General features: G+C 39.0%; 1 protein-coding gene across 3 annotated transcripts; it reads right to left on the bottom strand.

The window, feature by feature from the left end:
* Positions 1-15,282: 15,282 nt before the first annotated feature.
* Positions 15,283-61,837, bottom strand: LOC114644546 (uncharacterized). Of its 3 annotated transcripts, XM_051927245.1 has the most exons (7): positions 61,760-61,837; positions 60,964-61,311; positions 53,147-53,467; positions 45,948-46,070; positions 45,569-45,590; positions 15,886-15,922; positions 15,283-15,428 (listed from the first exon to the last, which is right to left on the bottom strand). In XM_051927245.1, the coding sequence occupies exons 1-7, from the start codon at positions 61,800-61,802 to the stop codon at positions 15,315-15,317; spliced, it is 1,008 nt and encodes a 335-aa protein (XP_051783205.1). In that variant the 5' UTR covers positions 61,803-61,837; the 3' UTR covers positions 15,283-15,314. The 3 variants fall into 3 exon arrangements, with proteins under 3 accessions (XP_051783205.1, XP_051783206.1, XP_051783204.1); XM_051927246.1 differs by lacking the exon at positions 45,569-45,590 and having other exon boundaries at positions 15,886-15,944; XM_051927244.1 differs by lacking the exon at positions 15,886-15,922 and having other exon boundaries at positions 15,289-15,428; positions 45,532-45,590.
* Between the last annotated feature and the right edge of the window lie 10,252 nt (positions 61,838-72,089).

Raw genomic sequence — 72,089 nt, 5'->3', positions numbered from 1 at the left:
CTTGTTCCTGATGTTTATTCTCTTTGAAATTAGTTCATTTTTTGGTAATTAACACATCTTCTCAAATGATAAATGGTGTTTATTTCCAAAACCTCCATGTTCCAGAAAACAATCATAATAGGAGGACTGGGTGCCTGCTTAATGAGAAAAAATATTTTCCAGCATTGTTCTCCACATAATTTATAGTGATTGCTGTGTATATGATTATTAATTCATTTCCACATAAATTATGTTCCAGTTACTAGAAACACTTCTCCATACATCACTAAAGCACAATAATAACATCTGACATCATGGAAGCCGAAATTTTTCTTTTGAAGGCTAAGACTCACTGGTGCATTTCATTTCATTTTCATGAGCGCTCCTTATAGATAGTGATAGTGATAAGGACCTCCTAAGGTGTGATGAGTCCAATATATCATCTCCAAACACTCCTTTGATTATAAATTCTCTCTTTCTTATAGTGCATTTCATATCTATCTATCTATCTATCTATCTATCTATCTATCTATCTATCTATCTATCTATCTATCTATCTATCTATCTATCTATCTATCTATCTATCTATCTATCTATCTATAAAAAGTATTCACCAACCTGGAAGTTATCACCTTTGATAGTTATACAATATTGAATGACATAAACAGACTCTCTAATTTCAAAACAGATCTCTAAATTGTCTAAATTATTTACAAAAATAAAATACAACATAACCAGTCCTGTCCACCTGTCAGCTAATAATAAGATTCAAAGGACAAAAGAACCAGCAGCTTCCCATTTAACCTGGTCCAATTTACACCTACGTGTGTTCATTATGAATTATATGTTTTAATAAAATAGTGGAAAACAGATGGAAGATTTGGGAGAGTTGAATTCCTTTTCTTTTCATTTTTTGCTTTCCTAGATTTCTGAGGTCCTTTGTTGTCTAAGTTCGACTTCAATGTATGTAATGTAATTTTCTTCAAATAAAATAAAATAATAATAAAACAAAAACAGATGGAAGAAAAAAATAAATGACTGAGAATTAGCCATTGGATTTTATTGTCAGAATGCCTTGACATAGAAAAATGAAAGGACTAATAAGCCTTACAATTAAAAAAGAATTTGCATTATTAGATTATCTTTTAAGTAAACGATTGGGTCTGTAGCTACTGTGGCTGCCCAGAATCAAATGCACTAGAGATTTATAATTGTATATTATTTTAGTACTACAAAAACAATTTATTAAATATATTAGATGAAATGACCTCTATACATTATTTTCAAAATTCAGCAAATGCTGAGGCTAGATTTGTAACTACTACATAATAAATTGAATTCTGCTTATAAATTCATAATTAAAATTTAGGTACTTTAGGCAAGTCTCTCTGAACATACCGCATTGTGTTTTCAATGGTGTTTTTAAGTTTTTTGTTGAATTTTATTTTGCATTACAGTCTGGATTTTTTAATACATGTGTGTTATGTAAGAGAGAGAAACAATCTAAAAATAATAGTAGCCTAGCTATAATTGCCATTTCTATAAAATAAAGTAGCTTGTTTTACTTTCACGGTATATAACAGCCTGTCACAGAGTAAATCATCCAAAATCTTCCAGGTCTGCTTATATTCTAAATTTGCGTCTTGCATGGTCCTGACATTTCTGAAGAAAGGTTTGTCCCAAATCTCAACTAACACTTACCTGTTAGGCTGATCTCAGTTCCATTGCCAAACAAGATTCCTTTAGGTCTTACCACTCCACAGTAATACGTCCCCAAAGCTGAAGTATCAAGATGTGTGATAGACAGATTGAAGGAGCTGCTGCTTTTCATCACTTGGTATCGTGTGCTCCCATCATTTGTTTTATAAGACACATTCCCATTACTTTCCCAGAACACAATGGTATCAGGTGCTTCTCCAGGTGTGTGTTTAATCCAAATGTAGTTATACAGAGAATGTGTCTGCATGTGGCACTCCAAGTTTACGGAACCTCCCAGCTGGGCTCTCACCAACTGGTGAGGCTGCTTGATAAAGTTTGCAGAATTTACATCTGGAAAAGTAACAAAAGAATGTGTAAGATATCTAATAATATTAATAATAATAATAATAATACATTTTATTTATATAGTGCCATTGTGAGTGAGTTCAACAAAATCAACTCCTCAGGTTTGCAATAATTATAAAAAAAACTTGTAGGTAAATTTTTAGATATCAATAAAGATTTTTTTTATTTGTTTGAACAAAGCCCATAATTTCAAATCTACAGTATATAAATGGTTTTTATGAACACTCTGAAAAAGTCAAATTCTTTGCTTAATTCATGGTTTGTCTCTACTGCCAACGCTTATTGGTGACAAAGAACTGACTACAAGTATTTACAAAGTTGCAAAGATTATTAGTATTGTTAAATAAAAGTTACATGTATTTAAACAGATTTATTGCTACATTTGGAATAAATACAAAATACGCATCAGCTGTCTCATAAGTAAATAACTCGTTTTATACTTACTTCACAATATGAAATGATGATAAATATTGTTATATAAACATTACATGTATTTAAACTTTTACGTCTAAATTATTGTTACTAAATACTTTTACTAGTATTTAGAAACAATAAAGTATTCATCAGCTATCTCAAATGTAATGTATTAGTTTATACTTACAGTTTTTACAGAACAACAAGAGAAGGGTTAAACAGAGAATCATTTTAGCAGCTTCTATACTCTCAAATGATCTCACATCATAAGAAGGTGCTGGAATGGAGCTTCTCACTTGTGTCATTAATGAGAAGTCAAAGAAATGGGTGGGCAGTAAACTCTACTCTGCTATACTGTTAAAGAAAAAAATGAAAAAAATGATTTCAGTTCTTAAAAAGCTAGTATTCTTTATTTTAAGCCACAACAAATTAGTGTGGTTTAGAAAATGGAAAATAGCTGGTACTATGTGTTTGCTGTTTTTAAATTTTCTTAATAACATTGCTTGACAGGATAAGCCAAAAAAAAAACAGCAGCACCTCAGCGTTTATAATTAGTTCTTGGATACATTTTATCGATTTTTTCCTGGCTCGTTCTATACAAATATCTGGATTTTTTTAATAAGGCTAGTAGGACTGGATAATAGGGACACTTACTTCTCTAAGGTTGTGTGTCCTCTGGCACCAAGATTTAGTGAGAACAAATCCTGATGGAGCTACAAAAAGCCTCAATGTCATATTCTAAACTACTGGTTTATACCCCATGTTAAGTTTTATACCTGTTTAGCCCACTTTCACTGATATAGATAGGCAAAAGAAAGAGGACAATATCTGTAAATGATACGAAAACATGTCATATGTTGAATAATGGTGGCACTCTTGAGCCATCTCCAGGACACTGAATACACACTAAGGCGGCTAAAGTAAAACTAAAAGATGTGTCTTTATTACAAATATGATTTAACATTTGGTTATGATATAGAATTGAAAAAACAAGTTTTTCTGTAAAGAGTGGAGTGCAGAAAGACCACCTCAGGACTGCGGTTCCACTCAACACAGGCAAGATCAGACCAGTCAGATGTCCAATGTTTATAAAACTCAAGCCTGTGTCGACACACCCTTTATCTGGGTAGGATGTTTAAGCCATGTGTGCTGCTAGTGAAAGATCACTTCAGGTAAAAACTGCAGTTCTCAAACAGACAGCAACTGGAAAATTAGAAAAGAATGATTTAAATTCCTGCCCAAGTCTTGGAGCCAGTCTTCTAGAGCAGCAGTTCTTCAACTTTTTTTTTTCTCTTAACCCATTTTTGTCTATTGATTGTCATCACGACCCATAAACATAACCGAACTGTTATCCATCATTGGGCCGTTTCTGCCAAACATCACCAAGGTGAGGGATGCCCCCCTTGTAGAACTGCCATCAACCATCATCTGAGGGAGTTAGGTCCCTCGTGGAGAATCGTCACCGATCATAAATCACAAAGGTGGGTTCTCGCTTGGAGAATCAACATTGATCATTCGTCATCCAGGGGGAGGGGGGTTCCACTTGGAAAATCGCCATTGCATGTCATCTAGCCATACAAATGGCAACCGACCCGTCTTGGAGTTTTTCATAAAACGTCTGCGACCCTTTCTCTTTCACTTTAATTGTAATTCATGACTCAGTGCAACCCAATTACAGATGTTTCACAAACCCACATGAGTCATAGTTTAAGAAACACTCTCTACAGCTCTAAGAAACTGCCTTGAGAATTCCTCAAACCTCGGCCTACCACTTTAAATTAAAGGGCCAAACAGTCATTGCAACTCCAATGTAATCTTTTCAAAAGCATGAGACATGGGCCCACATATGTTCGAGAAGATTTTGTTGCTGCCACCTATCAAGTGGAGGTCTTCTGCTAAGTTGTTTTTAATCTCCCTATTGCCCCTCTGATATTCATGATGACAGATGTGGATGCTATAGGGTGATAGTCATTAAGGCAAGAGACAGAGGACTTGCTTTTGTTCAACTTTCAGCACCATCATTCCTCAGAAGCTCGTAAGAAGGTTGTGTCTGCTAGGCTACAACACTTTAAACAACTGGGTCCTTGACTTCCTGACAGAGAGACCCCAGACAATCCATGTTGGAAACACCCTCTCCAGCACCATCACACTGAGAACTGGCACCCAAAGCTGTGTACTCGGCCCACTTCTGTTCATTATGCTGACTGATGATTGTGTGGCTGTATACACCATCGTTGAGTTTACGGATGACACAATTATGGTGGGCATCATCAGGAATGGAGATGAGTCATCTTACAGAATGGAGATATGACAATTGGCACACTGGTGCAAATTCAGCAGTCTGTCTCTTAATGTGGACAAGACGAGAGAAATGATTATTGACTTCAGGAAAACCCATACACAGTACATGGAGGGCACTGCAGTAGAATTGGTCAAGAGCACCAAATTCCTTGGTATGCACCTGATGTTACTTGATCAATTAACACCACCTCCATAGTCAAGAAGGTGCAGCAACATCTTCACTTCCTCTTGCAGCTGAAGAAGACAAGACTACCTCCACCTATTTTGAAACTATTCGGCATGGGCACCATTGAGAGCTGATCAGTTACATCACCGTCTGGTCTGGGAACTGCAGTTTCTCAATCTTTAAGGTCCTACAGCAGATAGTGCACACAGCACAAAAGATCACTGGGGCCTCTCTGCCCTCCGTTAAAGGCATCTTTATAAAGTATTGAAGCCTGGCATTGTGAAGGACCTCTCCCACCCCTCCCATGATGTCTTTGTCCCACTTCTTTCTGGCAGAAGGTACTGTACGTTCCAAACCAGTTCTGCAACAGCTTCTACCCCTTGGCTGTCCAGACTCTGAAATCTGCGCTGCACCCCTGCCCTCAGATTTGCCCCTAGTAGCAGTGAAGTTATATGCAATATATCTGTTACACTTGTTACTATTGTTGTTTTTTTATTATTAGTTGTTTCTATTATTTATTTATTTACTTATTTACTATTACTGTCTATTCACTCACTGTTATTTATTTAGTTGTCTATTTATTTATTTATTTGTTTGTTTGTTTGTCTATTTAAAACATAGCTGTTTACTCATCTTGCATTTGTTCTGTGTTTCTTTATATATTGCACTGTGGTCCGGGTGAGTGTTATTTCAAGTGATGTATCACTGTATAATGCAATATGGTGTGTGGATGGTGTGAAACTAAAGCCACTTAATTTGACTTGACTTTAGCTGTTTCAGAAACCTGAAGGAAGTGCACTCTCACCAAAGCCAGAATTTTTTTTTTTTTTTTTTTTTTTTTTTTTATATTTTTATTTTATTAATTTTCATTGTAATCATTCCATACAAACAGATCCATTTATAACCCAACAAATTTGAAAACAAATCAAACCCCATCCCTGAGAAGGAGAGCTTAGCTAAAGGAAAATTTCTTTAAGCTTTTTAATAAGGCAACATTAGACAAAAGAAGGGGAGAAGTAAATATCTATATAAATAAGAGATGGAGAAGGGAGTTAAATACAATAATAGTTAATTCTCTTATTCTAAAATAATATTGATTAAATCCTGCCAAGTTTTGAAAAAATTTTGTACAGATCCTCTAACTGAAAATTTGATTTTTTCCAATTTCAAATAATATAAAACATCAGTTTCCCACTGACTTATAAGAGGAGAATTAGGATTCTTCCAATTTAACAAAATAAGTCTGCGTGCCAAGAGTGTAGTGAATGCAATCACCGTTTGTTTGTCCTTCTCCAATTCAAGTCCATCTGGAAGGACACCAAACACAGCTGTTAGTGGGTTAGGAGGGATTGTGATACTAAGGCTGTCTGAGAGGCACTTAAAAATTTTTGTCCAAAATGATGTTAGTTTGGTGCAGGCCCAGAACATGTGACCCAGTGAGGCAGGAGCTTGGTTGCAGCGCTCGCAGGTTGGATCCTGGCCTGGAAACATTTTGGACAGTTTTAAGCGAGACAGATGAGCTCGATATATAATTTTTAGTTGAATAATTCTATGCTTTGCGCATATAGAACTCGAGTGAATTCTCTGCTTTGCTACCTTCCACTCCTTTTCTGATATATTGATTAAGAGATCTTCTTCCCAATGTCCTCTTGGGTCTTTGAAAGGTAGGGACTCTAATAAGATTTTATATATTGCGGAAATAGTGTTTGTTTCCTCGGAATTGAGCAGTATTTTTTCCAGCATTGTGGAGGGTGCAAGGTGGGGGAAATCGGGCAATTTCTGTTTAACAAAATTTCTAATTTGAAGATAGTAAAAGAAATGTGTAGCTGGGAGGTTAAATTTTGAACGTAATTGTTCAAAAGATGTAAATATGTTGTCTATATAAAGATCTCTGAGCATTTTAATCCCAAAACTTTTCCAGGTATTAAAAACTGGATATACTTGCGAAGGTTGAAAGAGGTGGTTCCCTTGCAAAGGTGCCACTGATAAAAGATTTTCCATCTTAAAATGCTTCCTAATTTGGTTCCATATTCTGAGTGAGTAAAGCACAATTGGGTTATTAGTATATTTGCGATAACTTTCATTTATTGGAGAGCAAAGCAGGGAATATAAAGAAGTACTACAGGATTTTACTTCTATTGCAGACCAAGCCTGTGTATGTGCATTTATTTGTGTCCAGGTTTTTATGGCTTGTATGTTTGCTGCCCAGTAATAAAAGCAGAATTTTGAAAGTCAGATGTTTAAAGCAACATGTGAGAACCTAGGCATTTACCTCTAGTAGCATTCTTCTATGTGCAGGTTCTGCGCCATGCTCCCATCTGATGTCCGGGAGCCCTTGAACCCTACACCGTTGATAATGTTACCGATGAGCTAGACAGTGAGGCAACAACATAGCAAGGGGATGATACAAAGTACAAAAGTGCTTTTATTAAACAATGAAAAACTAAGTATTCAAATAAATAAAGTGTAATGAGTGAAATTCTTGAAATAGGTAATCCATAAAAGAAATGTGGAGGTTTAAAAATCAATAGAAAAAACAATCCTTCAAAACCGAGGTTAAAACAACGCAGGAAGCAGTCCTTTAAAATACCATTATGAGCCCGGTGCTTCTTTACCCTAGCGTCTCTCCTGCTTCACCCGTCTGGGCCCCACAGCAGGCGAGACGCTCTCTCTGCAGCTGTCTTTCACTCTCTCATCCACACAGATCTGGAGGCCTCCCAATCCTGGCTTCGGCCGTGCACTCATTCCAGACTTGAGACTTGGTGTCCTTGATGACCAGGACGCTCACATCAAGGACTTCTCCACCAAGCCTCCCGAATGCCGCTGCCTACGCGGCCAGTCGCCCTTCACTGGTCACTCCCGCTACTCGATCACTCATCGGGAGCGACCACTACTACAACTCCCGGGTGTCGGCCTAACACCCATGCTTCCGTACAGCTGCCTGCAAGCATTCTCTCGCTCTCTCTCTCTCCAGCTCGCTCTCTCTCTCTCTCTTGCGGTCCTGCTATCTCCAGCAACCTCCATCTTTCTTTCGTTCTTTTCTTATTGTACTCTTTTTTTCCTAGCCGGCTCGTGTCGAGAGGGCATAGCAGCTGCGACAAAATAGCATCCACCGGAACAATCACGGATGTAGGCAGTCTCTCACCTGTGCACTTAGGTGAGAAACGCCCACACCACAGATCGCCCTGAGAACCGCTTCAGCCACAACTACCACGCCCCCTCGCGAGCGCGGTGATTTATTTAAAACGGGGCCTTTGCTGAGAGCTGTGGACCCGCAATACCACATGCTATCAACAAAGTGCTGGCTGTAAATAATGATCAGCATGACCAGGGCTTGGCTGTGCATGATTCATTTAGCTACACACCTGTACTGTTGATTTTGGGATGTGAGGTACAGACCCAAGGCAATTGGACTGTTTCCAGATTTTCAGTGGAAACCCTCATGTTCCAAAACTGGCAGACAGCTGTAAGATTTATTGCCTCTGCACTGCACCTCACTGTATTACAGTACAACCTTAACATGAAGGACATGTTCATAAAAGGCCTTAAGAGCTGTGGTTGAGTGGACAGCCCTTGTTTTTCTGTGATACCATCCTAAGGTATACTATCCTAAGAGAAATAAAAGAGGAAAAAAAGATGATTCCTAAGACTGAATAATCTCTCTATTATAAAAAAACAACTTGCGACGAGATGTGATCTTTGGAAGAGAGACAAGAGTCAGAGAGACACCTCAGAGAAACACTTTCACGTCCCACGACACTGTCAAGTCACATCGTACTGGGAAAGTAATAATCAGCCCGGAACAAACAAGACACAAAAGCGTTGGAGAGAAAAGAATGCAATAAAAAAGGCAAACAAAAAAAAAAAGACATGAAAGTGTTTCCGACTCTTGTCTCTCTTCCAAAGATCACGTCTTGTTGCAAGTTTTTTTTTTATAATAGAGAGATGTGCAGATTCTGAACATACGGAAAGTAATAATCAGCGCGGAACAAGTGGAATAGAACACCTCGCAGGTCCACTCGGGTACAGAAATAAAACACAAAGAGTAAAAGACAAAACTTCATAAAGACGTTCAAACACGTTGGTGCGATACACATGCAGAGCAGGTTAGAGATTATGAAAGCACTGGAATTCAAAAGGATCAAAAACAAAATGTTGGATAGGACCTTGCAATACAGAGCAATTACAGATTTTGAAAGTAGTAAAATTCAAGTATCAAAAACAAGAGAGTAAAGATCGTATTAGTGCTAACTAACTGAAAGAATTACTCGGTGAAATAATGGAACAGCAAAAACAGATCGAATATATGGACATAAGTGATATGTCACAAGTTTGTAGATATTGTAAGGCTTTAACGTTTAAGTCGGATACTTTTAGATCATCGAATGTGTGTTACCATCAGGGAAAAGTACTGTTGCTTCCCAATGAAGAGGCGTATCCGCAAGAATTAAACGAATTGTTGTTTGGTGAAAGTGAAATCCACAAACACTACAGGCAAAATATACGCGTCTACAATAACCTTTTTGTGTTTGTATCATTCAATGCACAAAACTTAGATTTACACAATAATGGACCAATAGTTTTATAGCCAATACTGGATACAAATCCATACGTCCAACAGTATCGCACTCTACACAACATTTATCTGCAAAACACAGACAAGGAAATGTTCTTGGATTTCAATACGAATCCGAAAGATCACAGTCGCATTTATAATAAACTAACATGTGACGTATTGTCAGTGATAATAATTTCGAAAGATGGAGGTATCAAAGACAGAGTAGATATTCGTGTATATCCAAAGGCAAAGCACAATTCATCATTTCTGTTAAATACATCGCCACATTCAGATCCTTTACTCTTTCCTTTACTTTTCCCAGATGGAGAAACAGGATGGACGTACAATATGAAATAAATCCATTCTGCTAAATGAATATCACCCACACAATATTTCGGGTCAAAATTAGAGATACAATTTAATAATAAAATTTTTAATTTTATTTATAATTTTATTGCAATCATTTATACAGATCAATGATTTTTTTACAAATAATAGGATAGAAAAAAAAACAAAGAAAACAAGTTGACCCCCACCCCAGAGAGAGAGAGAGCATGGCCAACAGAGTTAAGCTTTAGGCTTGTAAACATACCTAAATTAATGAGTTTAATAGGCCAGTAGAGATGAATGGAGAGGAAAAAGAAATGCAGAGATAATTGCTTCCTCGGTGCTTTAAGAGCTAATTCTAAAATTGTATTGATTATATCCTGCCAGGTTTTAAAAAAATTCTGTACAGAACCTCTAACTGTATATTTGGTTTTTTCCAATTTCAAATAGTATAAAACATCGGTTACCCACTGACTTAAAAGAGGAGCGTTAGGATTCTTCCTTTTCAGCAAAATAAGTCTGCGTGCCAAAAGTGTAGTGAAGGCAATCACAGTTTGTTTGTCCTTCTCCACTTTAAAACCATCTGGAAGAACACCAAACACAGCTGTTAATGGGTTAGGAGGGATTGTGACACCAAGGCTATCTGAAAGGCACTTAAAAATTTTGGTCCAAAATGATGTTAATTTGGTGCAGGCCCAGAACCCACTTCTGTCATCTCAATGTCTATCACAATATTACAATATTAATGTGTATGTAAAAGTCGAAGCTAATCGTCTCTTCTTTATTAAATCAAATCAAGCAAAACTTAGAATGGAACATATGCAAGGGCTCATTGATCACATTCAAAATTCAGATATCAATAGTTCAGACAAATTCAAAATAGGTAAAGCAGTAATATTACCATAATCATATCGAGGTAGTCCATGAGCATTGCAACAGTTATATCATGATGCAATGGCAATATCCCAAAATATCGGTCGGCCAGATTTATTTCTTACAGTGACGTGCAATCCACAATGGGCAGAAATACGCAGATTCTTGAGAACAATGACACCGGCTACATCGGCTCTGGATATTTCCACTTTCATAATGAGATTGTTTTATCAGAAAGTCTTATTTTTATTGAATGAACTAGAAATGGTGTTCGGTCACATCAGAGCATACATTTACAAGATCGAATTTCAAAAACGGGGTTTGCCTCACATGCATTTATTGATTACTCTGCAAAAGAAATTGTTAATCACTGATGTTGTAGATCGGTTTGTCTGTGCTGAAATTCCAAACAGAGAAACCTATCCTGAATTATCTACCAGTAGTCAAGAAAGGAGGCTGACAGCAGATTTACGATGCATTTCTAAAGAGTGGGCCATTATGGTCCTTGTTCCAACAATTCAAAATAAAAAAATATATGCGAGCAAATCTAAATTTGGATAATTTTGCCAACTGGCTACTAGACATTGGAAACTTTCAAATTCAACATCTACCAATAATAGAAGACTTATTAGAGAAAGAAACATTATTCACTCACGGCCAGTTATATGCTGCGTTATGTCTATGTAAGACCAAACAAGGAACCAAATTCAATGCGATCTTGAAGAAAAGTTAATTCCAAATACTGTATAGTGAAAATAATGCATATGTAACAATTCCAAGGAAAAAAAAAACATTTTTATTTCCAGAAATACAAACATGGGGGTTGGCGAGCAAAGCAAGCAGGGGCAGAGCCCCCTAGTAATAATAATAATTTCTCTGTTATAATAAAGAAATCGTGGGATGAGATGTTGTAGCGGGGTCACGTAGGCATTGTTGTTTATAGTGTTTGCACCCAATCGCGTCTCGTCACATCACCCCGTCTAAACTAATATGTATCTGTTTAAATGTCGTCCCTGTAATGAGAAACGGGTAGGATGTTGCAGGGAGGCAGTGACCCCTGGAAACGTCAGTACCAGAGTTTTGCCAGTTACATCCGGCTCATCATTATTTACAGTAAATGATCACGAGGGAAAGACGAGGAAGGAAGGGGAGAGAAGGAGATTTCAAACAGCTACCAACAAGCGATCATCATTTTTCTACCATTATTTACATCACGCCTGGTTCCAGTTTGCTTCTCATTCTGCTGGAATCACAACAACACCATCATCGCCAGAAATGCCGGGGTTGGACATTATTATCTACCATTCACCGAGGAAGCACGGTGAGATTGTTCTGTTTTATTCGGGAGATTCAAACACAACCATTTTGATCAGACATCAGTTTTCTGGACAGTTATTTAACTGGACTCAATTTCACGTTCATTGTCATTCTGTAATCATCCATTGGTATTATTTGTGTTGTGTGTTTGTTATACGTGAGCAGGGGCAAGGGAGGTTTTGTTATTGTATATCTGGTGTTTTCACTTTTGCTGGTTTGGAGGAGGAATATATATAGATACTGTATATTGTACGTTGGGGATTTGTATTATTATATTTGTCATTGTGTTTTATTTAATATATTTCTGCACTTATTTTACATATCTGCTTTTGTTTGCTTGTGTTTAACCGTCGATTGAGGGGAAAATATTATTTGTCAGAGGTACGGCTTGGTATAAGTAGGTTCACCTCAGTAATTTGTCCAGGCCACAGGTCCTGGTAGTGTGGCTGCCGGCTGGGTAAGGGGTCGGCCGTTACAATGTGAATTTTGAAGAGACTTTTTGTAATGAAGTCCCCCAAGATCGTGACTTTTAACAGGATATTCTTTCAAGTCACGTCATACTTAACAACCTTTGGAAGCAAGTCCCAGTCATCTAATCTCTCAGTCATGTGAATGCTTTTGGCAGACACACTTCCTGCACTCTCAGCTCTTATAAATTTTATCAGGACAATAATTTTATACGTTCTAGATGACACGTCAACGACTAAGTGAAGAAGAAAGAGCAGCTCTTTGAAAAGAGACCCAAAAGTGTTGGAGAGAAAAGAATGCAAAAAAGAGCAATAATAATTTATGTGCAAATTCAGAAAATAAGGAAAGTAATAATCAGCCTGGACCAAGTGAAAGTAAAAACCTCGCAGGTCCAATTGGGGTCAGAAATAAAAGACAAAGAGTTAAAGGCAAAGTAGAACTTCATAAAGACGTCACTCATGGCCAGTTATACGTTGCATTGTCCAAAGTCCAAACACGGAATGAAAATTCAATGAGGATTTGAAGAAAAGTTAATTACAAATATTGTTTTTACTGAAGTTTTATGTTAAAAGTGATAATAATGCATATGTAACAATACCCATGAAAATAACAATCTCTTTAAATTGTATATCTGGGTGACCAAACCCGGGGGTTGGCGAGTGAAGCAAGCAGGGGGTGGAGCCCCCTAGTAATAATAATAACAATAATACAATTCATTTTTATAGCGTCATTCCCATGCTCAAGAATAACATCTGGGGTGATCCTGGCTGGGTGTTGGAAAGGGCAGAAGAAGATCTTTGTTGTGTATTGTGGCCCCTCATCAGGAAGTAAAATCTTCTTTACATGAAGGCCAGTTAGCACCATGGAATAGCCCACTGTTAAAAATAAGAGATGACAAGTTGATCCTAGGTCAAAAGCAGACAACCGCCAAACCTCTGATATTGTTGCCAACTTTTATAATGGATCCTGATTTACTTTATCTTGTGCTGAGAAAAGATGACATGGTGGTGCACTTGTAGCACGGCTGTCTTACAACAAGTAGACTGCAGTTCACATCACTGGTTCTCCCTGCGTGTAATTTGCATGTTTTCCCCATAAGTGAGCTTCCTCACACAGGTCAAGGACATGCAGGTTAGGTGAGCTGGTGTTGGTAAACTGGGATTTGTGTGTGTGTGTTCACCCAATGATGGGCTGGTATCCTGTGCAGGGACTGTTCCTGTCTTGCTTTCTGGGGTAGACTTAAAATATACATTACAGTATATAGTATGAATGAAAGAGTTCAATTTTTAATTCTTATTAAATATTTCAACCATTCTGAAAACATGGTTTCACTTTGTCATTATCAGGTATTGAGTGTAGATTGATGGGCAAAAGTGGCAAATGTATCTATTTAAAATTAAATCTACAACATAATAAAGTGTGCAGAAAATGAAGGGGTCTGACTATTTTCTGAATCCATTGTATATCATATACAAAACAATAACACTTAATAAGTACTTTAGAAATAAAAATATAGATTGACTGTAAGTTTTAAAACTTATCTAATACACACACCACATTGTTGCACTGACTGTTGATTGAATATTCCTGCCCATGGAACAGCATGGCATCCAATTTGACTGGCTGTTCATTTCAGTCAAGTTTTAACCCTTCCTCTTTTCAATATGTGTCAACTATGTCATAATTTTATACAATGCATCCAAATCCATTCAATCATGTAAGAAAATATTTTTCCAATAATCTAACAAACTATCCATTTTCTGTCTTTTTCAATTTGGCAGCAGCAATCTGGAAATTTACCATTGCAACAGTTTCTGAAAAAAATCTGCAACTCTGTTTTCTTGCTGTTTACCCTCATCATGTCCTTGAGGTACGTTTAAAGCAACATCTATCTGTCTATCTATTATATAGTGCCTTACACATATCTATCTATCTATCTATCTATCTATCTATCTATCTATCTATCTATCTATCTATCTATCTATCTATCTATCTATCTACTGCAGTGGGTTGGCACCCTGCCCAGGATTGGTTCCTGCCTTGTGCCCTGTGTTGGCTGGGATTGGCTCCAGCAGACCCCCGTGACCGTGTTCGGATTCAGCGGGTTGGAAAATGGATGGATGGATATCTATCTATCTATCTATCTATCTATCTATCTATCTATCTATCTATCTATCTATCTATCTATCTATCTATCTATCTATCTATCTATCTATCTATCTATAGGTATGTCTGTACATTCATGTTGAAAAGTAAGCACACCCTCCTTTAATTCTGTGGTTTTATTATATTTATCAGGATATAACTAATAATCAGCTGTCTCTCCAAATACACAAATCAGAAAACACTCAGGTTTTGGTTAACAAATAACTCACAACAGATTTTACTTAGCTGTTGTTTTTTTTTATGCAAAATAATCTCTATGTGAAAATTAAACACCCTCTCCGTGCTTTTATACAAATTAAGAAGTTAATTCAAAAGGTAGGTTCTGCAAATCAATTGGATTCATTTTGATGACTGTATTTCAGGAAACAATAAACAACCTCATGATCTTGTAAAGAAATAAACAGCTTTAGAAAATGAACAGTTATACGGTATGGATTAATAATTATTCTGTCAAAGTGGGTTTTTGCTGGGTAGCTTTCAACTTTGTAGTCCTCACTATGGTAGGCAGGTCAGAAAAAGAATAAATGAACACATCTGACAAAAACACGGCATAAGAAAATTACACTGATACAGTTACAGTATGTCATGAAGTTTTCTAAATGTGAGGATTATTTCGATTTAATATCTGACTATTTGTGTCTATTGGTGTCTTCCTCTCGTTTCACTGTGATGACATTGTGACTATTGTAATCGAACGCTTGAATAAGTCGTTTCCATTCCCAAGTCTCTCTTCATTTCTCTGTTTTTGTTTTTTCTTTTCCCAAAATCCAAGGCAGCATAATTTACTCCATGAACCTGCAACAGGTAGAGAATTTAATTAACAGACATTTCAAACATTTACTATTATTATTCCAGTATTGTTGTTGCTATTTTATCTAGATACATGTTACATACATAAAATTTACTATATTACTTGTTTATTGATTTTTCTGCTTTTGATACTGAATCCAGTATCGATTATGTGGCAGTAAAACATAGTTGTTGTGTTTGCTACTACATTTTGTTTTTATATCATAATGCAGTCTTGTATATCACTATAATATTTTAGGGTAAATTACAGGAATGATTGTTTATACAGTAATCTGCATATTAAGTGAGTGAATTCATCGGGTGGGGGTTGAATTCTGTCTTGTTAAGTTTGATGCAATTGTATGAAATGTTATTTTCTTCAAATAAAATTTTAAAAATAACTAAATAAATAAATTCATCTAAGGGGGCATTAAAAGTGAAAGTTCTTTTTAATTCATCTTACCTGCGCACCGTCTGGCTCGTCATTTTCAAATGTTTCACCAACATTCTGCTCACCATCCTCTAAAGAGGAAGTTTACAAAACAAAGTATTAAAGTCATTTAAATATTATGAGGATGTTAGTCTGGCGGTTGAACTGAAAAGATTCTAAATGATGAGAAACTTCATGTTCTGAATTTCATTATATAAATGATAAGCATAATTAGAAACTGGCAGCAGACTACAATATGTCATATTTAGAATAGAAACGTCTGTGGTGAGAACAGGAAGAACACCAGCCATTGCTGTTAATAAAATGAACAATGACTTGAAGTAAATTCACATTCACTAAGATGTGCAACAACATGTGAGAATGAAGAACTGCAGTAAAACAGCAGTAGAGTGTATTATTAGTGTCTTGTAAGTGAAAGTTACTCACTTTTACGTTGACAGCCATTTCCGATCTTCTTTGTCAAACAGAACACAATCAAAATCACAAGGAGAACGTTGATGATACCCAGGACCAGGACAATGGGGTCAAGTTTTATTTCATTGCCTTCACCTGTTAAGCACATTGAAAACATAAAAATAACAATACTAAGAAAACTGTTGTTGTTCACAAATTTCTTTCTAAAGGCATATTGTATAATTGAAATAAAAAAAGAGACCCATTGAAACAATAAGGTAATGATTTCAAATTTATGGATCGTTTATATGTACTCTTTTATTTATATTTTAATACTAAATCTACTGATTCCTGCAGTTAATTTTAAGTTTCTTTTTTTTTCTTAAGGCTAATATGGCCCAGGGGGACCCAGAGCTTTCTTTATTGTCATCACTCTTGTGTGGTCAACACTAAAACTGACATCAGTGCTGCCATGAGAGGGAAAACTAAACACAGATCGGGTGTTGCTGAGTTGACATGTCAGGATTCTTGCTGGCAGTCTAATTGTTTCTTCCATCCATCCATCCATTTTCCAACCCGCTGAATCCAAACACAGGGTCACGGGGGGTCTGCTGGAGCCAATCCCAGCCAATACAGGGTACAAGGCAGGAACCAGTCCCGGGCAGGGTGCCAACCCACCGCAGGACACACACAAACACACCCACACTAGGGACAATTTAGAATCGCCAATCCACCTAACCTGCATGTCTTTGGACTGTGGGAGGAAACCCACGCAGACACGGGGAGAACATGCAAACTCCACGCAGGGAGAACCCTGGAAGTGAACCCGGGTCTCCTAACTGCGAGGCAGCAGCGCTACCACTGCGCCACCATGCCGCCCTCTAACTGTTTCTTTCAGCGCACAAAACAGTTAACAATGACAGGTATTTCAAATTGTGTAGATAGTTTCTCTTTCTCAAAATATTAAGTTGTAGCGCTAGAGACAGCCTAACCTTTCTTCCTGCTAAAGTTGAAGTTATGGCAAAGTGGAAATGATTAAAACCATTTAATTTTTTTTGGGTGTGTGAAATTTGTTGTTAACATTTACTAAAATTTATTTTTGGAACATTTTTAAAAGGCAACATTCAGGATTATTTCAGGTTGAAAAAAAATGTTGAAATGGAATTGCTTGTAAACAAATTTTATTATAAACAAATTAATTTTTGGTTTCATAATTGAGATAGGGTGGCATGGTGGCGCAGTGGGTAGCACTGCTGCCTTGCAGTTAGGAGTTTGCATGTTCTCCCCGTGTCTGCGTGGGTTTCCTCCGGGTGCTCCGGTTTCCTCTCACAGTCCAAAGACATGCCGGTTAGGTGCATTGGCGATCCTAAATTGTGCTTGGTGTGTGTGTGTGTGTGTGTGTGTGTGTGTGTGTGTGTGTGCCCTGCCCGAGGTTTGTTTCCTGACTTGCGCCCTGGGATTGGCTCCAGCAGACCCCCGTGACCCTGTAGTTTAGATATAGCGGGTTGGATAATGGATGGATGGATGATTGAGATCAGATAGTGACAGTAATTGGTTGATTAAGAGGCACATGCCACAGATGCACACCTACATGTATTTGCACACATTAGAAACACTCAGGTCTTGTTCAAGTGTAATGAGAACATTTAAATCTATTAAAAATCCCAAACTTTACTAATTCTTTCTTTTCTACTCATTTTAATGAAAACAATAATATTGTACTTATTCACTTCACAATTGTGTATGTCCATAGAAATTTGCTTTCTAACCCCGATTTACAACTGATTTCCTTACAGAATGAAACACATCCAATGTATATTTAAAAAATATATAACAGCTTATTTAAACATTGTGAATGAAAAATGAGACTTGGGGATCACACAGTCATTTAGGGGTAATATAGTTATTGTGTATGAAGTGTTTTGGTATAGTTTTCATATTAAAAATATAGCATCTATCTTAGAGGTAGCATAAAGGGTTAATAAATGTTAGAAAATCACATAAAGGTCACATGAACAGCAAGGAAGAAGAGGGTTCTGGATGATGGTTCAAGAAGTTGGCTGACTACCACATACCCAGTAAGACTTGACAGATTAGACGCACACAGGAACTCGAGAAGCACTGAAAAATATTGTAAGGACCAAGAATGTAGTAGAAATGAGACTATTATTTTGGGGTATGAGGGGCTCGTTAATTCTCTCTGTTAAGACGCCTCATGTCTTTTAGCCAATCAGCGTGAATGCACGCTGTTGAACCAATCAGATTAAACATTAATTCAACACTGTTATGTAAACTCAGTTATCTATAAATATAGTCTGTCTACACAGGTTGCTGTGATGGAGTATATCCCTCTTCATTATGACAAATAAAAGATACAATGGACGAGTTTCCTCCTGCCTGGTTCTTCAGTTTGATTAATAACATATATACTGTATATATTGAAGATAATGATTTCTACTATAATATATTTTAAAATAGGGTATAAATTAGGAGAACCAGGCCCCTCATGGACCCCGTGATCATCAGAGGTGACTGTGTGCAGAGGGTACAAACCTATAAATACCTGGGAGTGCAGCTGGATAATAAATTGGACTGGACTGCCAATACTGATGCTCTGTGTAAGAAAGGACAGAACCGACTATACTTCCTTAGCAGGCTGGCGTCCTTCAACATAAGCAATAAAGGCTGCAGATGTTCTATCAGACGGTTGTGGCGAGCACCATCTTCTACGCAGTGGTGTGCTGGGGAGGGCAGCATAAAGAAGAGGGACACCTCATAGCTGGACAAACTGGTGAGGAAAGCAGACTCTATTGTAGGCGCGGAGCTGGACAGTTTGACATCTGTGGCAGAGCGACAGACGCTGAGCAGGCTCCTGTCAATCATGGAGAATCCACTGCATCCACTAAACAGTGTCATCTCCAGACAGAGGAGCAGCTTCAGTGACAGACTGCTGTCACCGTCCTGCTCCACTGACAGACTGAGGAGATCGCTCCTCCCACACACTATGCGACTCTTCAATTCCACCCGGGGGGGTAAACGTTAACATTATACAAAGTTATTGACAGTTATACCTGCATTGTTATCACTCTTTAATTTAATATTGTTCTTTATCAGTATGCTGCTGCTGGTGTATGTGAATTTCCCCTTGGGATTAATAAAGTATCTATCTATCTATCTATCTATCTATCTATCTATCTATCTATCTATCTATCTATCTATCTATCTATCTATCTATCTATCTATCTATCTATCTATCTATCTATCTATCTATCTATCTATCTATCTATCTATCTATCTATCTATCTATCTATCTATCTATCTATCTATCTATCTATCTTATTTTTATATAAATTCTACCCACATTACCTTTCAAAGACAGGTAATTAAACACATTTTAAAATATTTGACACCTCTTGCCCTACTTAACATTCAGGTCTTTCGCTCCTTCTGTTGAGTGCCTTTTGGTAAAGCAATTTCGAAGTGCCTTGTTCACCTCCTGTCTGTTTTTATACTTTCTGTCTTCGAATCCAGCTCTTAGTGTGCCTCCTATGACTTTACTCCTCCTCATGTCTCTCACACTAACACTTGCTTTGTAGGTTGTGTTACAAAAGCCAAACTGACCAATCACAAAAAAGATTAACTGAACAATCAAAGGGACCAGATACACAGACCTTGGAGTTTTATTATATAGTAGATATATTATAATATTTTACAGTACACTAAATAAATAGTAAAATATGTAAATTATTGATGTTTTGCACTATTGATACATTTTACAAAACTGTTATAACATAGAATATTAAATATTCTGATAGTTTTAATATGTTTCTGTCTGTGTATTTCAAGGTATTTGTCATTTGTGAGTATCAGAGTATATTTCAAAAGTATATTAACCTTGAAAATATTGTAGCGTCCCAGCCAGGTTGAAGGCCTTTTGGAGTGACTGTTGAGTTCGATTGAGTGAGGGCAGAGTACAGCGCAGTGGACTGATAGTGGGGGTATGATTGATGTGGTAAGCGGGGAACGGTACCCAGGACGGGAGGAGGGTGGAGAGGTTTGTTGGAGAAGGGGCTAGAAGGTTGTGTTGTGGGGTTACGAAGTCAGCGTTTTTCTTTTTCTGTTTTTTGCTTTTCTTTAATGGCATCTCTCAGGACTACAAATATGAGAGAAATATACGAGACTGTAAATAGTTCAAAGTCAAAGATGTTCGTTTTTCTTTTTGCTGTTACAACCCTGTAGTTTTTTTAAAATTCTTTATTGTTCAAGTAAACTGTTTTGTGAGGTTTACTTCGTTCGTCTGTTTTTTTCTTCTTTTTTGAACCTGACGCGGAGGTCGCTATGATATCAACTAATAGATATCTCCTAGGTGTTTCTTATATTGAGATCTGCTCTAGACCAAATTACTTAGTGACACCACCAGTATAAATTATAAATCTATTACTTACCAAGTACTTTCAAGAAAACAATAAATTTCAGTTTAAATCTGCTGTCAGAGCCACCAACTTTAATGGCATTTAATTAGTTACAGGGGTTACAATCATTGGAAAATCTGTGTTTAGTTTTTTTCTCAGTTAAGAAAAAAAAGTTAAAAATGATCTTTCATGAGTCTGGACACACAGAATGTATCTATTGTATATTAAGTGAAATATATGCTTCATATTATTCAGATATAATTTTAAGAATATATATTTGAAGTGCATATATGTTACGTTATATAGAAAGATATGTGCACATATTTTTGGGGGTATATTGCAAAATATTGCATTTTTGTGAGGGTTAGGAAAAACCATAATGCAGTATCTTTGAGTTCGTGTTTCTGTGTTTCCCTTGCATTATCATTCCACCTCCATGACTTCTAATTTGTTTCAGATTAATAGTCCCTGCTATCTCCAATCCTCCTGTTTTTGACAGCCCTGCAGTAAACGTTTGTATTGGGACCCAGGGCCTCCATGCAATAGTTGTGTGTAAAATGAGATTTTGTTGGAAGAACAAAAGCAACAACCAGTCATTTTCTAAATGGTTATGAATTTCACACAACGGCGGTGTCATTTTCTTTTGTGTCAGCATTATGAACACAAGTCACCCAAAATCGTTCAACAGCATTATGTACTTTGAGGCCTTCCAGATATTAGTAACATGTCTACAAATAGAGATACACCAGCATAATACTCTGGAACATTTTTAAAAACTGCTAAAAACCCACTTTTTTTCATTTGGCTTACATGTAGCTACATTTAGGCGTACTCTGAACAGACTTTATATGCGTAGAATGATCAAAATGTTCAGGGACTTGCAATGTTTGCTCATCTATACTTTTCTTGCTTACTTTTCTGGTTCTTCTGTGGTGACATTTTGTGCCACCACCACCACCTGACTGAGGTGGCCCCAGCTGTGCACAAGACCCCCACTGCATCGAAGCCTGTACAACAAAGTCTCAAAACAATAAGGAATGATTAAAGCACGTGTATGTTACATAGAATTCCCTTTTGGCCATGAACCCCAGCAGATTTAATTTTCTTCTCCAGGTTAACAGGAATTTCTTTTTATTTTGTTCTGTCCTCCCAGCCATCTAGCCTGATCACTGGACTCATCTTTAGAGACTTGCATTATGATACTTTATATAAAGATGTTACACTTCTGTTAATTATATACCTATATTTTATAAGATAATATAGATTTATTTTATTTTTTCTTTGTTACTTATTCATTAATATTCTTACCTAATCTTATTTGTGTTCTCTTTGAAATGTGCTATAGAAATAAATGTTGTTGTGGTCTACTTACAAAAACCTTGAAGATTATAATAAATCTCCTTAGTAAACCCTAAACCAACCCTAACCTTTGCCACCATTAAACAGTCAGATGATTTAACAAAAACAAGTCTTTAGGAAGACAGAAACGTGTGAGATGTACCTTTGATATGAACAGGGGACCACTTTTTGAAGGTTCTAGTTGGATGTAGATACTTGTCCCTTTTCTATTTAAAAGTCCTTGACTTTTTCCAAATGTTTACTTTCATGTGAAATTTGTTTCATATTGTATAATTCTAACACATTGTTTTCAAATGATTAAAAGCATGTATTTCCGAAACTTCCCGAAAACAAACACAATACAAGAGCCAGGTGTCTGCTTAATAAGTAAATTTAATGTATACAAAATGCTGTTTGCTAACATTTTTCCCACATGGTGATTATGGTATCTATAATTATGAGTCAACTTACCAGTAAATTCTGTTCCATTTCCTAAAATGACTTCTCCACATGTCACTAAAGCGCAATAATAAGTTCCCATATCTTGGAAGCTGAAATTCTTCTTCTGAAGGCTGTAGACGCACTCCTGAGACTCACATGTCCTTTTATTTTCATGAGTGCTTCTAATAGTCTGATAAGAACCTCGGATGGTGCGATGAATCCAGAATACCTGGTGTGCATCTCCAAACACTCCTCTGTTTATTATACACTCCAAAGTCACGTCGTCTCCATACTGGACTGGTCTCAAGACAGGAGGCTGAAAAATTCCTCTAATGGTTTCATTTCCTGTGCAAAGAAAGTAAACTTTTTTTTTACAAAAACTTTAACCGAAGCATAAATTTTATGAGGAAAATAGAAATTCATACATAAAATAAATAAAACCATGATTTAATATTAACATTTTAAGTCAGTTTAGGGTGTCAAAGTGGTGAAGTGGTTCACAGAGTCCTATGTTCAAATCTCAGGCCAGTCTATGTTTCTGTGGTGTTGATTCCTTTGGCCATGTTGGTTCTTTTTGAGTACTCTTATTTCCTTTCATATGCCAAAGACACGCAGGTTATGTTTATTTCTAATCATAAATTATTCATTCTTACTTGGGTGAGCGTAGATATGTGTGTGTGTGCGTGTGAATGTGTCCTGTGGTGAACTGATGTCCATTCAGAGCTGCTTTATGCACTGTGTCAAGTGCTTTCAGGTAGACTGGAAAAAATGACTGGTTAAAGGTGTCCTTTATATGACCAGTGCATACAGTATACTGAGTAAATGAACGCACCCAGACACAAATTACCACAAGTGCAGTACAAAAGAAAGTTTCTTCAAAATCAAATTCAAAATCATAGAAGTATTTGCTATATTTAATATAAATCAGAATCCTTTTAAAAGGTTTCAGTTTTTGTATTTTGTTGACATGTTTGACTACAACGATGCAATAATTGATTAGACTCAGCATTGCAATTAAAATGTTTTAGAAGGTCACATTAAACCATTTACTGTAAATACTACCCAAAATGTGAATGCACAGAAAATGTATTTTCTGCCAAAAATTATGTACAACTGCAAAGTCTTAGTTTCAAATCTCAGGCCAGTTGCTGCTTCATCGTTGTTTTGAAACGGGTCACTCAGTTTTGTAATTACATGGCAGTTTTCTGCTTATTACGTTAAAAAACAAATTTAAAAACTTGTAGTGGAACTCTGATTCTCTCTTCCAATCAGTCTTTTCAATGAAAATCTTTGTGCCAAAAAATATGCACAGCTTTACTTTAATGCAAGAAGAACAAGAAGGCAACATTTGAAAGTAAAAGGAAAACTTGTCACGTCACTTTCAAACTCACTTAATCCAAAGCAGGGTTGCAGTGAAGGGGCTGCAGTTGGAACAGATGCTTGACTGAGTACTAGTCCATCGCCGTATAAACACACACACACACACAGCAAATACACACTTGAGCCAATTTGGCATCACTAATTCACCTAACCTGCAGGGGGAGGAAACAAAGACACCAGGAGAACATGCAAACTCCATGTAGGAAGGATCCAAGACACAAATGTGGGTCTCCTTATATTGAGGAGGCAGTGCTGCCACCCAAAAAGATTTTTTTTTCAGGAAAATTATTATAAAAAAAAATTAGATAGAGTTATACATTAAATGCATTATGAAGTGCTGCAAAACATCTGGAATGGGGTTATATCAATAAGCTGCTGTGGGCTTTGTCAGTTTGTAAAAAGCATTTAGAAGCCAGTTATTGCTCAAGTGCCTTTTAATGCTTATTTGCATTACCTCACTTATGAAGATTCTGAACTCTTAATTGATTGTTTTATTCTGTATTCACTGTTTTTAATTTGTTCGTCACTGGCTATCGGTTAATAATGGCATTAAAATGACAAAGGAACCAGCAGCTTGCCGTCTAACCTGGTCCAACCTTTGTGTGTCCATCATGAATTACAGTATATGTTGAAAATAGATGGAAGAAAAATATGAATGAGTTAAAATTTCTAATTATTTAGATATCATTCTTGTCAAATAAAGATCTACAGTTTAAGAATGCCTTGACATGTAAGGAATGAAATAGTCTATATATATATATATATATATATATATATATTCACGGCATTCGAAGTCTGTGTCACAATCTGATTGTATGGGTGGTTACCTACCAGGTAACGTTTGTGGTTGGCCAGCAATCTGCTAACATCTGCCACGGTGCCCTCAGTTTGTGAGGAGCAGATCATAGAATGGTTGAAATAGTTTACTGTCAAATAAATGCAAAGAGTACACGACACGTGTTTCGCCCTCATTCTGGGCTCATCAGGTGTACACACTCCACTGCACTCCCTTTCGGGAATCGAACCTCGGACGTCAGCGCCAGAGGCGATGCCCCTAACGTTGCGCCACGGCGTGTGGTTCGTTTATTTGACAGCATGTAGATCGGGGTAATTACATTCACGGCATTCGTAGTCTGTGTCACAATCTGATTGTATGGGTGGTTACCTACCAGGTAACGCTTGTGGTTGGCCAGCAATCTGCTAACATCCGCCACGGTGCCCTCAGTTTGTGAGGAGCAGATCATAGAATGGTTGAAATAGTTTATGTATATAATATATGTGATATATACAGTATATAGTATATATATTATATAATATGTATATATGTTATAGCCAGAAGGGGCCCAACATTTTACCCTGGGGATTAGCAAAGTATATCAAATCAATTCAATATACTGTATATATATATATATATATATATATATATATATATATATATATATATATATATATATATATATATATATATATATCCATCCATCCATCCATCCATTTTTCCAACCCGCTGAATCCGAACACAGGGTCACGGGGGTCTGCTGGAGCCAATCCCAACCAACACAGGGCACAAGGCAGGAACCAATCCCGGGCAGGGTGCCAACCCACCACAGTATATATATATATATATATATATATATATATATATATATATATATATATATATATATATATATACTGTATATATATAAAATCTTCTTATATAATACGCTACCGTGGCTGTCCGTATGTCTGTCCAGAATTTTAAATCACCTGTAGCTCACAAACCGTTTGACCTATTGGTCTGAAATGTGGTACACATATACTACGTCTACTGTCCGCTTTCGGAGTGATGATTGACCTCCAAGGTTATTCTTCTTTTATTTTATTGTAGAATCAACTCTCGGCAGCGGCCATGTATACAGGCATCATTCTCATCCCTACCACCTTCGCTGTCATTTGCCCTAACTCTTCATATCGTAAATCATTCTTAAGGCAGATTGAATACTTAAGTGCCAGCTTAAGTGAAAAATTAAGGAAAAAGTACTAAGTAATTGCAACACAAACACTGACTTAATCAGTTTTAACGCAAAAAGATGCCGACGGAAGAAGTGAAGAAGTGGGTCACTAGGGTGGAGAAAAGAAGAGCTGCTCAGGAAGCATCAAGTGCATCAACCTCTGAGCAAACGAATGCTAAACGTACAGAGAAAGAGGAGGAAAACTATAAATCAAGTGCATCGTTACTGGTATATAAACTATGTAACCATTCTATGATCTGCTTCTCACTACTGAGAGGACGTGGCGGATGTTTGCCGACTGGCAGACCAACCACATGTGTTACCTGGCAGGTAACCACCCATACAATTCAGATCGGGACTCAGACTGCAAATGCTATGAATATTTACTGTATATATATAGTAGACCCTAGATTTAACAGACTATTTGGATAAGTATGAATAATTTATGATTATATTGAACAATGAGTACTGTATACTCATCATCAGGCATGTCTTTCAACTGGACACCAGCGGGGCACATGAACAAAATGCTCACCTCATTACAATTTGTGTCTTTTTTTGTAAAATTTACTTTTAGGCATCTGGTACCTTGCATAACTAGAAGACACACATAGTTCTCAAAAAGTATTCACCCCCTTGGAAGTTTTCACATTTGTTCTTAGACAACATTCAATTGCAGGTGATTTAATTAGGGTTTTTTTGACACTGATCAACATCAGACGACTCTTTAATGTCAAAGTGAAAACAGATCGCTGCAAAGTGGTGTAAATTAATGACAAATAGAAAACACAAAATAACCAAGCCAAATTAAAGCTACTCCGATTCTTCATTGCAGTTGCAGCCCCTAAGCCTGTTGTGAATCTTGTGTCTGGTTGCTGTTTTCCTCCCAAAGATGTCATAGGCAGTGTACTGGTAATTCCAGTTGGTCCTTGTACGGTATATGTAAGAAGGACCTATGGTGGGCTTTTGCTTTGTCCAGATCTATTTTCTTCCTTGTACTCAGTGCTTCTGGGATAAGGTTCCGATAACAGAGCCAATGGAAGCAGGAAACATGAAGGACAAGGATTTAAACAAACCTGGACACGGCACACGCTCTCACACATCTCCATACTTGCCAATTGGTAGTGAAGTTCTGTAAAAAATCTGCAATGGTGTTACATTATGCAGCTGCTGAGGCCTTTTAACTAGAAATTGGAAAAAACATACAAAGTGGAATGTGATGTCATTTGAAAGTTGAAATGCCCCTCTCATTTAATAGACCATAGTCTGTCTGTCAAATTATACACAATTGAATCAGAATGATCAAGATGACCATGGGTGCAATTCAGCCATATTTGAGAAAAGTAAGATAAACATTACAATGTATTATTGGGACATATAATATTGCATTTTAACTGTATTACTTTAACTGTAATAAAAGCAATGAAGAAATGATTTTATTTATTTATTTATTTTGGTATTTGGTACTCTGTATTAATCTCCAAAGGGAAATTGTCTTTTTGCATAACCTTTGGGGGTCAGGGCACAGGGTGAGCTTTTTTCAAATTTTGCTTATTGTTCCGTCCTGGTGGCAGATCCAAAACAGAACTAAATGCAGGGCATTTTACAAAACAAATGTATCAAATGTTATTGCCTCTAACATTGTTATTTTTTGATTAAATCAACAAATATAGAGGCTACATTTTTCCTTTTTTTTGTTGCAGTTTCTTTTTTGAACTCATAAATGCTCTTAAAAATAAAGGTGCCAGGGTGGTTCTTCAGAGAGATGCCAAGCAATGGCTCTATCAGGAACCGCACAACTCAGTAAAGAAGTATAAAATGCCATTAAAGAACCAGGATTTGTCAGAGTGTATGTATTGCCTGTAATTGTTATATTTCAACATTGTGTTCTTAGTTTTTTGTTGCATTTAAGTACATTTGTTAATATGTGAAGCAATTAGGATCATTTAATAGATGCACTATATGTAAGAGTAACACAAAAATGGTAATAGTCTAAGAATAATTACCAAAACTATAAAATAAATGAGCTATTTTTTACATCATGACATGCATCAGCCCTACAGATACTATTACTGTATACTATACTATAAATCAATTAAGTGTATCCTCTGAATGTCAGACATCCATGTAGTGTTTATCATGATACCGACTTTTCTGAAGGAACGTTTTGTCGCAAATCTCATCTAACACTAACCTGTTAGGCAGACCTCAGTTCCATTACCAAGAAGCATGAGTTGATTCGTCACCACTCCACAGTAATATGTCCCCAAAGCTGAAGCATCCAGATGTGTAATCGACAGATTGAAGGAGCTGCTGCTTTTCATCACTTCATATTTTACATTCCCATTTTCTTTAAAAGCAACATCCTTATTGTAAAGATTTGACCAAAATGCAATGATGTCAGGTGCTTTTCCCGGAGTGAGTTTAATCCAAATGTAGGTGTACGTAGAAGGAGTCGGCATGTGGCACTCCAAGATTACCGAACCTCCCAGCTGGGCTCTCACTGACCGGTGAGACTGCATGAAGACGTCTGCAAGATTAACATTTGGAAAGGGGACAAAAGAACTTGTAAGATAAGACAATCGACTCTTTGGATTTGCAGTAACTGAAAAACAATGGGTTTGCTAGTAAATTTTTAAGCTGTATATTACTATTGATGTTTTTTAGATTCTTTTAACAATAGTCATATCCCCTGCTTAATTCATGGTCCATCTCTACCACATGAGTGACAAACATATGATTGCAAGCATCCACAAATCTGCAATGATGATTTGAATTGCTATATAAAGGTTTCATGTATTAAAATAGATACATTAATGCATTTGGAAAAAGCAGAATACCCATTAGCTGCCTGATAAGTAAGTAATTAGTTTTAAACTTACAGTTTTTGCAGAACAACAAGAGAAGGATGGAGCACGCAATCATCTCAGCAGCTCCTGTAATCTCACAAGAAGAGGCAATGGAGCTTCTCACTTGTGTCACTAATGATAAGTCAAAGAAATGGGCGGGCAGTAAACTTAACACTCCTTTGGTGTTTACTTCAAGGGAAATTATACATGCATTATTTCAATTCTTCAAGATGCTAGCATCCTTTAACTCAAGCCACAGCAATTATATTAATGTTATTCAGAAAATGAGGTCTCTTAATAATACAGCTGGATGTGGCATATCAAAATCTGTTGTTGCAAAACCCTTTAATTGAGTTCTTGGACAATTTTTTTTAAATATCCCCCTTCACTTTTAGAAACTTAGCAGTTTCTTCTTTATAAGGATATGAGGAAGGGTGAAAGAGGCGACTTCTTCTCTAAGACTGTATGTCCTCTGGCACTAAGACTCAGTAATGAAAAATTCTGATGGAGCTTCTAAAAGCCCCAATGCCATATTATAAAATACAATTTGTACCCCCTTTTTAATTTTGTACCAGATAGCACTCTTCCACTGATTTAGATGGTCACAGGACAGAGGGCAGCATCTATAATTCATATGAAAACATATCACATAGTGAACAATAGGGGCATTCTTGAGCCATCTGCAGAACACAGAATTCACACACCAAGAATGCAAAAGTAAAACAAAAAGATGTGTCTCATTACAAATGTGTTTAAACACTCATTCACAGAATTGAAAAGACAAGTTTATCTGTAAAGAGTCGGTTAAAGGATTCTCATTTTTGGATTTTGCTTTGGGCTTTGTTTAGTAAGGATTGCCTTTTAGGCAACTCTTTTGCGCCTCTTTTTGCACTTTCAAGCCTTTCTTTGTATCATTTTCCATTTTTTGCAAAATATATCCTTGACTTACAAAAAGATTCTTTGTTTGCCTTATGGGAGACAAAAATGTATGGTTATCCCCTCTCTTGCAGGGTTTATTTTTATATTTATGTTTGGGAGACTTTGTTGAGAGACTATGTTTGGGAGTCTCTTCTTCTAATATTATTTATTTGGCAGATGTCTTTATCCAATGCGACTTACAAAGCATCACATATTAGTTGTATGTGAATTGAATTAAAGTTGTTTCTGTTTAAAAAAACAAATTCATTCTGTGATCTGCCTTTATCATAGTCTATTCTGTGCAGTCTATTGTGTCAATTACATTAGGAAAATCACCAATCATTTGATATCGACTTTTATATATTATATATTATATTTTTATTATAATATATATATATATATAATGTATATTTTATATATTATATATATATATATATATATATATATATATATATATATATATATATATATATATATATATATATATATATTATAATAAAAAAATCCTGGGACAAGATGTGACTTTTTCAGAAAGATACTTTCACGTCCCGAGAGACGAGACTTTGTGCCAAGAGATTAACCAGGCCCTGGGATGGAAATAAAAAAAAGAGTAGATGACAAAGTAGAATGTCGTAAAGAATTCAAAAATGTTGGCGCGATACACGTGCAGAGCAGGATAGAGATAATGAAAGTACTAAAATTCGAAAGTCTCAAAAAAATGATAATAAAGATCGCATTAGAGCAAACAAACGTAAATTATTACTATTAATGAATATATTGTTCGGCATTAAAGTTTATGTCGGAGACTTGTAGATCATCTCTAATTCATGTTGCCATCAGGGAACAGTAGTGTTTCTTCCCAATGAAGAGGCGTATCTGCGAGAATTAAAAGATTTGTTGTTTGGTGAAAGTGAAATCCACACACACGAGTGGCAGAGACGTGAAGTGGCTGTCGTGTAGTGCAGGCAGGGGGGGGGTTGGTGAGCAAAGTGAGCAGGGGGCTAAGCCCCCTAGTATCTATATATATAATTCACTAAGCAGCCGCCAGCTCAAGCAAGACACCCATGGAGCACGCAAGACAGAGCCTCGCCCAGCAACTCACTGAGCCCCGCCCACCGACTCTAAGACCACGGGATATGACAACAACTCACAGAGCCATGCCCGCCAACTCGGACGCGAGCCCCGCCCACCAACTCTAAGACCATGGGATACAACGACAACTCACAGAGCCACGCCCACCAACTCGGACGTGACAACTCACAAAACACGGCGTCAGTCGCGTTTGTCTCTGCACCTCTGAGCCACGTTGACTTTTCATTATTCTTTTCGGTTACGACGCATGACAACGTCCGCCATCGCAAACTGTTTTACACGCTGCATACAGCGATTCGCATCTGCGACAAACATGCTTCTTCTTAGATGGTCCTGCAGGAACATGGAAAACGTTTGTCTACAAAATTTCATACCATACTCCTTATTCCACGGCCCGCATCCACCCTCGCTTTGCAGGCATTCACACTGCCTGCTCATGTGCCCGGAAGCAACAACTCACCAAACACCGCGTAAGTCGGTTTTGTCTCTGCTACAGTCCACATGCACCTCTGAGCCACGTTGACTTTTCATTATTCTTTTCGGTTATGACGCATGACCGCGTCCACCATCGCAAACCATGGGATACGAACGACCTCCCACACACCAGCTTTAACCCTCCTCCCATGTGATAGGGAACGCCAACTCTAACCGTCTTCCCACGTCCACCCTCGTTCTCGAGGCACGGCTTACTTATGTGCCCACCCCCAACAGCTCACCAAACACACCAACTCACAGAGCCCCGCCCACCAACAATTCGCGCGAGAGTGAAAGCATTTGCCAAGAATGTTTTCATTAATCAAGAACGAAAGTCAGAGGTTCAAAGACGATCACATACCGTCGTAGTTCCGACCATAAACGATGCCGACTGGTGATCCGGCAGCGTTATTCCCATGACCCACCGGGCAGCCAACCGGGTAACCAAAGTCTTTGGGTTCTGGGGGGAGTATGGTTACAAAGCTGAAATGTAAAGGAAGTGACGGAAGGGCACCACCAGGTGTGGAGCCTTTGGCTTAATTAGACTCAACACGGGAATCCTCACCCATCCCGGACAAAAAGAACAATGAAAAGTCAACATGGCTCAGAGGTGCATGTGGACTGTAGCAGAGACGAAACCGACTGAGGCGGTGTTTAGAAAATGGACAGTCAACGTGACTCACACATGCATGTGGACTGTACACAGACGAAAGCAATTAAGGTGAGGAGTTGGGGGCAGGCACATGAGCAGGCAGTGCGTACTGAACAATGACTACGAGATGACTAAAAAATTGGCAGACTAGAATGGCGGGGGGGCCGGGGTGGAGGGGGCGTAATGGGCGTCAGACAATCGAACTTGCCTACCTAGAGGATGTAAATGTCGTCACAAGGTTTCCATAGGTGAACCTGCGGAAGTATCGTTACTGGTTGTGCCGACCCGTCATTGGACGGTTAGGACCCGAAACCTCTCAGGCCCGCTTCCCTGCCCTCTCTCCGGAGAGGCGGAGGGGACGGAAAGGACATCCTCACTGGGCGTCCTTCCCATCTCACCCTGCTCCGCCCTCCATGCACGAGCGCCGTCCAGCCCCATCCCTCACTCTGGGAGGTGGGGGCGCGACGGCGGTCCTCCAGTTTTCAGTCACGGACAATTGTATGTTGCTCTCTCCAGAGTTCCCATACAGTCGTTTCCTCAAACCCACCCCATTTGGACAACTGTGTCTGTCAGGAAGTGTTCACTCATCAGTACATAATTATGCGGCGGTTTGGCTAGTATATATATATATTTGTTTTATCTAATTGATGCCTTACTTAAAAAAAGTTTAGGTTTTTCCACATTGCAAATTAGTGGTCATTTTTCAGAAGCAGTGGCAGAGCGAGGGCTCACTGCATTAGTGTTGTTACCATCTGGATTCTGCTGGAAGGATCAATGCCATTTTGATCACCGGAAGCTGTTCAATAAGGACACTGGTTTGATTGTATAGTTCATTTACTCTTATACTGGAAAGAAAATACAGCGATTCTTTACTTTAAAAGTTTGTTTATAGTTTTATAGAAAGATTGTATTGGTAAATCTGTTCAGCATTTTAAGAAGTTGCAAATATATCACAAACATTTTCTGTTAGAAATGAAAACTAGATTCCTTTTAATGGATTAGGAGGAGGTTGACTGTCTAAGGAAACCTGTAAAACGCTATCACCTTTAGGCTTGGTCAGCATTTTTCTGTTCTACCTGTGCATTGGTTAATAAGGCAGGCATGTGGGCCCCACTCAAGACTTTTAGATGTTACTGAAGCAGCCTTGGCTTCTGCAGATGTTTCAGATGTCAACTTGAGCACACCACTGGGACGGTTACACAAGAAACTGAAGGCTGATCCATTTGGATGGTGCATAAGTTCCAAGACAAGTATCAGTAACGTGAATCAAGCATCCAGGCGCACACTGAAACAGAGAGGCGGTAATGAAATGACAGATTACGAGAGAGAAGTAAACCAACCTCAACCTAAAGCTTCTGTGTCTGATCACTTTGACCCGATGCAGTGGTGGGGTCTTCATTGCATGACGTTTCCGTTGTTGACTCTATGCAATTCCATTGTCTCTATATGAATGTGAAAGATACTTCATCATATTCAGTGCCCAACACATAGTTATGTCATAATGCAGTAGCTTGTATCCTGAAACTGTTGAAGGTATTTCGATCATGCTTGAGGGGTACAAAAATAAACCAATCATGTGATTTTGGAGTAGTGATTGGCACGGGCAGCACTGGCTCAGGCTGGCCATGCTGTCTTTGTTTTTGCAGCGGCAGTCGCATGAGTCACATGTAGCAATACTGTGACCATTGCAGATGCAATGCATGTGTTTCTGCCGTTTATGTATGAATGAATGGTAATTGTAGCTTACAAAGTGTGTAAAGAACCAACATTTTATGGACAATAAAATGTCATTGCAGCTATCCATTAAAATGCACAGGGTTATATTTGACAAAGCAAAACTCGTTTAATCCATCAGTTTTATTGCACATGTGTTCTTGATGGAATGCAGAACTGCAGAGAGCATCAAAAGAAAGTGTACAGTTGTGTATAGAGTATTCATAAAAAAATAATATTAATAAACATAAAACAAAGAGGAGAATTGCAGTTAATAATGCAGTGTCAGTTAGCAAGAGACCTATATTTCGTCAACTGTAGCCTCATCTGCTGACGCTATGTTTGGAGCAGGGAAAAGGCACCGCGGGTCATGGGTCATGGGAGTTATGGGTCAAAGGTGTGATGGGTCACAGGGGTCATTGGTCACAAAAGATGATTCACTGTCAGCTCTGGGGGGTATTTTTCGTACGTGGATTACTCGTTTAGCCGGATGTAATTGTTGACGATTTGGCCTGATCCTGGATCTGTCGGTTTTTCAAAACTCTTGCTGGATGTGTTGTTATAGCAGCACATCCTAATCCTCAAACCTGCTCGGAGTAGGTTTGTTCTATTTAAATAAGGATTAGCTCACACACTTAATGAGTGTCCGTGCGCGGAATTCATTCAGTCATGACTTTGCCGTTCATGAATGAGCGACCAATTGATATAGGTGCGCAAATTATATGAAGAGAATTTCATATAGAGAGGGGTTTGCGCGATCGGCAAGATCCTTTATTGCTCCCGGAGGAAATTCTTTTTGAAAAGATACCGCTTTAGCCGAGGGGGAATATTGTACCTCAAAAATTTATTAGGACCTTATATTCGAAGTCAAACTTGGCGAAGTCAGGCTCTCACAACCACACAGACAGTATGCATTGCTTTGAGGTTTTTTGCAAGCGGCACTTTTTTTATATACTGTAGGCGATGCGAAAAATCTATCTAAAAGTGCAGTTTGCCAGGCAATTTGTAAAGTCTGTTTGGGTCTGAAATATGTCCTTCGGGTTTTCATTGTGTTTCCTGGACACCTGCGTGTGCAGACAATAAAAGAGGCGTTTCATGCCATTGCAGGTAGGTAATACACAGGCAAAAACACCCACAGTTCCATGAAGAATCTCACAATCAACCTAAAATTCTCATTACCCAGGGTTTCCAAATGTGATTGGGGCACATGGGACTGATCAGAGTGGAGTTTGATTTGGAAAATGTACCTCTCCTCCTTATAAATAATCAGACACAGTGTCTTCATCAAATATTTGACCTTCGTCAATATCTCGTTGGTCAGACATAGGTTCTAGGGATATGACATTCCCTGCAACTGACCCAACAAAAAAAAGAGGGCTATATGGAACATACATATGGCACACATTCAGGACAAATATATGCAATGACCATCCTTTACCTGAAATGAAGTGACCACTGCATCCTGCCGCTGGTTCTGAGGAGGAGCTTCCCCCTGGAATGCCCTCAGAAACAGGGTGATGGGCATTTTGCTGGAGAGCCAACTCTTCTGCAGGGGTTAGGTCTGGGCCGCGTGGACCTCCACCTGTTTTTTGCTTGTCTGCCTTCTTATTAGCTTTAAATTTAATGTTCGTTACATTATATATGATTCTTTATGTCAACAATTCTTTAAATAGTTACATACCAATATTTACCAGTTTGAAGTATATTCTTGTACTTCACTTTAACCTGTTCCTGTGCTTTCATTGTGCTCATGTTTGATCTGGAATTATGATATATTAAATAATAATTAATCTGACACATAAGAAATGAAACGCTGCTTTCAGTAAGTACAATGCACACGCGTTTAATTTGTCGGCCACTTTTTGCCAGCAGTCTTTTCTGGTTTGGGCTGTTTTTGCAGTGTTACCCCTTGTGCATATTAAATCTTGAAATCCTTCGAGTAACTAACTAACTAACTAACTAAATAACTAACTAACTAACACCCACACACACACACACACCCACACCCACACGCGCACACACACACATACACACACACACACAGCGTGTGTGAAAAAATTTGCGCCCGTTCTTTCGTCATTTTGTTACAGCCTATCAAAGACTTGCTGATCATGTTTTCTAGACTCAATATATATGGGTGTTTCACTTAGCGCGGGCGCGCGCATTCATCTCGGCTGATTAGATCCAGTTCGACTAATCTACTATACGGCTGAGTTTGAAAAACCGACTTATCTGGATGAGTTTCACCGGCATTAACTCATCCAAGATAAGGTACCTGATCTCGGATGATTTAAGCGACGTACGGAAAATACCCCCCTGGTCTGCATAGGATCGCTATGTGTATGTGTGTGTATCTGTGTGCATGTTAATCTTAACATTGAGGTGTGGGAACAGACCAAACTAAATAATGAATTTGGTAAGTCTCACAAATCCTACAATAATACATGAGGTGACTGCTGGATCCCCGTAATCTTTGTAAAAAGTCGATCAGTAGACATTTCCCCTTGTCTGGCTATATAAGACTTTTTTCCAGGGTACCAGTCATACCATAGAGGATGCGGCTGGCAACACAATTTCTTCACAGAATCTAAAAGATTTAATGAGGAAGCTTGCTGAAGTGGTATGGTCATTGAGTCTTGCCACTGTCAATCTCACTGTTAGACAACAGTTTGTCTGTTATCGATCCATTATAATGATGTGTTCTCCAAGCATGCTCTGGATTATGGTGAAGCCAAAGGGTTTGGGAGGCCATGCCTATTTCAGCACTGTGGCCTTAATATCTAGTTACATGCTGAAGTACGTTTTGTTGTTATTTCAAGTTCTTAGTGGCTCACAGAAGAGATATTCAGACCATCATCTTGAGTTTCTAGCCTTAAAAAGGAGCTTCTGTGAAAAATTGTGTGGACAGATACCAACCCTTTAATATATATCATGTCAATTATGGGCATCTGAGGATCACCTTCTGGACCCTACCAAGCTATGCAATGTCACTCTTGAATGAGAGGGGTTGCTGACAGTAAAGGTTTGTCCAGTGCATTAGATTAACTGATGACTGACCATTCAACCTTCCATACAGAAGAATTCCACTAGCTCATTACCAAAAATTAACGCAGAAGTTGTCAAAGATGGAAAAGTAAGGGATGATCAGAAAGTCTGTTAGTGAACATGCTTCTTGTTTGACAACTGATGTGGAAGCCTGATGACTTGTACTTGCAACACATTTTAAATAGCTTAATGTATGCACATTTAAAGAAGGACATCCACTTCTACATCACTGTGATTGCTTGACTGCCTTGGGAAGCAACACTTATTTCAGCGCCGTGGACATAACATCTGGTTTCTACAATATTCCAATGTGTGAGGAAGACAAGAAGTACACAGCATTTACCACCCCATCAGGTCTCCTTGAATAAAATTGGATGCTACAAGGCCTGTGTAATAGTCCAGCTTCATTTATGTGAATGGTATTAAACATCTTTGATTAAATGAATTTCAATAGTCAATTTTGCTATCAAAATGCCTTACTGGAGGCTTTGGAGAGATTAGAAGTCATGTTCCACATGCAGCCAATGTGTCCACAATCTAAGGTAAGTCCTAAGTATTGTTGTGCATATCTGTAAGATTTTTGGGGCATCTAATAGATGCTAATGGAGTAGGTGTGGACTTTGAAAAGGTGGAGGTAAAATCCAAGGAAGTGATCTAATGAAAGAAGATGGACTGATAACCAACCATCCGTAAAGACAATCAAGTCACTCTTGGGCATGGTATTTTGTTAACAGCACTTTATACCACAGTGCTCGGATATTTTTAATCTATTATTTGTTCTGACAGCTGGTGAAAAGCGAAAAGGACACTACTACGACTGCAAAGCAAGCAGGGACTTTTAGAAAGCTTAGGCCTGAAGATTGGATCCATGAATGTAATGCTGTTCTCAGTACTACAAAAAGAGAAACTTTTAAATAATGTAAATGTGGAACATCCAGACTTTTCAAGGCCCTTCACTTTATCTATCGATGCCTCATTGGATGGTCTTAGAGTTGTGCTGTTGCAAATATCTCCTAATGTTCTTTATACAGCCTCCAGTTAATCCAAAATGCGGCTGCAAGAATTATTACAAGAACAAGAAAATACGAACACATAACTCCAGTTCTTAAATCCTTATGCTGGCTCCTGGTTAAGTTTAGGGAAGATTTCAAAATCCTCCTTTTAACATATAAAGCATTAAATGGCCAAGGTCCGGCTTACTTGTCTGAACTTATCATGACATACAAACCAGAGCGCACATTAAGATCTCAAGATGCCGGTCTGCTAATGATTCCAAGGATTAATAAAATAACAGTGTCTCGATGCATGCTCAATAATCCAGGTAAGGAAATCCTAGAAATTTGATTCTTTTCATCTGGACAAAGTTTTTAAGTGGGAGAATTATTTCGAGACTTATCCAAGTCTCTTCCTCAGTCTCAATTGACTGCAGGTTTCCCCAACCTTATAAACAGTACCTTTGCTTAATCACAGAGACTAGCACCATTGACAAAGGGCCAGTTGATCAGTGATATGCAAATTGTCCACTGATTAGTAGACGTGTGAACCATTCATAGAGGGTTGAGGAATGGCTGCAATCACAGGTAGTACGTAAGAGATTACAGAATGACCCCACACTCAGTAAAAGAACCTCTCTCAACGCAGACCAAGTGTGCCTGCTTTTGGAACTGTGTCTTCAATCAACATATTTCATATACAAAAGCCAGTACTACAGGCAGAAGCACGGGTGTGCCATGGGTTCCCCTGTTTCACCTATAGTAGCCAATCTATATATGGAAGAAGTGGAAAAGAGGGCTCTATCATCCTATCCTGGAACACCACCGAGCCATTGGTTCAGATATGTGGATGACACCTGGGTGAAAATCAGATCTCAGGAGGTACCACAGTTCACAGACCACATCAACGGGGTGGACAAACACATCAAGTTCACCAGAGAGGATATGAAAATTAACAAGCTAGCCTTCTTAGACTGTGAAATTTCCATCATCAACGGGGGACATTTGAAAGTGGATGTGTACCGTAAACCCACACATACGGACCAGTATCTAAGGTTTGACTCTCACCATTCACTAGAGCACAAACTAGGTGTCATTAGGACTCTACAACACAGAGCTAACACCATTCCCACAGACTCAGAGGCCAGGGAAGCAGAAGAACACCACATCAAAAAGGCCCTGAGTAAATGTGGATATCCCAGCTGGTCCTTTGTCAAAGCAGGGAGGACACCTAAAGAATGCTCCAAGCGATTCATGAGAGAGGAAGGACATCCACTGCCTAAGCGAAAACCCTTAGTGATCCCGTATGTGTCAGGAGTATCGGAACAGCTGAGGTACATTTTCTCGAAACACCAGGTCTCAGTGGCTTTCAAACCCCAAAACACGCTACGCAAAGGTTGATCCATCCCAAGGATCGGGTCCCACAGCACAAACAGAGTAACATAGTTTACGCAGTTAAGTGCCAGGAGGAGTGCCGTGAATTGTACATCGGGGAAACCAAGCAGCCACTGGCTAAGCGCATGTCACAACACAGAAGAGCTTCCTCGTCAGGCCAGGACTCCGCAGTCTATTTACATCTACAGGATAGTGGTCACTCCTTTAAAGATGAAGAGGTGCACATCCTGGACAGGGAGGAGCGCTGGTTTGAGAGAGGAATCAAGGAGGCCATTTACGTGAAAAAGGAACAACCATCTCTGAACAGAGGAGGGGGCCTAAGGGTACATCTGTCGCCATCTTACAATGCTGTGATTGCAGCCATTCCTCAACCCCCTATGAATGGTTCACACGTCTACTAATCAGTGGACAATTTGCATATCACTGATCAACTGGCCCTTTGTCAATGGTGCTAGTCTCTGTGATTAAGCAAAGGTACTGATTATAAGGTTGGGAAAACCTACAGTCAATTGAGACTGAGGAAGAGACTTGGATAAGTCTCGAAATATTTCTCCCACTTAAAAACTTTGTCCAGATGAACAGAATCAAATTTCTAAAATAACAGTGGGAGGTCGAGCTTTTAGTTACAGGGCCCCTAAACTGTGGAGTGGTCTGCCTGCTACTATAAGAGATGCCCCTTCGGTCTCAGCTTTTAAATCCCAGCTGAAGACTCACAACTTCAGTTTAGCACACCCTGACTAGAGCTGCTGATTAACTGTACAGACTGCATCTCTGTTGTTAGTCATTAGCACTAAAACATAAGTAACATGATAGTTAGAATTGGATACTAACCCTCACCTATTCTGTTTCTCTTCTCGGTACTCAAATGTGGCACTTGGTGCCACGGCCCACCTGTCAAGTTGTTTTGCCTGCCTAAGGTAAAGTCATCCCTGATGGAGGATTGCAGGAATCATGGGAAGGAGGGGTTCTTTCATCGGATTGGTTGGCTCAGCGCTGTTTCAGCCATGGAATGGCCAAATGGGGGAGGCAGCTTGATGGATGAGGTCTCCAGGACTCTAAACAAATCCAAATCTTATTATGTGATATCATCTACTGTTAAATTCTGCTCCGTAATTCTAAAATTTTTATTTTTATACTGTATTGAGGATTTGTTCTGTTCTGTGTGTTGTATTGTATTGACCCCCTTCTTTTTGACATCCACTGCCCGCCCAACCTACCTGGAAAGGGGTCTCTCTTTGAACTGCCTTTCCCAAGGTTTCTTCCATTTATTCCCTACAAGGTTTTTTTTGGGAGTTTTTCCTTGTCTTCTTAGAGAGTCAAGGATGGGGGGCTGTCAAGAGGCAGGGCCTGTTAAATCCCATTGCCGCACTTCTTGTGTGATTTTGTGCTATGAAAAATAAATTGCATTGTATTTTATTGTAATGAAGACAAGGCACGTCCAAGCTCTTAGTGGCTCACACCCAGCTCATTGTTTTGAGTTTTTAGCCTTGAAAAGGAGTTTCTGTAAACAATTGTGTAAAAAGATAACACCCCTTTAACATATATCATGTGTAATGCAATGGCATCTAAAGGTCACCTTCTGGACTCTGTCAAGGTTGCAAGACTACTCTGGGACGAGCGTCGTCTCTTTAACCTACCTGACAGCCAAGAAGACACTCAACGAGAACAGCTAAGCCCGTCCCACATCATTATGAGAAGCCACGGCTCTTCCGGTTAAGTCACTATATACCCAGAAGTCCCCAGAAGGTGATCGAGATCCACCACATGTTGGATCTGTCTGCACAAGACTGACCCGATCAAGAGAGCTACAATTATAAAGAAGCCAATCTGGCCAGTTTTATTTTATTTTCTGCAGCCTACTGTAACCCAGATGGCACCCCAACAATTCTTTTTTTTTTTGTTGAGTTATTTTTGTGAAATATAATTTTAATATTAATATGTCTCAGCTATGGCAAGTCTGGCTCAGGAGAGCAGCGATACATGGAGGCTGACTGTGTAAACACTGTATATATTGTGACTGTTGCCATAGGGGGATGCAGCGGCCCTTTAGAAACCCCCTCTTAAACAGATTTTCAATGGAAAAGAAACACACTCTTTCAGTACCTCTTTGTGGGATCAGCTGCAGGCTTGCTGGCTTGCGGGGCTACGAACATTTAAATAGTCGAGCCGTGACCATCCTGAGGCCTCTCACCCTCCTTTTTCCCCAGACTCCCTCTGCTCCCGCCATTGCTACCGGCCCGCTGGACCCCCTTGATGAAGAAGACTTTGTGTTCTTTTGAGCAGGAGATGGGGCCGGTGCATCTCATTTGACAGCTGTTCCTTGTGAGGCCGAATCGCCTCTACAAGAGACTTGTGTTTATATCTGTCTCAACAGCAATAAAGTCTCTACTCCTTAGTAAACTTGCTGAACTCTCCTGTGTAACTTTGTGACCCAAGCTTGACAATATATACTGCATATATTTGTGTAATCAGAGCAGTGAATTATTTACCCCCTTTTTGACACCCACTCCACACCCAACCTACCTGGAAAGAGGTCATTCTCTGAACTGCCTTTCCCAAGGTTTCTTCCATTTTTTCCCTACAAGGGTTTTTTTGGGGAGTTTTTTCTTGTGTTCTTAGAGAATCAAAGCTGGAAGGCTGTCAAAAGGCAGGGCCTGTTAAAGTGCATTGTGGCACTCCTTGTGTGATTTTGGGCCATACAAAAATAAATTGTATTGTATTGTAATGATTCTTGAGATGTGCCCAGAAATTGACTGGAGTCCACCTGTGGCAGAATGAATTGATTGGACATCATTTAGAAAGGCACACACCTGTGTATTAAAGGTCCCACAATTCACACTGCACATCAAGACATAAACCAAGCCATGAAGTCCAAGGAGCTCTCTTTACATCTTTGTGATAAGCTTGTGGTGAGGCATAGATCAGGGCAAGGGGATAAAAACATTTTTTAAGCTTTGAGTGTCTCTAGGTGCACAGTGGCCTCAATAATTTTGCAATGGAAGATGTTTGGAACCCCCAGGATTCTTTCTAGAGGTGGCCATTTGGCCAAACTGAATAAATATTGTCAGGGAGTTGACCAGGAACCACACAGTCACTATAACAGAGCTTTAAAAATTATTGGCTGAGATGAGAGAACCTTCTGGAAGAACAACCATCTCAGCATTACTCCATCAATCAGGTGTTTATGGTAGAGTGGATCAACAGAAGCTACAGTACTCTTAAGTAAAAGGCATAGGACAGCCTGCTTGAAGTTTGTCAAACAGTATTTAAAGGACTCAGAGTGTGAGGAAAAAAAGATTCTCTGGTCTTATGAGACAAAAGTTGAAGTCTTCAGGCAAAACTTTAAGCGCAATGCCTGGTGAGGACCAGGCAATGCTCATCACCTGCCTACTGTGAAACATAATGATGGCAGCATCGTGTTTTGGGAAAATAAAAACAGCTTCAGAATATTGGCTCATATGTAAAGTAATCATTCTGTCAAAGTAGGTTCTTGCAGGTATGATATCCAACTCTGTAATTCTTAGACAATGAATAGATGAACAAATCTCACCAAAACCAGTCATATGAAAATTACACTGACATGTCATGTAATCTTATAAATGTTAGGCCTTTTTCAGTACAATATCCCTTTATTATGTACTTGAAGACACTTGACTATTTGGTCTCTGAGCCTTACTCTAGTTTCATTGTAATGACATTGTGACTATTGTAAACAACGCTTGAATAAGTCGTTTTCATTCCCAAATCTCTGTTTATTTCTCTGGTTTTATTTTTTCTTTTCCCAAAATCCAAGGCAGCATAATTTACTCCATGAACCTGCAATAGGTAGAGAATTTAATTAAAAGACATTTAAAACATTATTATTCCACTTATGTTCTTGTATTGTTATTTTACAAATGTACTATATTATGTTCTATTTCCGCATCTGTGAATCCAATATCATTTATGTGGTAGTGGAAAATAGCTGTTGGTTTTACAATATTGTTTTGTTTTAACATCATAATGAAGTGTATTACTATAATATTTTATCATAAACTAGCAAAATACCCGCGCTTCGCTCTTGTGTTAAAGAGGTTATGAAAAAGTAAAGGAAACATTTTAAAAATAACGTAACATGATTGTCAATGTAATTGTGTTGTCATTGTTATGAGTGTTGCTGTCATATATATATATACATACATATACACATATATTATATAGCAAAATACCCGCGCTTCGCAGCGGAGAAGTAGTGAGTTAAAGAGGTTATGAAAAAAAAAGGAAACATTTTAAAAATAACGTAACATGATTGTCAATGTAATTGTGTTGGCATTGTTATGAGTGTTGCTGTGTTTTATATATATAAAATACACACACACACATATAAACATATATATACATATACATATACACATATATATACATATCTACATATATATATATATATATATATATATATACATATACACATCCACATATCAACATATATATATAGACATATATACACACACACACGCTTTATGGGTGATGATTGATTTACTCTTTTTATCTTTATTTTATTTTACTGTAGAATCAACTCGTATCTGCGCACACCAGGGCAGCCGTGGGCGGATGCGTATGGTGTATTCACTCCATGTTATCGTGCATTGCGCTGTCAGTGGTATTTTGATAAAAGAATTTGAACAACATATAAGAAGCGTATAAATTATTAAACAGTAAAACATTAACATTTAAGAAGTAAAGTTACATTAAGTACTACTGCAGTGCCTTCGGGTATACCTCATTTTTTGTTTGCCCATTACATGCTTAAATGTATACATTTTTTGGTGCACCAACCCGAGAACACGCGACATAGAACCGAGCGTGGGAGAAGCATGGATTTTAAACACGCGTTCAGTTCCTCTGCTGGTCTCCCTCGTGGAATAACTGGTAATGTTTGACTAAAATGTATAGCGAGTAAAACGACATTACCTCGTATTTTTTTTTTTACGATCTCTGAGATCTTGCTTTTTTCGGTTCAAGGCTTCATAAGCTCTTTTATGTTGTATGGTGTACTTATCCCAAACCATCATCTTTGAATGTTGCAAGACTTTCGCCTTGTATGTAGATCGGGGTAATTACATTCATTGCATTCCTAGTCTGAATCACAATGTGATTGTATGGGTGGTTACCTGCCACTGTAGGGTTGCCACCCATCCTTTAAAATACGGAATCGTGCCGCGTTTGAGAATGAAATTGCGCGTCCCGTTTTGAATCAATACTGGACGGGATTTATCCCGTATTTTTTTTAAACATTTTTTTTTTAAAGCAGCGTCTCATGCAAATCATCCGACACGTATTTTATGAAGATGCCTCCTTTCCTACTTTTGATTGGGTAATACTTGATGTCATCGTTAGTTTGATTGGTGTTTTTAACTGTCCAGTGAGGAGGGCGTGTCTTTTAAGTAGAGTGTGCAAAGTGTTGGCACTGAGATGTGGCGTCAGCACCATAGTTGAAGCCCCTAACGTTGCGGTCAGCAAGTCGGCTAACATCCGCCATGTGCCGTCTTTCAGTTGCGAGAAGCAGATCATAGAATGGTTGAAAGTGTTGCCCCTAACGTTGCGCCACGGCGTGTGGTTCGTTTATACCTCGTGTCTTCTCATTAAACTTTAATCTCAAGAATATGTTATTGCAATCCGCAGCGGGAGCGTTTCTATAAACTTAATTTAAAGTTACGTTTTACACCGTGCTTTGTTTCCCTTATGAACATGCTTGTATGCTTAACTCGCTCCGTTCTCAATTGTTTAATTAATTTTTTGCTGTTCGCTGTTTGCGGGTCTTCCTCCATTTCCCCCTACTTCGTTCTTTTATCTCGCGAATATATTATTGCAATCCTTAACGGGAGCGTTTCAATAAACTGATTGAAAATAGTTTTGCATTTACCTTTTTAGTAAAAGGCGAGCTTTTAAGCCTGAGAAATCACCCCGTAAATGCACACGTTTAATTGGACATGTGTTAATATGTATGGTTACACAGTATTAAAAGACAGTGAACAACGTCAGTTACCTTTGTTCCCGCGTTTGATAAAAGGTGAGCTTTTAAGCCTGAGAAATCACCCCGTAAATGCACACGTTTAATTACACGTGTTAATATGTATGCTTACACAGTATTAAAAGACAGTCAAAAATTAACGTCATTTACCTTCGTTCCCGCGTGTGACTCGTGCTGTAAATGTCTTCCTTGTTTTTAGTTCACGTGATTACGTAGGAGGCGTGATGACGCGATACGTGACTCCGCCTCCTCCATTACAGTGTATGGACAAAAAATATGTTCCAGTTATGACCATTACACTTTGAATTTCGAAATGAAACCTGCCTAACTTTTGTAAGTAAGCTGTAAGGAATGAGCCTGCCAAATTTCAGCCTTCTACCTACACGGGAAGTTGGAGAATTAGTGATGAGTGAGTCAGTGAGTGAGTGAGTCAGTCAGTCAGTGAGGGCTTTGCCTTTTATTAGTATAGATTACAGCAATTTTTGTTTACAATCTGCCTCTTACCTGAATTAAACTGATCTGTGAGAGTCTTGATATTTAAAGTTCTTTTAAATTCCTCTTACCTGAGTACTGCCTGATTCGTCATTTTCAAATGTTTCTTCAACTTTCTGTTCACCATCCCCTAAAGCGGAAGTTCACAAAACAAAGTGTTAAAATATTGCAAATATTGTAAAGATGTTGGACCGGAGATTAACATGAAAAGAATTTCATTATATAAAAGACAAGCAAGATCAGAATTGTTGACTTGTTGCAAACCACAATAGTTGTGTAGAGAACAGAAAGAAAATAAGGGTGAGTGCTTAACAAAATGAAAAATGACGTGCAGTAAATTCACACTCGTTGAGATATGTGGAAACATGTGAGAATTAAGAATCACAGCAAAACAGCAGAGCACAGGAAGATAAGGGATAAGATGGTCCACTGTGGTAACCCCTAACGGGAGTAGCCGAAAGAAGAAGAAGAAATGAAAGTTACTCACTTTTACGTTGGCAGCAGTGAGCGGTCTTCTTCGCCACACACAAAACAAGCAAAACCACAAGGAGAACGTTGCTTATACCCAGAATGAGGACAACAGGGTCAAGTTCTAATTGGTTGTTTTTATCTGTTAAACATGTTCAAAACATAATAATAATAGCAGAACATATACATTATGAGAAAAATATTCTTCAGAAATTATTTTCTAATGGCATTTTTTATGATTTAAATACAAAAAATAGCAAGTTATGTTGAGGGAATGATTTATTATCTTTCATTAGTTTATACATCCTTTCTTATTGCATCTTAAAGCAAAATCTACCCATTGTTAAGGTTAAATGCTCCTTTGTCTTTGACATGGTTTTTTTTTTTTTTTTTTTTTTTTAGTTTCACCTGGCTAAAGAGGGCACAGAACTTTCTTTATTTTCATCCCTCTTGTTGGAAACGCGTCTGTGTTCAGTGCCGAAACTAACACTGGTGCTGCCTTGAGAGAAGTAACCAAGCTGGGTATTGCTGAGTGGACATGTTAAGATACTAGTTGGCTTCTTTTAGTGCTCAAAACAGTTAAGCATTGACAATATTTCAAATGTGGTTGAAGATTTTTCTTTCCAATCTCTTAACAAAATAAAAATAATTAGTAGCTCTACTTATAGATGGATGTTAGATTTCCTGCTAAATGTAAACTCGTGGCAGAATAAAAGCATTTTGTTTGGATGAAATTTGTGGTTCACCTTTAGTATAACATATTTTAAAAGCATTTTTAAAATGAAACATTTAGGATCGCTTCACGTTAACAAAAGCAGAAATGTAATGTTTTGAAATTAAAGCTGTTGTGAATGGATTTTCTTAACAATCAATTAAGTTTTGATGTTTCAGGAGTGAACAGAGAGTGGAAACTTTGAAAATGATTGTTTGATCAGGAGAGACATGTCACAGACACACACTTACACGTATTTGTGTGACACCTTACATACGCACACACATACGCTCATTGTACTTGTACACACTAGAAACACTCAGGTCCTGCTCACATATAATTAAAACTCTTAAATCTAACAAAAATTCACATCTGAACCATTTGCAAATTCATTCTTACATACTCAGTTTTAAAAAGTAATAATATTGCCTTTATTATCCTTTTACTTTCTGTATTGTGTATATCTATAGAAATTGTTCAGTAGATTAATTATGTTGCTCTTTGTTTTACTAACCTCGATTAATTAAAACCAGTTCATTAAGAAAAATTAAATACATGTCAAAAATATTTAAAATATATATTACATCCTATAGGAATACATTTTAGAATATGTTATAAAATATTTAATCTATAAATATATTACTCTTTCTTACAGTACACTGAAGTGTAGTGTAAAATATGTAAATGATTACAGTATTTGATTTTGATTTGATAAAATCCCTGAAGAGAAATTGTCTTTTCGCATGACCTTTGGGGGTCAGAGTGCAGGGTCAGCCATTGTACAGCACCTTTGGAGAAATTATTAGGTTAAGGGCCTTTGCAATATATTTTCCAAAATATATCAATATTTCTTAATATATGTAAAATACTAGGAATAATATATTGCATTTTAGAAAACTATAACAATATATTTGTAAATATTCTGTGTCATTATATATTTTAGACTGTATATTTCAAGATTGTTTTCATTTTTGAGTAATGAAGTATATTTTAAAAGTATGTTAACCTGGCATTGAAAATATCTTCTAACAGATATCTGTGTTTTTGATATTGAGATATCCTTGTTTAAATTACACTGTAATGCAAATTATACAAAATATAAAACCGTTATTAACAAACAATATCGGGAAAGTTACTTTTAAAAGTAGCTTAATCACATTACTTCCAAAATAATAGAGCTAAATATGTTATACAGTAATCCCTCGCTATATCGCGCTTCGCCCTTCGCGGCTTCACTCCATCGCGGATTTTATATGTAAGCATATTTAAATATATATCGCGGATTTTTCGCTGCTTCGCGGGTTTTTGAGGACAATGGGTCTTTTAATTTCTGGTACATGCTTCCTCAGTTGGTTTGCCCAGTTGATTTCATACAAGGGACGCTATTGGCAGATGGCTGAGAAGCTACCCAACTTACTTTTCTTTCTCTGTCTCTTGCGCTGACTATCTGTGATCCTGACGTAGGGGGTGTGAGCAGGGGGGCTGTTCACACACCTAGACGATACGGACGCTCGTCTAAAAATGCTGAAAGATTATCTTCACATTGCTACCTTCTGTGTGCAGCTTTTAAGTATGCTGCACGGTGCTTCGCATACTTAAAAGCTCAAAGGGCACGTATTGATTTTTTTATCTGTCTCCTCTCTCTCTGTCTCTTCCTGCTCCTGACGGAGGGGGTGTGAGCTGCCGCCTTCAACAGCTTTGTGCCGCGGTGCTTCGCATACTTAAAAGCAAACAGCACTATTGATTTATTTGCTCCTTTGAAGAGGAAGATATGTTTGCATTCTTTTAATTGTGAGACTGAACTGTCATCTCTGTCTTGTCATGGAGCACAGTTTAAACTTTTGAAAAAGAGACCAATGTTTGTTTGCAATGTTTGAATAACGTTCCTGTCTCTCTACAACCTCCTGTGTTTCTGCGCAAATCTGTGACCCAAGCATGACAATATAAAAATAACCATATAAACATATGATTTCTACTTCGCGGATTTTCTTATTTCGCGGGTGGCTCTGGAACGCAACCCCCGCGATGGAGGAGGGATTACTGTATAGTTATAATAAAATGTAATGTGTTACAAAGCGTGCATTACTTTGGGGTTACTTTTTCTTCTTTTCTATAGAAAAATGCACATTTCATCATCCAGCTTTAATTACTGAAACTGAAACCCACATATGAACCTTTAGCACAAGAAGATGGTGGAGGTCTTTGTCTTGTGGTGCAGGAAGAACCACTTTCATCTCAACATCAGCAAGACAAAAGAGATGGAGGTGGACTTGTGATGTACCAAAGAGCCTCTGAGACGAGTCCCCATCCCTAGGGAGTGATGTGGTACAGAGCTACAAATACATGGGGGTCCACATAAACAACAAACTGGACTGGTCTGACAACACAGTGGAGCTTTACAAGAATGGTCAGAGCAGACCGGATTTCCTAAGGAGACTCAGGTCTTTCAATGTGTGCAGCAAGCTGCTGAAAATGTTCTACCAGTCCATAGTAGCCAGTGTGGTGTTCTACACTGCAGTCTCCTGGAGAAGCGACCTGAGCTCAAAAGAAGCCTAATGCCTGAATAAACTTACCAGAAAAGCCTGCTCCATCACAGGTCAAACTCTGGACACACTTTAAGCTGCTGTGGGAAAGAGGATGGTGGCAAAACTGGATGCCATCATGAAAAATCCCCTCCATCCCCTCCAGGAGGAGCTCTCTTGATACACTTTTAGCCACAGGCTCAGCACGTCACGGTGTGCTAAGAAGTACCTCTGAGGGTTTTTTTTACCCGCTGCTATCAGGTAATTCAATGCTTCCTGCCAACGTATTCGTCAAGTTAATTTTGAAATATCATTTTGAAACATCTGTACATGTACATTTATTTTGTTTTTTATCAATCGATTAATTTTGTTGCTTGTGTTATTTGTCTTGTGAGTCTATATCCTTGTTTTTTATATTTCTGCTGCTCCACGCAACTGAATTTCCCTTTGGGATTAATAAAGTTTATCTAATCTAATCTAAAACTGATCAGAAACACAGACAAGTTTGATCATTTTCTTGTGTTTTATAAATACATTTAGCCTTTCATGTGCTGTGAAGTAAATAACATTGGCTCCCTGCAGCTTTGACATCATAGACCAGAAGGTGCATACTAATTAAGCATGAGCAGGAACAGAATAAAAAAATATTCACATCCACAATGATTCCCAGTCACACACACCACACACACCCATGTCCACAGTTTTCCCAGTCCCAGTCTCATTCATGCAGAAGATCTGACACATTTTTATCTGAAAACAGCATCAGATAGTGGGTTTGGTTGGGGGGTTGTGGGAGCGTGAACATGACTGAGAGAATAAACCAAAAAAAAATGCTAACTTTGACAAGAACTATAAATTTACACCGGCTATTACAAATGCAAATCAAATGTATGTTTTTATTATATAATAGTAACAAAAAAAGCAGCTCACTACTCAAAACAGTAAATTTGGAATGTAGCCAGGATTGAACCAGCAACCTCTTGATTAGGAGTCAGCAGTTCTTACCGCTGCACCACACAAGCTGTCATATCAACAGCCTACCCTATCCTAACCTGCTTTCTTTTTTCTTCGGTTATAGTCTTGAATAAAAGTGCACTTGTTATGTTATACTTGTACCTTTTGTTAATTTGATATTTGGACTTCAGGCTTAACACATTATACACTTCATGTCTACATTTTGTCATTTATTACTAAAACAAGAAAAACCTTTCTGTTGTATCAATGTGTTTACATAGATTGTTGTAGGCACGGAACACACATGAAATGCATGTATTCCAAATAATGATCTATTATTTCCCCTATACAACTCTAGCACTTCACTCCCAGATAAACCAGTTCAGCACTAAGAACTTTCTTTGCGAATTGAGTTGCGGCGATGAGGGGCAAGATGGGATAGTAGGCTGCTTGCTGCTTGTACTGATTGACAAATTTACAACACAAAAGACACTAACGGAGTGGTGCGAACGGATTTAAGGTGGGCCTGCATTACAAGTGTTTTTGTAGGCTTCGGGATTTCTAGTGTTAAATTTACCCATCAGCACATGCATAATTCAATGTATACTTATAACTTTTGTTCAGTTCTGTTCCTTTGATTACAAGCTACTCACGCGATTAACCCGTTGTTTACTAGCTGTCACCAGACAACCAGAGCATGTGTGTGCACAAAGCCAGCAAAGCCTTTGTGAAAAAACACAATACATCTGTGGAATAACACAGTAATGTATGTGTTTTTTTAATTTAATTCTATATTTTATTTTATTTTTCTATTTTTTTATTGAATTTATTAAAAGCATATAACATTCCATACAATCAAGTCAAAAGTTACCAAAATTAATTTCAAATCAGGCCCCACCCATGAGAAAGAGAAGAAGGTCAACTGCCAGAGTAAAACTATTGAGAGTAGTAAAGAGAGAAAGGAGTCCTTTCCCCCAGTATAAATGCTTATTCTAAAATTATTATTATTGTTATTAATTAGGTCCTGCCAGGTTTTAAAAAAGTTTTGCACAGATCTTCTAAGCGAGAATTAGATTTTTTTCCAATTTCAAATAGTATATAACATTAGATATCCACTGACTTAAAACAGGTGATTTAGGATTCTTCCAGTTGAGTAAGATAAATCTACGTGCCAATAGTGTAGTAAAGGCAGTTACAGTTTGTTTGTCCTTCTTTACTTTAAGCCCCTATGTGAGCCCACCAGACACAGCTGTTAGTGGATTAGGAGGGATTGTGATACCCTAAAGATTTTGGTCCAGAATGATGTTATTTTGGTGCAGGCCTAAAATTGCAACGTTCGCAGGTTGGATTTTGCCCTGGAAACATTTTGAACAATTTTAAGTGAGAGAGATGTGCTCGATAAAAGATTTTAAGTTGAATAATTGTATGTTTTGCACATATGGAGCTCAAGTGAATTCTGTGCATGGCTGCCTTCCAGTTCGTCTCTGAAATGTTGAGTTACTGATTCTTTTCCCACTGTACTCTGGGATATTTGAAAGGGAGGCACTTTAAAATGTTTTTGTATATTATAGAAATGCTGTCTGAATCCTTGGGACTGATCAATATTTCTTCTGGAATAGAAATAGGTAGGAGGTGAGGAAAATTGGGAAGATTTCGCTTACCAAAGTTTCTATTTTGGAGATAGTGAAAGAAATGTGTTGATGGGAGACTAAATTTGGAATGTAATTGTTGATAATTGTTCAATTACACTGAACAATGATTTTTTTAAAACAAGTATTTTTTTCTTCAACGAAATATGTTTTGTGTTAGGTTACTTGTCATTTTAAAATGTAATCTAACTACATAGCGCACGTTACTTTTGAAGGGTTACACTGCTAGCCAAGTATGTCCGAGTAAGCAATGAGGTTATAAATTGAAGCCTACCTCTGCTGGCCGAGTAACTGGCGTAAACGAAGTTTAGTGACGTACAGGGAGTTCAAAATAAATTGGAATTATTTGGAAGACTTTGCTTAGTTGTTATTTTTACCCAGGTATAAAGATCAGCCATCAATGATCTGCCATGGGTCTGGACGCAGAGTACATTGCATATGTCTTATAAACAACATATTTATAAATACACTAAAATACATGCTTCATTATACTTAAGATATAATCTTAAAACACATATCTGAAATGCATATATGTTACATTATACAGAAAGATACCTGAACATATTTTATATCCCAATATATTTCAGTTTTTTAAGGTTTGGGTGTCAGTAGTTTAGTGTTTATATGTTTCCTTTATATTTGTTTTCTCACCGCCATGATTTCTAATTTGCTTCAGATAAAAGACCCTACAAAAACCAGTCCCCCTATTTTGGACAGCTTGCAAGAAAATTTTTGTTTTAGCATTTTTGTACTCTGGAAGATGAGATTGAGTTTGAAGAAGAAACATGACAACCAGTCAGCTGCTAAAGGATTGTGCATTTGACCAAAATGCTGCACATCTATCATAGGTTTTGGCAATGTGAACACAAGTCAACAGAAATCATTCAGCGCCGTTTATTTTAGGTACAGTATTCCAAATATTATTAACATGCCTATTTTCAGACAGCATGAAGATTATAATAAATGTGGTTAATTAACCCTAAACTGGCCCTAATCTTAACCACCACTAAACAGTCAGATGATTTAGCAAAAACACATTTTTAGGAAGATAGAAACTTATAAGATCTAACTTTAAAATATTTCTATAAGTGTAATCTTTTTCAATATCCATGTTGAATGCGTACACTTGCTTAATTTCTATTTAAAAGCCTTTGACTTGACCCTGGTGTTTATTGTCTTAGATTATTATTCTGTAATTCTAACACATAAAGAGTGAAGGGCATTAATTTTCACAGCTACCATCTTTAGGAAAACAAACACAATAGGAGGACTCGGTGTGTTACTAATGATCACATGTAATGTATAATAGATGTTATTTACCAACATTATTGTCCACATAATATATAGTGATGATGGTATTTATGATTATCAGTTAACTTACCAGTACATTCTGTTCCATTTCCTAGAATGATTTCTCCACACGACACTAAAGCGCAGTAATAAGTGCCAGCATCTTGGAAGCTGAAATTCTTCTTTTGAAGGCTGTGAACGCACTCCTGAGACTCACCGGCACATTTCCTTTGATTTTCGTGAGTGCTTCTTATAGTCTGATAGGAACCTCCGATGGTGCGATGAATCCAGAATACCTGGTGTGCATTTCCAAACACCCTTCTGTTTATTATACACTCCAAAGTCACATCGTCTCCATACTGGACTGGTTTCAAAACAGGAGGCTGAAAAATTCCTCTAATTGTTTCCTTACCTTTGCATAAAAAAATACACATTGCTTTAATAAGACTTTTTAAATAATGTTTAGATCTCATGAGTAATATTGACACTTCTTATATATAAACGTCTATGCGTGGAAGTGTATGTGTCTGTCCAGACCGGAAGTGAGAGGTGGAGTCGGGGTAAGACCTCTGAGGAAACACAACACAAGCGAGGCGAGCACATCGGCAAAACGAAACCTCAGAAAGAAGACAAGTTGCTTAGCCGCTAACATCAGCAAAACGGTATCTCTTTTACTTTTCCTCCCGCTGCTAATGCACAAGTGATGCAAGCACGTCGGCAAAACAAATCCTCTTAGAAGAGAGACGCCCAGAGTAGTTCTTTTCAATTACCTGACATCTCTACATTTCAGTTTTTTTTCTGATGATTTCAATAGTTTCTAGGACCCTGGGCTTTTTACAGGTCAGGTTTAGACAACTAGTGTATATATATAAGAGTTGAAATTAGGATTTGATATTAACATTTAGGTCAGCTTTGGATTGCAAAGTGGTGAAGTGGGTCACAGTGCCGGAGCCCTTTGTTCAATTCTCAGGCCAGTCCCAATTTCTGTGGGGTTGATCCCTTTGTTCTCGTGGCCTTCCTTTGAGTACTTAGGTTTTCTTCCACGTGCCAGAGATGTGTATCTTATGTTAATTTCTAATTTCAGATCAAGTGTAGAGGTGTGTGTGTGTGAATGTGTCTTGTGGTGCACTGGTGTTCCATTCAGAGCTTCTTTATGTATGGCATCCAGTCCTTCCAGATAGACTGCCTAGAAAACAATGGCAGGGTGAAAATTTCCTTAATATGTCCAATCCATATCTTGAGTAAATTCATTTACCCAGGTACTGAAAGGGCTAAAATTATTTACTGCCAAATAACTAGAAAATTAAGAGAAAATAAGGAAGACCAAAGCAGAGGTGGACAGTTAAATTAAAAGAAGATCTGAAGGATCAAGGTTTGACTGCCGAGGAGGTGCACTGCTGAGCTGTTTGTAGAAGGTTGATCAAGCTCATCTAACCCACGGAGAAGTAGGAAAAGATGAAGAGGAAGATGAAGACGTTTGCTGCAGGATGGATAGGTTTAGAAATGAGTACATTAGAGGGTCAGCTCAAGTTGGATGGTTGAGAGACAAAGTTAGAGAGGCGAAATTGTGTTGGTTTGGACATGTGCAGAGGAGAGATGCTGGGTATATTGGGAGAAGGGTTCTAAGGATAGAGTTGCCAGGCAAGAGGAAAAGATGAAGGCCTAAGAGAAGGTTTATGGATGTGGTGAGAGAAAACATGAAGGTGATGGGTGTGACAGAGCAAAATGGAGAAAACAGGAAGAGATGGAAAAAGATTATCCAATGTGGTAACCCCTAATGGAAAGAATTATGAATCAGAAACCTTTTTAGCCCTTTTTGTTATGGTCAATGTGTTCCATTTAAACAAAGCAATATAGAGGTGGGACTCTAAATTTCTCTTTCAATATTGCAATAAAATTTTTTTGCAAGGACACATTAAACCATCTGCGGTGGGTTGGCACCCTGCCCAGGATTGGTTCCCTGCCTTGTGCCCTGTGTTGGCTGGGATTGACTCCAGCAGACCCCCGTGACCCTGTGTTCGGATTCAGCGGGTTGGAAAGTGGATGGATGGACATTAAACCATTTTAATGCTTTAATGCATAAACAATCTGTTTGCCGCAACAAATATGTACTGCTGCAGACTCCTAGGTTCAAATCGTAGGTTATTCTCTGTTTCAGTGCCGTTTTAAAATGGCTCATTCAGGTTTGTACTGGTATGGCTCATTTCTACTTGCTACATTTCAAAAGAAGAATGAGTGGTGGGACTCTGACTCCCTATTGCAATTAGTACTGCAGCAAAAATCTGCTTTAAAAAATGCGCACAGATTTACTTTAATACAAGGACAAGTAGCATGCAGTATTTAAAACACCCAGAGAAAATTATTATAAAAAACAAATTGGGTAGACTTACACGGTTCAATGCTTCAAAGACAAGTATGAATAAGCACAATATTTTTCTGAGTTGACTCTTTATATACTGTATGTACACATTGGTGTTCAAAAATTTAAATTAATTTAAGCATATAAATATATGCAATCTTGCAAAGGGCTAGTACTGCTTGCATAATTACAACAGTGAAAAGTAAGAGTTACAATCAGTCAAAAAGTAAAGGTCAGAATGGACAAAACAACATGGATGGTGGATTTCTGATGATTCCAAACTATTGCTTATTTTAACTATTTCTTTTTATTTGCCAATTTCAGATAGTGTATGGTGTTTTCTTTGAAACTCTGTCTCTAAGGCCAGCACCCCCGGGTCATGTTATCATTGTTGCAGATGACACTAGCATTTAGAATGTATAACTGTTTGAGGTCCTGTAAGGTCTCTCTCTCTCTCTGTATATATATATATATATATATATATATATATATATATATATATATATATATATATATATATATATATATATATATATATATATATATATATATATATATATTCATTGCATTCGTAGTCTGAGTCCCAACCTGATTGTATGGGTGGTTACCTACCAGGCAACACATATTAACACATGTCCAATTAAACGTGTGCATTTACGGGGTGATTTCTCAGGCTTAAAAGCTCGCCTTTTACTAAAAAGGTAAATGCAAAACTATTTTCAATCAGTTTATTGAAACGCTCCCGTTAAGGATTGCAATAACATATTCGCGAGATAAAAGAACGAAGTAGGGGGAAATGGAGGAAGAGCCGCAAACAGCGAAGAGCAAAAAATTAATTAAACAATTGAGAACGGAGCGAGTTAAGCATACAAGCATGTTCATAAGGGAAACAAAGCACGGTGTAAAACGTAACTTTAAATTAAGTTTATAGAAACGCTCCCGCTGCGGATTGCAATAACATATTCGCGAGATAAAAGTTTAATGAGAAGACACGAGGTATAAACGAACCACACGCCGTGGTGCAACGTTAGGGGCAACAGTTTCAACCATTCTATGATCTGCTTCTCGCAACTGAAAGACGGCACATGGCGGATGTTAGCCGACTTGCTGACCGCAACTTTAGGGGCTTCAACTATGGCGCTGACGCCACATCTCAGTGCCAACACTTTGCAGACTCTACTTAAAAGACACGCCCTCCTCACTGGACAGTTAAAAACACCAATCAAACTAACGATGACATCAAGTATTACCCAATCAAAAGTAGGAAAGGAGGCATCTTCATAAAATGCGTGTGGGATGATTTGCATGAGACGCTGCTTTAAAAAAAAAATGATAAAAAAAATACGGGATAAATCCCGTCCAGTATTGATTCAAAACGGGACGCGCAATTTCATTCTCAAACGCGGCACGATTCCGTATTTTAAAGGACGGGTGGCAACCCTACAGTGGCAGGTAACCACCCATACAATCAGATTGTGATTCAGACTAGGAATGCAATGAATGTAATTACCCCGATCCACATACAAGGCGAAAGTCTTGCAACATTCAAAGATGATGGTTTGGGATAAGTACACCATACAACATAAAAGAGCTTATGAAGCCTTGAACCGAAAAAAGCAAGATCTCAGAGATCGTAAAAAAAAAAATAGGAGGTAATGTCGTTTTACTCGCTGTAGATTTTAGTCAAACATTACCAGTTATTCCACGAGGGAGACCAGCAGATGAACTCAACGCGTTTTTAAAATCCATGCTTCTCCCACGCTCGGTTATATGTCGCGTGTTCTCGGGTTGGTGCACCAAAAAATGTATACATTTAACCATGTAATGGGCAAACAAAAAATGAGGTATACCCGAAGGCACTGCAGTAGTACTTAATGTAACTTTACTTCTTAAATGTTAATGTTTTACTGTTTAATAATTTATACGCTTCTTATATATTGTTCAAATTCTTTTATCAAAATACCAGTGACAGCGCAATGCACGATAACATGGAGTGAATACACCATACGCATCCGCCCACGGCTGCCCTGCTGTGCGCAGATACGAGTTGATTCTACAATAAAATAAAATAAAGATAAAAAGAGTAAAACAATCATCACCCATAAAGCGTGTGTGTGTGTATATATGTGTATATATATATGTTGATATGTGGATGTGTATATGTATATATATATATATATATATATATATATATATATATATATATATATATATGTAGATATGTATATATATGTGTATATGTATATGTATATATATGTTTATATGTGTGTGTGTGTGTTTTATATATATAAAACACAGCAACACTCATAACAATGACAACACAATTACATTGACAATCATGTTACGTTATTTTTAAAATGTTTCCTTTTTTTTTCATAACCTCTTTAACACACTACTTCTCCGCTGCGAAGCGCGGGTATTTTGCTAGTATATATATATATATATATATATATATATATATATATATATTATATATATATATATATATATATATATATATATATATATATATATATATATATATTCATTGCATTCGTAGTCTGAGTCCCAACCTGATTGTATGGGTGGTTACCTACCAGGCAACACATGTGGTTGGTCTGCAAACCTGGTCGGCAAACATTCGCCACAGGGCCCTCTTCAGTTGCGAGAAGCAGATCATGGAATGTTGCATAGTTTACTGTCAAATAATGCAAAGAGTACGTATATTATATATTTAAAATATAAAGTACCTGCCAAATAATACAAAGAGTACATGACACGTGTTTCGCCCTGATTGGGGCTCATCAGGTCTATGCACTTTTTACTTCCCCCTGCGGGAATCGAACCTCAGGCGTCAGCATCTTGGGCACAGCTTCAGATGTTACGCCATGGCAGTTAGTTTTGCTTACTTGACAAGGTGTAGATCGGAATATTACATGCATAAGTCTGATAACAGTCTGATAATTTGGGTGGTTACCTACCAGGTAACAATTGTGGTTGGTCAGCCAGTCGGCAAACATCTGCCTTGCTCTTGCAGTTGCAAGAAGCAGATCATTGACATAATATATGGTACCTGCCAAATAATACAAACAGTACATGATACATATATATCCAATAACTAGATATCTGGCACTGGGGACGTAAGTCAATATGGGTGTACACTAGAACAACATTAAAACAATCTAGACAAGAACAGTCCATTCAGCCCAACAAAGCCCACCAGTCCTATCCTCTCAATTCCTCTAAAATACCATCAAGTCAAGTTGTGAAAGTCTCTAAAGTCTTACTGTCTGCCACACTACTTGGTCACTTATTCCATGTGTTTATGGTTCTCTGTGTAAATAAAAACTTCCAAATGTTTGTGTGAAATTTACTCTTCACAAGTTTCCAACTGTGTCCTCATGTTCTTGATGAACTCATTTTAAAGTCACCGTCTCAATCCACTGTACTCATTACCTTCATAATTTTAAACACTTCAATCAAGTGTCTTCTTAATCATCCCCTGTAACCCTGGGATCATCCCAGTCACTCTTCTATCTTGGTACCTCAATAACTACAGATATATGCAAAATCATCCAAGTACTACAGTATTTATTTCAATAATAGAATTGCTGACTTTTGCCAGTTTACACAAACCACCTGGAATACAATAATTGCTCGTACAGCATTATATTTGTGCTTGTTTTGATCAACTTATGTATTAAGATTCTGAAATTTCAATTGCTTCTTTCTTTCTGCCATAAGTGTGTAATTATGTTTTGGTTCTTAACCAGATGTCAGTAAATAATGAGACTGAAATGAAAACAGCAACAGCTTATCTTCTAACATGGTCCAGTTTATACATGTGTGTGTGTTCATCATGATTTATATGTTTTAATAAAATATTTGGAAAAATTTGGTAAAAAAGTGAATGGCTGACAATTACTAATTAAGATAACATTATCAGAAAAGACATGTCATGAGACAACGAAAGCACTAACAAGATATACAACTAAATAAAAAGTTCTGCTATCAGAATGACTTTTAACTAAGCAATTGGGTTTGCAGTCACTGTGGCCAACTTGAACCATATGCACTAGAACTTTTATGCACTTATGGGGCTTGTTGATAAGGCGGATGAGACAGAGGAGAGGGGTCAGGTGGAGAACTTTGTTTTTTGTTGCAAAGAGAATTGTCTGCATTTTAAGATCAGTAAAACCAAGGAACTGATTATTGACTTTCACTGCACCAAAGTGCTTCTGTGACTGGTCACTGTTTAGGGAGTGGATGTAGAGGTGGTCCTCTCCTACAAAAACTTGGAGGTCCACATCAATGACAGGTTGAATTTGTCTCAGAACACAGACAAACTGGAGAAGTAAGAGCAGAACAGGGTCTTTTTTTCCTTAGTAGAATGTGTTCCATTAATGTTGGAAGTGACATCCTTCACATCTTCTACAACTCTGTGATGGTGAGTGCCATTTTCTATGCTGTGGTATGCTGGGCTACTAACATCACTTCAAGAGAGGCCCACTAAATCAACAAGCAATTTAAAAGGGCAGGCTCAGTTATGGGACACACTCTGGACTCCCTGGAGGTTTTAGGGGAAGAGAGAATTAAAGCAAAGCTGAGTGTCATTATGAACAATGCTGCACATCTTCTCTCTGAGACGCCAACAGTGAGGACTTTCAGACCACAAATTATTCAGCAGAAGTGTGTCAAGAGAAGTAACTGGGGGTCTGTCAAACCAACAGTGATATGTCTGTATAATGCCTCACTGTGTCTATGACTACCAAGTCAGACATTTTCTTTTCTTTATTTTTAAAATTTTCTTCCCTTTTAGTCATGCTGGTGTGTGTTCAAACTATAGTACGTGTATATATATATATATATATATATATATATATATATATATATATATATATATATATATATATATATATATATATATATATATATATATATATATATATATATATATTTGTCAATCTTTTTATGTATTTATTTATTTAAAGAGCTTTTGCACAATTGCCTTACTGTGATTGGGACTGCCAGGTCAGAAGTTTTCTAACATTACCTTATTGCCACAAAAGAAATCTATTAAATGTAATGGCCTCTGTACACTAATAAAAAAAACTACAGTGGAAAAATGGGCAACTAACACATGATAAATACAATTTAGTTTTGTAATTGCAGTTTATTTTTTTTTAATTCATAGCTAACTTTTAGGTACATTAGGCAAGTCACTGTGAACCTGATGCATTGTGATTTACTGGATTTTTTGTTGTTTTTTATTTTCTATTTAACTACATTTGTAAAGGTGGCTTACAATCTGGATTATTTCAGATATGTGTGTTATATAACAGTAAGAAAAACAATTTTAAAACAGTAGTCTATTACTGCCATTGTTATAAAATAAATGAACTTTTTAAATATAGTGACATTCATCGGCATTGCAGATACCTGACAAAAGAAATCATCAGAGTCCTTTCCTTTATCTGCTTATATTCTTTATGTCAGACGCCCATTTAGTGTTTTTCATGTTGCTGACAATTCTGAAGAAAGACTTGACCCAAATCTCAAATAACACTCACCTGTTAGGCAGACCTCAGTTCCATTACGAAACAAGATGTCATAAGGCTTCACCACTCCACAGTAATATGTGCCCAAATCTGAAGTGTCGAGATGTGTAATGGACAGATTGAAGGAGCTGAGGCTTGTCATCACTTGGTATCGTGTGCTCCCATCATTTGCTTTATGAGTCCTACCCTCATGATATGACCAGAACACAATGGTTTCAGGCAATTCTCCTTGGGTGTGTTTAATCCAAATGTAGGAGTACTGAGAAGATACCTTCATGTGACACTCCAAGTGTACTGAACCTCCCAGCTGGGCTCTAACTGACCGGTGAGGCTGCATGAAGACGTCTGCCAGACTGACATCTGGAAAGGGGACAAAAGAACTCGTAAAATAAGAGAATCCAATCAATTAAATCAACTCATTGCATTTGCAGTAACTGAAAAACAAAGGCTTTGTTAGTGAATTTTTATATATCAATACAAGATTCATTTGACCATAGTTCATAATAATAATAATAATACATTTTATGCATATTGCACCTATGCCATGCTCAAGGCACTTAGTTTTAAATCTGTTTAAAAGGTCTTTATTAACACTCTAAAATGCAGTAATATTCTCTGCTTAGTTCATGGTTTGTCTCTACTGTCAGTACTTATCACTGACAAAGACCTGACTACAAGCATTCACAAATCTGCAATATAAATCTTTTTCTATAAAGGTTGCATGCATTTAAACAGATACAGTACTGTATTTAGAACATAAAAGAATATATCCATCATAAATAACTAATTTGTTTAATACTGTACTTACGGTTTTTGCAGAACAACAAGAGAAGGATGGAGCACACAATCATCTCAGCAGCTCCTGTAGTCTCAAATGATCTCAAATCAAAAGAAGAGGCAATGGAGTTTCTCACTTGTGCCACTAATGATAAGTCAAAGAAATGGGCGGGCAATGAGCTTTACACTCCTTTGGTGTTTGCTTCAAGAGAATGTATAAATACAGCTTCAGTTCTTCAAGATTTTAACATCTTTTACCTTAAGCCACAAGAATTAGGTTGGTGTGATTCACAAAATAAAATTCAGGTGATACTTTGGGTTTACTGTTGTTAATGTCTTAAAACGGCAGATGTGGCATATCAAAAACAGCAGTAGCTCAGTCTTTGTACTGAGTTCTTAGACACATTTTAATAATATCCTCCTGACTCATGTGACACATACAGTTGGACCTATCCATCCATCCATCCATTCTCTTCCGCTTATCCGAGGTCGGGTCGCGGGGGTAGCAGCTTGAGCAGAGATGCCCAGACTTCCCTCTCCCCGGCCACTTCTTCTAGCTCTTCCAGGAGAATCCCGAGGCGTTACCAGGCCAGCCGGGAGACATAGTCCCTCCAGCGTCTCCTGGGTCTTCCCCGGGGCCTCCTCCCGGTTGGACGTGCCCGGAACACCTCACCAGGGAGGCGTCCAGGAGGCATCCTGATCAGATGCCCGAGCCACCTCATCTGACTCCTCTCGATGCGGAGGAGCAGCGGCTCTACTCTGAGCCCCTCCCGGATGACTGAGCTTCTCACCCTATCTTTAAGGGAGAGCCCAGAAACCCTGCGGAGGAAACTCATTTCAGCCGCTTGTATTCACGATCTCGTTCTTTCGGTCACAACCCATAGCTCATGACCATAGGTGAGGGTAGGAACATAGATCAACCGGTAAATTGAGAGCTTTGCCTTATGGCTCAGCTCCTGTTTCACCACGACAGACCGATGCAGAGCCCGCATCACTGCGGATGCTGCACCGATCCGCCTGTCGATCTCACGCTCCATTCTTCCCTCACTCGTGAACAAGACCCCAAGATACTTGAACTCCTCCACTTGAGGCAGGATCTCGCTCCCAACCCTGAGAGGGCACTCCACCCTTTTCCGGCTGAGGACCATGGTCTCGGAATTGGAGGTGCTGATTCCCATCCCAGCCGCTTCACACTCAGCTGCGAACCGATCCAGAGAGAGCTGAAGATCACGGCCTGATGAAGCAAACAGGACAACATCATCTGTAAAAAGCAGTGACCCAATCCTGAGTCCACCAAACCGGACCCCCTCAACACCCTGGCTGCGCCTAGAAATTCTGTCCATAAAAGTTATGAACAGAATCGGTGACAAAGGGCAGCCCTGGCGGAGTCCAACTCTCACTGGAAACGGGTTCGACTTACTGCCGGCAATGCGGACCAAGCTCTGACACTGGTTGTACAGGGACCGAACAGCCCTTGTCGGGGGTCCGGTACTCCATACTCCCCGAGCACCCCCCACAGGATTCCCCGAGGGACACGGTCGAACGCCTTTTCCAAGTCCACAAAACACATGTAGACTGGTTGGGCAAACTCCCATGCACCCTCAAGGACTCTGCTAAGGGTGTAGAGCTGGTCCACTGTTCCGCGACCAGGATGAAAACCACACTGTTCCTCCTGAATCCGAGGTTCGACTATCCGACAGACCCTCCTCTCCAGAACCCCCGAATAGACTTTTCCAGGGAGGCTGAGGAGTGTGATCCCTCTGTAGTTGGAACACACCCTCCGGTCCCCCTTCTTAAAGAGGGGGACCACCACCCCGGTCTGCCAATCCAGAGGCACTGTCCCTGATGTCCATGCGATGTTGTAGAGACGTGTCAACCAAGACAGCCCTACAACATCCAGAGCCTTGAGGAACTCCGGGCGTATCTCATCCACCCCTGGGGCCCTGCCACCAAGGAGTTTTTTGACCACCTCGGTGACCTCAGTCCCAGAGATGGGGGAGCCCACCTCTGAGTCCCCAGGCTCTGCTTCTACATTGGAAGGCATGTTAGTGGGATTGAGGAGGTCTTCGAAGTAATCCCCCCACCGACCCACAACGTCCCGAGTCGAGGTCAGCAGCGCACCATCTCCACCATATACAGTGTTGACACTGCACTGCTTCCCCCTCCTGAGACGCCGGACGGTGGACCAGAATCTCCTCGAAGCCATCCGAAAGTCGTTCTCCATGGCCTCCCCAAACTCCTCCCATGCCCGAGTTTTTGCCTCAGCAACCACCGAAGCTGCATTCCGCTTGGCCTGCCGGTACCTATCAGCTGCCTCCAAAGTCCCACAGGACAAAAGGGACCGTTAGGACTCCTTCTTCAGCTTGACGGCATCCCTCACCGCCGGTGTCCACCAACGGGTTCGGGGATTGCCGCCACGACAGGCACCGACCACCTTACGGCCACAGCTCTGGTCAGCCGCCTCAACAATAGAGGCACGGAACATGGCCCATTCGGACTCAATGTTCCCCACCTCCCTCGGGACATGGTCAAAGTTTTGCCGGAGGTGAGAGTTGAAGATACTTCTGACAGGGGGCTCTGCCAGACGTTCCCAGCAGACCCTCACAACACGTTTGGGCCTACCAGGCCTGACCGGCATCCTCCCCCACCATCGAAGCCAACTCACCACCAGGTGGTGATCGGTTGACAGCTCAGCCCCTCTCTTCACCCGAGTGTCCAAGACATGTGGCTGCAAGTCCGACGACACGACCACAAAGTCGATCATCGAACTGAGGCCTAGGGTGTCCTGGTGCCAAGTGCACATATGAACACCCCTATGCTTGAACATGGTGTTCGTTATGGACAATCCGTGACGAGCACAGAAGTCCAATAACAAAACACCGCTCGGGTTCAGATCAGGGGGGCCATTCCTCCCAATCACGTCCTTCCAGGTCTCACTGTCATTGCCCACATGAGCATTGAAGTCTCCCAGCAGTACGAGGGAGTCCCCAGAAGGTATGCCCTCTAGAACACCCTCCAGGGACTCCAAAAAGGGTGGGTACTCCGAACTGCTGTTCGGCGCATACGCACAAACAAGAGTTAGGACCCATCCCCCCACCCGAAGGCGGAGGGAGGCTACCCTCTCGTCTACCGGGGTAAACCCCAATGAACAGGCTCCAAGTCGGGGGGCAATAAGTATACCCACACCCGCTCGGCGCCTCTCACCGGGGGCAACTCCAGAGTGGTACAGAGTCCAGCCCCTCTCAAGGAGATTGGTTCCAGAGTCCAAGCCGTGCATCGAGGTGAGCCCGACTATATCTAGCCGGAACCTCTCAATCTCACGCACTAGCTCAGGCTCCTTCCCCTTCAGAGAGGTGACATTCCACGTCCCAAGAGCCAGCTTCTGTAGCCGAGGATCGGACCGCCAAGGTCCCCGCCTTCGGCCACCACCCAACTCACACTGCACCCGACCTCCTTGGCCCCTCCCATAGGTGGTGAGCCCATGGGAAGGGGGACCCACATTGCCTCTTCGGGCTGAGCCCCATGGGTGCAAGCCCAGCCACCAGGCGCTCGCCATCGAGCCCCACCTCCAGGCCTGGCTCTAGAGGGGGGCCCCGGTGACCCGCGTCCGGGCGAGGGAAAACGGCGTCCAAATTTTTTATTCGTCATAGGAGGTTTGTATAACCGCTCTTTGTCTCATCCCTCACCTAGGACCAGTTTGCCTTGGGTGGCCCTACCAGGGGCATAAAGCCCCGGACAACAGAGCTCCTAGGATCACTGGGACACGCAAACCCCTCCACTACGGTAAGGTGGCGGTTCGAGGAGGGGCAGTTGGACCTACTGTAGCAATTTCTTTTTTATAAGATTTGAGAACTGGAGGAAAGGGGCACCTACTTCTGTAAAGCTGAGTGTCTTCTGGCACCAAGACTCAGTGTTCTGTTACAACTTTTTAAAACTGTTCATTGTATTAAGATTTGCAGTTTAGCTCCATCTAGTGGGTACAGCTGGTATTTTCCCTCCCTTCCCTTGCTTCCTGTCATGTGAGGTAATCAGGAAGTTAATTTAAGAATCAGGAAGGCTGCTGTCATGTACATGGAAACGCACCAGTCACAATCCGCTGTCATTTGTACTTATCTTCATGCTTGTGATACCATCATCTGTATGCATTATTTTATTGTAATGTTATCCTTCCCTATATATACAGTACTGTGCAAAAGTTTTTGGCAGGTGTGAATAAATGCTGTAAACAAAGAATGCTTTCAAAAATGGAAGTGTTAATTATTTATTTTCATCAATCAACAAAATACAGTGAATGTACAAAAGAGAAATCTAAATCAAATCAATATTTGGTGTGTCCACCCTTTGCCTTCAAAACAGCATCAATTCTTCTAGGTACACTTGAGCATAGTTTTTGAAGGAACTCCGCTGGTAGGTTTTTCCAAACATCTTGGAGAACTAACCACAGATCTTCTGTGGATGTAGGCTTCCTCACATCCTTCTGTCTCTTCATGTAACCTCAGATACACTCGATGATGTTGAGATCAGGGCTCTGTGGGGGCCATACCATCAATTCCAGGACTTCTTGTTCTTCTTTACGCTGAAGATAGTTCTTAATGACTTTGGCTGTATGTTTGGGGTCGTTGTCCTGCTGCAGAATAAATTTGGGGCCAATCATACGCCTCCCTGATGGTACTGCATGATGGATAAGTATCTGCCTGTATTTATCAGCATTGAGAACACCATTAATCCTGACCAAATCTCCAACTCCATTTGCAGAAATGCAGTCCCAAACGTTCAAGGAACCTCCACCATGCTTCACTGTTGCCTGCAGACACTCATTATTATACCGCTCTCCAGCCCTTCGACGAACAAACTGCCTTCTGCTACAGCCAAATATTTCAAATTTTGACTCGTCAGTCCAGAGCACCTGCTGCCATTTTTCTGCACCCCAGTTCCTATGTTTTCGTGCATACTTGAGTCGCTTGGCCTTGTTTCCACGTTGGAGGTGTGGCTTTTTGGTTGCAACTCCTCCATGAAGACCACTTCTGGCCTGACTTCTCTGGACAGTAGATGGGTGTACCTGGGTCCCACTGGTTTCTGCCAGTTCTGAGCTGATGGCACTGCTGGACATCTTTCGATTTCGAAGGGTAATAAGCTTGATGTATCTTTCATCTGCTGCACTAAGTTTCCTTGGCTGACCACTGCGTCTACGATCCTCAACGTTGCCCGTTTCTTTGTGCTTCTTCAAAAGAGCTTGAACAGCACATCTTGAAACCCCAGTCTGCTTTGAAATCTTTGTCTGGGAGAGACCTTGCTGATGCAGTAGAACTACCTTGTGTCTTGTTGCTGTGCTGAATCTTACCATGACATGAAACTGTCTTCCACAACCTCACCTTGGTAGCAGAGTTTGGCTGTTCCTCACCCAGTTTTAAGCCTTCTACACAGCTGTTTCTGTTTCAGTTAATGACTGTGTTTCAACCTACGTGTGACATTGATGATCATTGGCACTTGTTTGGTAGAATTGGTTGATCAGACACCTGTCTAGAATCCTACAAAATCCCTGACTTTGTGCAAGTGGACCTATAAGAATTGATGCTGGTTTGAAGGCAAAAGGTAGTAACACAAAATATTGATTTGATTTAGAGTTTTCTTTTGTTCGCTCACTTTGCATTTTGTAAATTGATAACAATAAACAATCATTATTTATATTTCTGAAAGCATTCTTTGTTTACAGCATTTTTTAACACCTGCCTAAAACTGTAGTATAGTAGCACAGTACTGTATATATTTACAAAATGGAAGTAACTCCTTTAGAAGTTTATTAATAATGTGTATATAGTGGCACAGTAATATACACTTGGAGGATATGTTTGTTGCTAATATAAAGCCACTTAGCGCTTTGTATTTTTTTTCTCTGTTTTAGTTTCACCCTTTTAATTCCAATAAACATGTGGATAAAGAAACGACTGTCTATAGAGTGTTGGATAAAGAAAGGTGTTTATCTTCTTGTCAAAGCACATAGTCTGTGTGGAGGGCAGGACACTCAGTGACTATCCAAACGGAGCTACTAAAAGCCTCAAGGACACATTCTGAGCTACAGTTCATACCCCCTGTTTAATTTTGCATCACTTTAGCCCTCTTTCACTGACTTAGATGTGCACGGGACGGAATGCAGCATCTGTAATTCATATGAATTCATGTCATATAGTGAACAATGGAGATACTCCTGAGCCATCTGCTGAATGCAGAATACACACTAAGGATGCTAAAGTAAAACAAAAGGTGTGTCTTTATGACAAATCTGGTTTAGCACTTAGCTTTTTTTATATAGAATTAGAATGACAAGTTATTCTGTGAAGACTTGGCACAGAAAAAACACTTCAGGTCTGTCGCTCCATTCAAAACCATCATGATCTGCCCAAGCAGATGTCCGATGATTATGAAGCACATGTTTATATCCCCTTGAAAAAGATCATTTAAAGTTAAAGCTACAGTTCTCAGACAGAGAGCACCTACAATTAAGAAAGAAATTTGTAAAGTCCTACAAAATGGAAATTTTGAGGGAATCCACATGCAGGTAATTGAAACCAAGCAGCACTATATGATATGTTTCTGGATGTGTGTATTTTATATACAAGCAGACATTGTTAGTTCACCCCGTTTATTTACAATATTTACACAAGTGAAACACACACAACTCCAAAACTCCCCCAAAGTCCAGGCCTCACAATGCCTTTGCCTTTCTCAGGTCCGCCTCCACTCCTCTCCTCCAAGACTCTCGTCCTCCCGACTCCAGGCACTGAATGGAGGGAGGAGGCCCCTTTTATACACACTGCTCCAGGTGCCTCCCGATTAGCTTCTGCTGGCACTCCCAAGCGTGGTGGAAGTTCCGGCTGCACACTCGGAAGCACTCAGGGTGTCCCTGGTCTTCTACCTCCTGCACTTCCGGGTGTGGTGGAAGTGCTGAGTGCCAGGGCTCCTTAGGCATTGGGGCGCCCCTTGGCGGTGACCACAGGCCCCTATAGGGTTGAGCTTCTAAGCTCTGTTCCCGTGGTCCCCAAAGCCACCAGGGCGGTCGCCCCCTCGTGGTCTGGAGGAGGTGTATTCCCTCCTCCAGTCCTTCAGGGCATCCCGGCTGGGTACCGACCCCAGCCACTTGCCACAATATCTATATATATAAAATCCCTATGTGCGTCCAGGTGTCCGTGTGTGGGTGTCTTCTGGTGAAGTGCGCATGTGCGGGGCACGGTGCGATGCGCGATATTACTGTCAGAGAAAGTTAGAGGCGTTTTACAGAAATATAAACCAGTATTACTGCGAGAGGAAATTAAAGGTACACAATACAGTGACGCATATTACAGCCACATACAAGCCAGTATTACTGTCAGAGGAGATTAAAGGCATATTACCGACGCGCACGCCTGTATTACCGCCAGAGAAAATTAAAGGTATATTACGGACGTACAAGCCAGCGGACGTACAAGACTGTATCCTTCAATAAGGGCGCGCACAAAAAGGCGAGCTTCAAAAAGGCGACCTCAATTGAGCGCAGCGAATAAAGGCGCACGTAAATAAAGATCTGAACCTTTGTTGCTCTTCACATATTCCAGAGCCATTTGAACTAAATTATCTACGAACGCCTTTATTCACCGCGCTCAATTGAGGTCGCCCTTTTGAAGCTCGCCTTTTTGTGCGCGCCCTTATTGAATAGAGCCGCACAAGACAGTATTACTGTCACAGAAAATTAAAGACACACAATACACGGCGGCAGCCCACGAAGAACGGTCAGCTCAGCAAGTAAACATCAACAAAAGAAAGGCTGAAAGAAAGAAAAATACGACCAACAAAAAGAATGAGGTCAAAGTCCCTTGCCATTTAATATAGACTGTTCCTACTAATGTTTATGCACTACTGTTCTAGCGCCCGTTATTGTAACGGGCTAAATGACTAGTATATATATAATTATTTTTAATTAATTTTGAGCTAATATTTGTCTGGCCTATGTGTTGTTTTTATTGATTCCATATCTACATTTGTAATGGTGTAATGTCCCTTTAAATGTAGTTTTGGTCTTTCTTGGCTGAACTCTAGGAGGCGGGGCCACCCTGACATCACCACTCTAAACTCTCCTTTGAATTGGCAGAGCAGGCTCAGGAGTTGGGTATCATTTGTTTGTTGGTGTTTATGTGAGTATTTTGTTGCTGGTTTTCTTGATTTAGTGTGCTCTGGTTAAAGGATTCTGATTTTTGGATTTCACTTTTGGACTTGTTTGCTTGGGATTTTTTTAAAGGCATCATAAAGTGCTTCTTTTTTGCTCTTTTGACCCTTTTCTGTAAATAAATAAATCCTTGACCTATGAAAGATTGTTAGTTTAACAGTTATCCCTCCTTCTGTATGGTTTTAGTTATATTTACTGGATGTTTATAGTTGTGTTGCCTGTTATGGGCCTACATATACAATACAATACAATACAATACAATTTATTTTATATAGCCCAAAATCACACAAAAAGTGCCGCAATGGGCTTTAACAGGCCCTGCCTTTTGACAGCCCCCCAGCCTTGACTCTCTATGAAGACAACGGAAAAACTCCCAAAAAAATCCCTTGTAGGGAAAAAAATGGAAGAACCTTTGTGAAAGGCAATTCAAAGAGAGACCCCTTTCCAGGAAGTTGGGAGTGCAGTGGGTGTCAAAAAGGGGCTAAACACAACACAATACACAGAACAGAACACAAGTCATCCTCAACACCAGTTCAAGCCAGCAGGTAGCCTTGGGGTTTGGGCTGAAGTCAGGTGAGCCTCTGCTGGGCAGAACAGGTAGATTTCTGACCTGATCCCTGGCTTGTTTTAGGGGGTCTCGCGCCTACTAGCTGTACTAAAGTCACATTTTGCTTGAAGCAGAAGTCTAAATGTGGGAAAAGCTGTACAAATGGGGTGTTATAAAGTGGATATATTTAACATTTATGCATATATTGTTAATTGTAATCACACAGCATAATTGAACCAAAATAAAGAATGCAGAATCTTCCATGACATTACAGGCACTCAATCAGTGAATCAGTGCTTAATCAGAGAAATGTAAAGAGGCTGCTGCTCGCACAAAGGAATCAATCTACCTATCTATATATTGTGAGCTGTAGGGGGCATCTCAGATCCCCTAACCCCAGACACAACTATACCAAATGCAGTCAATGCCTTTTATTGTTATGATCTATTTAAAGGCTTCTTCAGCATAATATAAATGGAATCCACTACCTTTTCTTTTCTTTCTTGTTCTCTTCTGTCCTCTTTCTCCACTCTTCCCCAGGTGAGCTTTGTTGTTGCTGTTCTCCTCCAGACTCTGAGCCCCTAAGGCAAAGGATTCTTTTTCAAACTGGATCCATGAAGCCAGGAAGCATTCTGGGTCAGGTGGAACCTTCACCTTATGGGGGTCCTGCTTTCAGCAGCTCCCTCCATTGGCCCCCAAGGACCCTAAAAATTGTGCCCACCAGATCTAAAACTCCCAGCGGCCCAGTGAGTGTCCAGGTGGAATTCAGTCCAGAGAGATGCTGTCATCCAGTATACTGGGAGAACACATGGCCTCCTAACCAAAAAAAGGAGCTACTGAATATACTCGCATATAAATCGGGTCTTGAAACCCAAAAAATCGATCATAAAATCAGACCCCAACTTGTACACCCATTCAAAAATATGACATTTACATTTTTTTTACTTCTTCTTGCTTCCTTCAATCTCACATCAGTTTCTCAGACACATCGAATTTTGTTGCACAGCACAGTTACCAATTTCTTTCGCCACTTCAATGACATTTAATTTAAAACCAGCTTCATATTTTCTTCTGATCAAACGCTTCATCATATATAAGGGATGCTCTTACGATAAAGGTGTGAGATACAAAAAACACAAATCAGCGCAAACGTCGCTTCGGAATAGTTGAGGTATTACCGTGTGATCATGTAGGTACAATACATAGAAATAAAAAGGCTGTGTGCTCTGTGGTTACTCTTTCAGGTGGGCATTAGCATATCACAATCTCTTGGACCAACAGTGTGAGTTTTCTGCATTCGACTTATACGACCGACATTATAAAATATCAGAAATTATATGATAAAATCAAACCCTGACTATGGTATACAGTATCTGTTGATAAGGATAATTTCTTCCACAATGAAAGCCAATCTTAGAAAGTTACTGTTAATATTAAGTTCACAGAAGTGTTTCACATCATTACTTAGATCATGGTACAGTCTTTTCCCCCCTGTAAGTTAACACAAAATAGAACTTTTTGAGAGTGTTAATTAAGACAGTCAGGAAATAGTCTCACTTCTAGCATGATAAGTTTGCAAATGGGAAATTGCCATACAGTTTTATGACCATACTTAAC

Source organism: Erpetoichthys calabaricus, chromosome 4 (genome assembly GCF_900747795.2).
Source record: "Erpetoichthys calabaricus chromosome 4, fErpCal1.3, whole genome shotgun sequence".
In the NCBI taxonomy this organism is placed as follows: Eukaryota; Metazoa; Chordata; class Cladistia; order Polypteriformes; family Polypteridae; genus Erpetoichthys; species Erpetoichthys calabaricus.
This window is presented reverse-complemented; position numbering and strand designations above follow the sequence as displayed.

What these genes read in the sequence shown, in the direction of transcription:
- LOC114644546 (XM_051927245.1), bottom strand. Translation starts at nt 61,802, where the DNA reads ATGATTGTGTGCTCCATCCTTCTCTTGTTGTTCTGCAAAAACC. An exon ending in AACTGAGGTCTGCCTAACAG is followed by an intron (nt 53,468 to 60,963) that starts GTGAGTGTTATT and finishes TTTTATGCAAAG; the next exon opens with GTAAGGAAACAATTAGAGGA. An exon ending in TCACTGCTGCCAACGTAAAA is followed by an intron (nt 45,591 to 45,947) that starts GTGAGTAACTTT and finishes CTTCCGCTTTAG; the next exon opens with GGGATGGTGAACAGAAAGTT.